The sequence below is a fragment of the Salvelinus sp. IW2-2015 genome, linkage group LG32 (assembly GCF_002910315.2).
Source record: "Salvelinus sp. IW2-2015 linkage group LG32, ASM291031v2, whole genome shotgun sequence".
Taxonomy (NCBI): Eukaryota; Metazoa; Chordata; class Actinopteri; order Salmoniformes; family Salmonidae; genus Salvelinus; species Salvelinus sp. IW2-2015.
The window spans coordinates 26,022,897-26,094,985 of record NC_036871.1 but is presented as its reverse complement, the minus strand read 5'-3'; the positions used below and the strand labels follow the sequence as shown (position 1 = coordinate 26,094,985).

Below are 72,089 nucleotides of genomic sequence, written 5' to 3'. Positions count from 1 at the left end.
TCATAGTGTGTATCTTAACACCTGCTCTCACTGCTTGTTTGTTGACAGATATTCCCAGGATTGATTCTCTCGGATATAAAACCTGCCAAAAAGATGAAGTTTAAGACGGTGTGCTACTTGCTGGTGCAGCTCATGCACTGTAGGAAGATGTTCAAGGCAGAGATACCCTTCTCAAACGCCATGAACTGTGAGGATGGTGACAAGGTAAGGGMTTTGTGTGTGTTTGGGGATGTGTGTGTTATGTAAGGGAGTGTAGAGACAGAGAAGTTGTATGTGTGTGTATATATGAAATGTGTTTTTGTGTGTGTACATGCATGTGTGTGTGTTGTGTTAGGGAATGTAGAAACAGGGAGAGGCGTTGTATGCGCACGTGTGTACGTCTGTGCACATGTGTGCGTGCGTGCGTGCAAGTGTGTGTGAGCGTGCGTGTGTTTGTGCGTGCGTGTGTTTGTGCGTGCAAGTGTGTGTGTCCTCGATGAGGAGTCCCAGCCACCGAGACTTAGTTGACCTTCATCAGCTTACTTTCAAATCCTGTGGTAATCTGGCTAAGTGTCAGTGTGTTTACTTGACCTGCTATTCTTGTGAAGAAATCCTGAGGTCTGGCTACAGTTCAACTCTGGCTCAGGGTATTTAAATGCAGATGCTCAGGGTATTTAAATGCAGATGCTCAGGGTATTGAAATGCAGATGCTCAGGGTATTTAAATGCAGATGCTCAGGTCTGTGTGGGTGTGTGTGGAAAAAGGAGGTGTAGGATAAGAACCAAATTAATATTGCACTTTCAGATAAAAGCATGAAACTTGGTACACTCACCTACCTCTATGTGGTTACACTTATGTAATATGTCATAGAGCTGTGACTATGTAAAGTTCATGCAATCATCTGTAACAGTTTGAAACTGTTTCCATTTCCTTCGTGATAACCCTGGATGAAAACATGTAGACATAGACAAGACAATACACAGGAGAGGAAAAGGACAAAGTGTAAATATACTCGACACAGAATGAAAGATTAGGATTCAGGCCACACACACACTCTCTCCAGGTTGTTGGAAATGACACAGACTCGGGGAGAGAAATAGAGAGAGAGAGATAGAGGGTGACGGGAGAGGAGGAAGGAGAGAAAGGATGAGTGAGCTCAGAGCAGGCGTGGGTGTGTGATGTGATGACTGTCCTATGCTCCCCAGACCATCTCCAAAAGATTGGGTCATATGCAGAAGTTCACATTCTGTGGGGAATATATTACAGTGGGAGATAGAGAGGAAGATAGAGAGACACATAGAGAGAGAGAGAGAGAGAGAGAGAGACAAAGCAAGAGAGAGAGTGGGAGATAGAGGGAGAAACTGAAGAGAGAGACTAGAGAGAGAGAAAGACGGTAGAGGAAAGGGGTGAGAGACAAGCTTTTAACATAGACATATACATACTCATTAGCATAATGAATGCACACACACCTCCGAAACAACCAACAAAAAGCGAGAGGTGTTAAAGGATGAAGGATGATGAGGATGAAGTCAATGGGGTGTGTGTTAACCTTCCGCAACATTCGTCATTCACTCTGTGGCCCCCCTGTCCCCATTATGAAGCCACTCTCTCCAGCCTCTCCTTGCCTACTCACTGGCTCTCACACTGTGATACTGATGTCTGTACAGCTCAATGGCTTTCTGCCTTCATCCAGGAAGACTCACTCAGGCTACGTCACAAATGGCACCCTATTCCCTATATAGTGCACTACGAAGGGAATAGGGTGCCATCTGGGATGTATCCTCCTTCTCTCTGGTGTTAAATCACTGCTTCTGCGCTGCTGCCCCACATAGCGTACTGTACAATAATGATATTTACTTCCTATGGACACTTAAGAAAAGGGTGTTTAGTTGGGTCAGAGAATTAATGTTAGCTGTAGAGGAATAATGAATGTTATAACTGTAGAGGAATATGAATGTTAACTGTGAGGGAGGTAATGAATGTTACTAGAGGGAATAATGAATGTTACTGTAGAGGAATAATGAATGTTAACTGGAAAGGGAATATGATGTTAACTATAGAAGGTAATGAATGTTAACTGTAGAGGAATGAATGAATGTTAACTGTAGGGAATATGATGTTACTGTAGAGGGAATATATGAATGTTAACTGTATAAGGAATCATGAATGTTAACTGTAGAGGGATAATGAATGTTAACTGTAGAGAGATTAATTGAATGTTAACTGTAGAGCAATAATGAATGTTAACTGTAGCAAGACATATGAATGTTCTGCTAGAAGGAATACTGGAAGTTAAGTAGAGGGAACTGAAGTCGTTAACTGTAAGGGATACGATGTTAATTAGGAATATGATGTTACTTAGAAGAATAAGAATGTTAACTGTAGAGGCAATAATGAATGTATAACTGTAGAAGGAAGAATTACTGAATGTTAACATGTAGAGGAATATGAATGTTTAACTGTAGAGGAATACTGAATTTAACTGTAGAGGGAATAATGAATGTTAACTGTAGAGGACAAGAATATGATTACTGTAAGAATATGAATGTTAACTGTAGAATGAATAATGAATGTTAATGTATAGGGAATAATGAATGTTAACTGTAGAGGGGAAAATGCGATGTCTAACTGTAGAAGGAACAATGAATGTTAACTGTTAGAGGAATAATGATGTTAACTGTAGAGGAACAATGAATGTTAACTGTAGAGGAACAATGAATGTTACTGTAGAGGCGAATAAAATGTAGCTTTTCAACGAGAGGAATACGCTGAATGTTAACTGTAGGGAATAATGCATAGTTAACTGTAGAGGGAATAATGAATGTTAACTGTAGAGGGAATAATGAATGTTAACTGTAGAGGGAACAATGAATGTTAACTGTAGAGGGAATACTGAATGTTAACTGTAAAGGGAATAATGACTGTTAACTGTAGAGGGAACAATGAATGTTAACTGAACTGGAGAGGGAACAATGAATGTTAACTGAACTGGAGAGGGAACAATGAATGTTAACTGGAAAGGGAATAATGAATGTTAACTGGAGAGGGAATAATGGATTTTTTGTTTGTTGTGTGAAGTTAAGCATTTATTAAGTTGATGTCAGTTATTGACAAATGTGAAGTCAAGTCAACCACAATGATTGATTTAGTTTCATTGCCCTTTTTGAATACAATTAGAACAAATCTCTTCTTACTCCAATGTCAATATTTCTGTTGAATGGTTTGTGATATACAGTACGTGCTAAATAGGGTTGTCACAATACCAGTATTGCGATACTCATAAGTATCGTGGCAAGGAAACAAAACATGAGATAGATTTAATTTCTTGAGTAAAAATGCCCTAATGTTTGAAACAAACATTATTATGTTGTCATCCAGAGTCTTAAAAAAAWATATATATATATAGCACAGAATATTTTACTTAAAGTAGGTTTTTAAGGTCCAAAGACTTTCTTCTGCTTTGTGTTTTCTTTTTTGGCATGGAAAATCAAATATTGCGATATTGCGATACTGGTATCGTCACAAYCCTACCTACATGCAGTTAGATTTAAACTTTCTCTACCCCGCAGTGATCCTCAACAATAGACAGTAAAAGCCCCGTAGTATTTTTCCTCCAAGCTCCATTGTTTTGAACAGCTGGTATCAAACCCTCTGAACGTAGTTAAGTCAGGACTCCGTTTCCCACAATGCTGTGCCACAGCGGAGGGCCCTGCGGACGGCTCCAGATAAACTGCGGAACCGGACTTCGGTGTCAGCTAACGTGACCCAGGCCAGCCCGGGCACGCGGGTCAACCGCTACATTGGTCGTCTGATCGAGGCGAGGCAGACAGAGTCGGACACAGCTGACCTCAACTTCCTTACACTCATGTACAAGTGCTCTGAGCGCGAGCAGAGGGTGAGTTACTGTACTGCACTTACAACATACATGTACACACACACAACTGCAAACTCTGCAACATAAGGAATAAAATTACTTTTGAATCGGACTCTTTCATAGACATTGCATCCATGTCTGCTTTATTAATTGTTTTGCATATATCTGAGACATCCCTCTCTCTGGTTTCTCTGACAGTACCACCAGCTACAGGATGAGTACTTCTCCAGCGCTGTTGTGCTCTCTCTAATCCTAGCTGCCTTGTTCGGCCTTGTCTACTTTCTCATCATCCCACAGTATGTATTAGATTATTAGAGGTGTCATCCTACCACAGTATGCATTAGATATTAAGAGGATATCATTCCTACCAAAGAATGTATTAGATTATTAACGAGGGACATCATCCTACCGACAGTATGCATTAGATTATTAGAGGATATCATTCCTACCAAAAGTGTATGTATTAGATTATTAAGGACATCATCCTACCACAGTTATGCATAATTAGTTAAGAGGATATCATCCTACCACAAGTATGTATAGGTTATTAGAGGATATTATCCTACCAACAGTATGTATTGGTTATTAGGGATATCATCCTACCACCAGTAATGTATTAGTAGTATTAGAGGATATCATCCTATGCCACAGGTATGGTTTAGTTTATTAGACGGGTGTCATCGCTACCCACAGTAGTGTATTAGGTTATTGAGGATATGCATCCTAACAAGTTTGTATTAGATTATTAGAGGATTCATCCTACCGACAGTATGTATTAGATTTTAGAGGATATTCATCCTACACAGTATTGCATTAGATTATAGAGGTTAGTCATACTACACCAGAATTAGATATATTTAGAGGTGTCATCCTACCAAGTATGTATTAGCTTATTAGAGGGATATTCATCCTACCACAGAATGAGATAGTAGAGGTTGTCACCCGCTCCTACACAGTATGTATGTAGGGTTATTAGAGGTATCATCCTACCACGTATGTATTAGGTTATTAGAAGGTGTCATCCTACCACAGTATGTAATTAAGGGGTTATTAGAGATATCATCCTAACACATTTGTATTAGATTATTAGAGGATATCATCCTACCACAGTAGTTATTAGATTATTAGAGGATATCATCCTACACAGTATGCATTAGATTATTAGAGATATCATCCTACCACAAGATTAGATATTAGAGGGTCATCCACTACAGTATGTAGATTATTGAGGATATCATCTACCAAGTATGTATTAGGTTATTAGAGGATACATCCTAACACAGTTTGTATTAGATTATTAGAGGATATCATCCTACCACAGTATGTATTTAGATTATTAGAGGTATCATCCTAAACACAGTATGTATTAAGATTATTATAGATATCATCCTCCACAGTATGTATTAGATTATTAGAGGATATATCCTAACACAGTATGCATTAGATATAGAGGATATACATCCTACCACCGTATGTATTAGGGTTTATAGAGGTGTCATCCTACCACAGTATGTATGTGTTATTAGAGGTGTCATCCTACCACAGTATGTATTAGATTTTTAGAGGTGTCATCCTACCAAGTATGCATTAGATTTATTAGAGGATATCATCCTACCACAGTATGTTTAGATTATTAGAGGATATCATCCCACACAGTATGTATTGATTATTAGGGTGGTCATCGCTACCAGTCATGTATTATATTATTAGACGGGTGTCATCCTACCACAGTATGTATTAGATTATTAGAGATATCATCACTACCACAGTATTAGATTATATTAGAGGTATCATCCTACACAGTATGTATTAGATTATTAGAGGATATCATCCTACCACAGTATGTATTAGATTATTAGAGGATATCATCCTATGCCACAGTATGGTATTAGGTTATTAGAGGTGTCTCCTATCCAAAGTATGTATTAGGTTATTGAGGTGTCATCCTACAGGCCAGTATGTATTAGGTTATTAGAGGATATCATTCCACACAGTATATATTAGGTTATTAGAGGTGTATCCTACCACAGTATGTATTGCAGTTATTAGAGGATATCATCCTACACACAGTATGTATGAGATTATTAGAGGTGTCATCCTACCACAGTATGTAGTTAGGTTATCATTCTACCACAGTATGTATTAGGTTATTAGAGGATATCATCCTACCACAGTATGTATTAGATTATAGAGGATATCATCCTACCACAGTATGCTATTAGGTTATTAGAGGATATCACTACCCACAGTATGTATTAGGTTATTAGAGGATATCTGACAGCAACTCATTCTGTAGCTCTCTCTCCTCGCCTCTCTCCGCTCGCTCTCCTCTCTCTCTCTCTCTTCTCTCTCTCTCGTCTCTCTCTCTCTCTCTCTCTTCTCTCTCTCTCGGTCTCTCTCGGTCTCTCTCGGTCCTCTCTCTCTGGTCTCTGGTTCTCTCTCTCTCTCTCTCTCCTCTCTCTCTCTCTCTCCCTTACTCTCTCTTTCACTTTCTCCCTCTATCTCTCTCTTCATTTTACTATATGATGTCTGACAGCAACACACGCTCTCTGTAGCTCTCTCTGTAGCTCTCTACAGCTCTCTCTGTATCTCTTCTGTATCTCTCAATGCAGCTCTCTTCTCTGCAGCTCCCTCTGCAGCTCTCTCTGTGTCTCTCTCTGCAGCTCTGCTGCAGCTCTCTCGTATCTCTCTCGTATCTCTCTCTGTATCTCTCTCTGTATCTCTCTGCAGCTCTCTCTGCACTCTCTCTTTTCTGCTTTCATTTTACTGTATGATTTATTTATTTTTGTGACCAAATGTTTTGTTATTTAGTCTTTTTTTATGGGCGGGTGGGGTGTGGGTATTACTGGTACAATATAGAAATTCATATATTTTATATTCAGTTCATATTCACCTGTGGGCTGCCACTCAAGAAAGAGAAACTTTTTAAAAAGGTACATAAATACAAAGTATTGATCATTATGATCATTTACAGAGTTAACTAATAATAATAATACATTTAAAGGAAAATAACAACAAAAAAGTGAGCCTCCACAACATAACCTCCCGTTCCCCAACCCACCCCTTCACACCCCTCTAACAACTAGGTTGGCTGCCATTCCCCCGCCCCCCCGCCCCCCCACGAGAACACACTATATTTTTTCTCTTTTGATCTGCTGCTTTTCAGTTGACTTCCACGGCTCTGTCCACTAACTCTCCCCTTCTTCTCCTCTCTCTCTCCCCTTCTTTCTTTCCACTCTATTCCTCTCTCTCCTGCTTCTGTCACCAGGGAACAGTGGTTCTGGTCCTACTGGTCACCTGCATCTGTTTCCTAGTAGTTTGTCATCATGTACCTGCATGTCACTAAATTACAGGTAAATGCCTGCTTGATGCCTTGGTCACCATTCTGATTTAACATGTCTTTCTTTACTTATTCAACTCACTCACTTTTTGACTGGCTCATTACCTGTAAGTAGTTTTCTTGGGTAGGTCAAGTGGCCACGAGAAACTCTTGCGCTCAAGCTATAAGTAATTTGTGATAAGTATGTGCTGGTAAATTTAATTTATCAAATATAAACAATTTCAGCTTAAATAGGCAAATATTCAATTATTTTTTCATAAGTAGTCTATAATGGAATCTGGTGTATGTAATTGATGTCAAATGGCCTTCAGAAAACTTTGCAAATCACACTCAGTTTTCCTTCAAACTCAATGCTAAGTCTATTAATTTCAGCTTTCGTTGAGGTGACAGTTTTACTTTTTCCAACTTTCCCAAACCCCTCAGCTAATATATACAAATGTATGTCTTTTCAAATTAAATTCTTACCAGTCTCCCTCCCCTTTTCCTCCTAATCTCTTTCTCTCTCTGTGTCTATCCTCTCATTCTCTCTTCTTCTCTTTCTCTCTCTCTCTCTCCTCTCTTCTCTCTCTCTCTCTCTCTCATCTCTTCTCTCCCTCTTTCTCTTCTCCTCTTGGCTCTCTCTCTCTGGTCTCTCTCTCTCTCTCTCTCTCATCTCTCTCTCTCTCTCTCTCTCTCTCTCTCTCTCTCTCTCTCTTCTCTCTTTCTATCTCTCTCTCTCTCTCTCTTCTCTTCTCTCTCTCTCTCTCCGTATTCTCTCTTCTCTCTCTCTCTCTTCATCTCTCTCTCTCTCATCTCTCTCGTCTCTCTCTCTCTCGTCTCTCTCTCTCTCTCGTCTCTCTCTCTCTCTCTCTCTCTCTCGTCTCTCTCTCTCTTCTCTCTCTCTCCTCTCTCTCTCTCCTCTCTCTCTCTCTCTCTCTCTCTCTCTCTCTCTCTTTTCTTCTCTCCTCCCCTCTTCTCTCTCTCTCTCTCTCTCTCTCTCTCCTTCTCTCTCTTCCTCTCTCTCTCTTCTCTCTCTCTTCTCTCTCTCTCAGTGTTTTTCCGAGGCTGCACTTCACCATTCCGATCCGGTACCGTTCTGTTTAGTGTAAATTCTGGGCTAAGCCGCTGTGAAGTGGACCACGCTAAAACCGCTTAGCTATTAATTCATTTCAGTAGCTTGGAACATATTGGTAACATGCAATCAATTGAAGACCCTTGAATTGTGACGGGTAAATCATGCTATTGCGCTGCTATTTATTATTTCTATTCCCTCCGCGCCTGCATCTATTAACACGGCCTAACGCCCCTCTAACTGCATATTTCCTCATCTCATCCTCGTTACATTCTCCTATGTATATTTCATCGTGCTCCTCTTCTAATCAATAGCAAAAAAACGTCGCCTCAATCCTCTCTATCTCTCCTCGCTTAAAATGCTACCTGCTCGAGAGGTACTTCTTATGCCAAGTCTCTGCTTCCTCTATCATCCTCTATCAGTTCTCTATTATCCTCCTCTTCCCTCTCTCTCTGAACTGACTCCTCTCCTCTCCTCTATACTCTTCCTCTCCTTCCCTCTACCCACTCTATTCTCTCCTCTCCTCTCTCGTACCACGCTCCTCTCCTCTATATCCCTCTTTTCCCTCCTCTATACTTCACCTCCGCGTTTCTCACTCTATACCCTACACGCTCAACAATCACACTTATACCTTCCATACCTCCCATCCTCTCCATTTACACCCTCCTCTCCTTCTATACTCCTCTCCCTATCCTCTATACTCCTCTACCGCTCTCCTCTAACACTCCTCTCGTCTCCTCCCTATCCTCTACACTCTCCTCTCCCCTCCATCTCCTCTCACACTCCTTCCTCCTTCCTCTATTACCCTCTCCTATCCTCTACACTCCTTCTCCTCTCGTATACTCCTCTTCACTTCTCTTTACACTCCTCTCTCCTCTTCTATACTCTACTCCTCTCCTCATCCTCTACACTCCTCCTCTTTTAATACTCCTCTCCTATCCTCTACACTCCTCTCCTCTATACTCCTCGCTCCCTTCCCTCACTTCCTCTCCTCTCCTCGTCCTCTTCCTCTCCTCTCCTCTCTCCTCTCTGCCTCCTCCTCCTCTCCTCTCCTCTCCTCGATCTCTCTCTACCTCTACCTCCCTCTACACTCCTCTCCTCTATGTTTTTCTCCCAGGTGGCTGCATGCCGTGGCTGTGGGGTAGTGCCCACCACTCCAACAGCTCCAGCATCGTCAAACATGGATACAGGCAGGCCCGCTACGAAGCTTCAACCGTACTTTGATGGAGCTGCCGTGCGACGGTGCCCGCTACGCGTTCTTGTCATGCGTTGTGGGCACGCTGACACTGGCGCTCTTCCTGCGCGTATCCTGGAATGCCAAAGATGGCACATGTTGCTCCTCCTGGGGGTGCTGTATGTCACTGTGCTGGAGCTCAGCGGATTTCAGACGCACCGGCGAGGTAAGAGAGAAGACAGAACATACAACATCACTTGTCGGGTGAAAGAGAGGATACACACATTTACTAGGGATGTGTATCTTTCCCTTTCAAGATGATTCGATCGGTATAGATACATGGGCTCCGATACGATACAGGAACAATGCATTTAGTTCGGTTCAAACTTGAATTCGGTGCGATTCAGTTTTGATTTTTTAATTTTACATTTTTTAAATTTCACCTTTATTTAACCAGGTAGGCTAGTTGAGAACAAGTTCTCATTTGCAACTGCGACCTGGCCAAGATAAGCTAGCAAGTTCGAAACTACAACACACAGAGTTACACATGGAATAAACAAAAAAAAAAAGAACGACAAGTCATAATACATGTAGAACAAAATAAGTTTATATAGCAGAGAGTGCATAATGAAGGTAAGATAAGGGAATTAAGGCAATAAATAGGCCATGGTGGCGCAGTAATTCAATCAGCAATTAAACACTGGAATGGTAGATGTGCAGAAGATGAATGTGCAAGTAGGGATACTGGGGTGCAAAGGAGCAAGATAAATAAATAAATACAGTATTGAGGTAGGTAGATGAGGTAGGTAGATAGATGGCTGTTTACAGATGGGCTATGTACAGGTGCAGTGATCTGTGAGCTGCTTCTGACAGCTGGTGCTTAAAGCTAGTGAGGAGATATGATCTTCCAAGCTTTCAAGAATTTTTGCAGTTCGTTCCAGTCATTGGCAGCAGAGAACTGGAAGGGGGACGCCAAAGGAGGAATTGGCTTTGGGTGGCATGTACCAAGTGAGATTATACCTGCTGGAGCGCGTGCTACGAGTGGGTGCTGCTATGGTGACCAGTGAGCTGAGATAAGGTGGGGCTTTACCTAGCAGAGACTTGTAGATGACCTGGAGCCAGTGGGTTTGGCGACAAGTATGAAGCGAGGGCCAACCAACGAGAGCGTACAGGTCGCAATGGTGGGTAGTGTTTGGGGCTTTGGTGACAAAATGGATGGCACTGTGATAGACTGCATCCAGTTTGTTGAGTAGAGTGTTAGAGGCTATTTTATAGATGACATCACCAAAGTCGAGGATCGGTAGGATGGTCAGTTTTACGAGGGTATGTTTGGCAGCATGAGTGAAGGAGGCTTTGTTGCGATATAGGAAGCCGATTCTAGATTTAATTTTGGATTGGAGATGCTTAATGTGAGTCTGGACCAGACACCTAGGTATTTGTAGTTGTCCACGTATTCTAAGTGAGAGCCGTCCAGAGTAGTGATGCTGGACGGGCGTGCAGGTGCGGGCAGTGATCGATTGAATAGCATGCATTTAGTTTTACTTGCGTTTAAGAGCAGTTGGAGGCCACGGAAGGAGAGTTGTATGGCATTGAAGCTCGTCTGGAGGTTAGTTAACACAGTGTCCAAAGATTCAAGAACGATTCGATGCAATTTGTTGTTGCATAAACACATTCATTTTCCATTCTCCATATAAAAATGATCATATAAACAGATTTTCTTTAAGCAAAACTACCAAAACGATTGCTGATGSTGAACCTGAACAATCAAAATAAAATCAATTGTAAGCCACGTTAAGCAGGTGGGATATAGCCACATGAGAGTTGGGTCTCCATTAGTCTCCAATAACCTATCAATTGACATGGGTTGTCACAACTAATAAAGCCTAATACCACACAAGCCATTTTAGCATTTGAATGCTGAAGGTGCCGTTCAGATTTGCTAAATCAGAAACAGGCCGCCTACCTCCTCGCGTTGGTCAGTGCGCGAAGCTGGCACAGTGCACAGTTTGACCAGGCTACTGATATTCCATAGGGTTGTTYTCGGCATTTAAAATGACATGTAGATCAATGACTGTCAACACAGTCAACACAACACACTGAAGAAGAGGACGCATCAGTTGGTCTATCCACATCTCCCCACTTCCCCTATTAATTTATGATGTGGTACAGTCTTACTGTGTACCTAATTATATTGCTGACTTCTCTGTTGGTTTGTCCAACAGTGATGGGGTCCATAGCGTTATTTCTCTGTGGGGGTGGAGGGGTGTCTTCCCATGTACTTAAACTCCCCTTTTAATGAATAATGTGGTCAGTCCTTTTGTATATGTTGCTGATGTCTCTATTGGTTTGTCCCACAGTGGGGGGTCTAATCTCCAGATCCGGGGCTATGAGCCCATCCTATCCCTGCTGCTGTTCACCAGTGCCCTGGCCCTCCACTCCAGACAACTGGACCTCAAACTACGACTGGACTTCCTTTGGGCCACACAGGTGTGTGTTTCTGTGTGTGTCACTGTGTGTAACAGCCAGTGCCAGGCTATTGGCTGTTAAAGCTGCGGGCAGAGTGGTGGTGTCTGATATTGGAATGTTGGTTAGGATAGGACAACGATAGGTCTCTAGTAGGGGCTGGCTTTAGGTTTGGACCATAGAGATCCTATTACATTGCTATATAATATTCTAATTCTAATTCTATGGTTTGGAACTTATAGCTATTGGTTCTACCTAGTGCTGCTTGTCCATAACGTCAGGCTAACACAGCGCCTCAGTCATGTAGTACATTTAGAGCTTTTACTGACACCTTGTGGTAAGAACTTCGAATTTCAGGCTTGAGTTGTACTKTGGGTTGAATATAATGTTCCAGTTTTATTCAAATTAGTATATGGCATTTGTTCGTGCGTGCGTGCGTGCGTGTGTGCGTTGTCAGGCAGAGGAGGAGAGGGATGGCATGGAGAAGGTCAAGCTGGACAACAGGCGGATTCTTTTCAACCTGCTTCCAGCTCACGTGGCTCAACACTTCCTCTTGTCCAACCCCAGAAACATGGTGAGTCCTATGGACGGACGGACGGACAGGCGGATAGACGGACAGACAGAGGCAGGCAGACAGACAGACAGCATTGATGTTTCATAAAGGATATAACCCCTCAAAGTCTAATAGGATTATTGATATCTTGTCATACAGTGAATTCGGAAAATATTCAGACCCCTTCCCTTCATCCACATTTTGTTACATTGCAGCCTTATTCTAAAATGCATTAAATCATTGTTTTCCTCATCAATCTACACACAACACACCAAAATGACAAAGCGAAAACAAGTTTTTAGAAATGTTTGAAAATGTATTAAAAATAAAAAACAAAAATACCTAATTTACATAAGTATTCAGACCCTTTGCTATGAGACTCGAAATTGAGTTCAGGTGCATCCTGTTTCCACTGATCATCCTTGAGATGTTTCTACAACTTGATTGGAGTCCACCTGTGGTAAATTCAATTGATTGGACATGATTTGGAAAGGCCCACAGTTGACATTGCATGTCAGTGCTAAAACTAAGCCATGAGGTTCAAGGAATTGTCCATAGAGCTCAGAGAGATAATTATGTTGACGCACAGATCTGGTGAACGGTACCCAAAAATGTCTGCAGCATTGAAGGTCCCCAAGAACACAGTGGCCTCCATCATTATTAAATGGAAAAAGTTTGGAACCACCAAGACTCTCCTAGAGCTGGCCGGCTGGCGAAACTGAACAATCGGGAGAGAAGGGCCTTAGTGAGGGAGGTTTACCAAGAACCGATGGTCACTCTGACAGAGCTCCAGAGTTCCTCTGTGGAGATGGGAGAACCTTCCAGATGGACATCCATCTCTGCAGCACTCCACAAATCAGGCCTTTATAGTAGTGGCCAGACGGCAGTCACTCCTCAGTAAAAGAMACATGACAGCCCGCTTGGAGTTTGCCAAAAGGCACCTAAAGGATTCAGACCATGGGAAACAAGATTCTCTGATCTGATGAAACCAAGATTGAACTTTTTGGYCTGAATGCCAAGCGTCACGTCTGGAGGAAACCTGGCACCATCCCTACGGTGAAGCATGTTGGTGGCAGCATCATGATGTGTGGATGTTTTTCAGCAGCAGGGATTGGGAGACTAGTCAGGCTTGAGCGAAAGATGAAAGGAGCAAAGTACAGAGAGATCTTTGATAAAACCTGCTCCAGAGAGCTCAGGAACTTAGACTGGGATGAAGGTTTACCTTCCAACAGGACATCGACCCTAAGCACACAGACAAGACAACACAAAAGTGTCTTCATGACAAGTCTCGGAATGTCTGGAATCGCTGCCAAAGGTGCTTCAACAAAGTACTGAGTAACGGGTCTGAATACATATGTAAATCTAATATTTCAGTTTTTTATTTGTAATAGATTTGCAAACATTTCTAAAAACCTGTTTTTGCTTTGTCATTATGGGGTATTTTGTGTAGATTGATGAGGAGGAAAAATTATTGAATCAATTTTATAATAAGGCTGTAAYGTAACAAAATGTTGAAAAAAGTCAAGTACAGTGCATTTGCGAATGCACTGTATGTATGGCCTAAGGGTGATTATCTGTTCTCCTATAGGATCTGTATTACCAGTCCTATGCCCAAGTCGGAGTGCTGTTTGCTTCCATCCCCAACTTCAATGAYTTCTACATTGAGCTGGATGGGAACAACATGGGAGTAGAGTGTCTGAGACTACTCAATGAAATCATCGCTGATTTTGACGAGGTGAGGCCCTTTCGGCTGCTACAGTTAACTTAACTGGGAGAATGTGTTCTATTCTTCTGTGTATGGCTGTGAATCTTGTTTATTTTTCCTCAGCTCATGGATAAAGAATGCTATAAGGACATTGAGAAGATCAAAACCATAGGCAGCACCTATATGGCAGCTGTGGGTCTAGTCCCCACCATCGGAACAAAGGTGTGTGTGTGTGTGTGTGTGTGTGTGTGTGTGTGTGTGTGTGTGTGTGTGCTTGCGCATGTTTAATAAATAAATAAAAATATGAATATAACAAGGACAATGAATGAATGTGATTATGACATACAGTATATATATTTTTACTTCCTTTCTACAGGACAAAAGATCTGTCTATGATCACCTGAGCACAGTGGCAGACTATGCTATTGAGATGTTTGATGTGCTGGATGAAATCAACTACCAGTCATACAACGACTTTGTCTTGAGAGTGGGTATCAACGTGGGTCCGGTGGTGGCGGGTGTGATCGGGGCCAGGAGGCCTCAGTATGATATCTGGGGGAACACAGTGAACGTGGCCAGTCGCATGGACAGCACCGGAGTCCCTGGCAAGATACAGGTACCGTATTAAATTAGGAGTTATGTTTGAGGCTTGAGGATTGGCCCGGAGTAGATTGGTGTTGGTGAGTAAATCTCATTGTATGACAGTGGTTTAATCTCTCTCTCCCTCTCCCTCCCTGTCTCTCTCTTTCTCTCGCGCTCCCTCCTTTCCTCCCCCAGGTAACAGAGGATGTGTACCGTATCCTGGGGGATAACTATGACCTGGTGTGCCGGGGGAAGGTCAGCGTGAAGGGTAAGGGTGAGATGCTCACCTATTTCCTGGAGGGCAAGGTCCACAGCGCGGGCTGCGCCACCACCTCCTCCGTGGTGCGCTCTGCCAGCCTGAACCGCCGCGCCCACTCCTGTGGCAAGGCCAGCGTTCCCACCAAACTGGGCAGTGTCAACTCTGTCGCCAGCTTCACAGTTCGCGCCAGCATGGTTAGCCTCGGTGGCACGGGTAACAGCAGCTCTAGYCCCAGTGTCAGTGTCAGCATCCACCCCATGCCATGCTTGCCCTCACCCTGCGTGCCCACTCTGGGAGAGGAGGATGAAGAAGAGGAGACAGATGTAGATGTGGGAGGAGTGGTGGTGGAACGGGTGAAAGAATTGGCGGTGTAGGGAGGTGGAGAGAAGAAGTGCCGCACTGTTGTAAACTTGAGTTCCAGACCTCCCCGTCCTGGGCTATCACATCCGTCAGGAGTCACTGGGGGTTCCACTAAAGACTGAACCAGGGTCTCCTGTGGGTAAATGGTACACTGGGATACTGGGACAGCCCACTGCACAATGGAGGGATGCTCCTCGAGGAGTTACCTGTCTCTGAGGATGGTCAGACTGGACAACTGGACAATCACACCTAGGATGGCCGCACGGATAAAATCATGCAGACTTGATTGAGTTTGTTGTTACATAAATAGTGACTTGCCACTGTTTGCAACCAAACACAATCAACTGAAGAATTCCGGCTTCCAGCATTGGAATATCAGGCTCCTGGTGACATGACCAGGAGTGTGAGTGAGTGTGGCAGCCAGGTGATAGTGTGTCATCCCTCTGTGTGTGAACACTCCCAACAGGGGGACATGCACAAAGCACAGCCCAGTATTATCCACATAAAAAGACGGAACTTTTTATGTCTTCTTCTCTGATTATGCCAAGGATTCATTCCATCCTTCAAGGTGTAATAGGCTATTTTTCGTGTACTGTAAATACGGTATGCATGCAAATGTGTATTCATACACAAGTATTTATATGTGTGTATGCATGTGGGTGTTCGACCTTAAATCTTAAATGAAATAGCACAAATACAATTTTTATACATTCAAAGAGTCCTCAACATCTCAAAAGGCTTTTGACACAACGTCTTTAGTAGTGCATGACCTGTTAGTGCTGGTCTGGACTGGTCTGGTTTCCTGTCGAGTGTAAACCAAAGCAATGAGCTCCTCTAACATCCTGTTGTTTATTACTTCGTCCTTCACAAAAGGAGCACTACTACCGTCTAGGTTTCTGGCTTTTTACAGCTAGTCATGGTCAGGGGGGTCAAACACTCAATAGTCAAGATATATGGTTTACTGCATATGACATATTTTAAGTCTCATGGATCCAAACAAATAATCATGGCTGTTTAGTAAGACTGTTTAGAACCAGAATGGTCTGGTTTTAGATAAGGGTAAGTCACGTAGTGTTACATTTCTAATGTAGGGAACCAGGTACAACACACACACAGTCAGACGTAGCTTTGTTTGCATCCATAAACTTGTCGAGTTGTGTATTGATCAAGGCTTGTTATTCGTCCATTGCTCTGCCCTGATAGAGATTATGTGTGGGGGTGTGTGTCCTGTGTTGGCTATACACGCAGCAGGCTGTAGCCAAGGCTTTGAAGGGACAGGGAGGTCGGTAAAATAGGCATTGGGTAAGGTGCGTTGGCTTTGACCCACAGAGCGATGCCCTCATCCTTGAGTCCCCGATGTGTGCTATAGAACTTTAGTTAATGCCAAACCTGGAACAGTCACTCTTACGCACAACCACCAACACATACGTATGTATGCTCGCACACACACCACACACACAACACACACACACACACACACACACACACACCACACACACACAACACACACACACACACAACACACCACACAACACACACAACACACACACTCACACAAACAACACACACCACACACCACACACACACACACCACTCACACTCCACACACACACAAATAAAGCAATATTCTGCAAATACGTACAGACTTAGCACCATCTGTGGCAGCTGTAGAATCACAGTGTTTCCAACTCCCATGCTGTAGACTATGACCATTAGATAGAGAGATGACGACTTTCCCTTGATCTGCAAAAATGTAAATACATCAAGTTTCAAGTATTTTGCCTTACTTCTATAAACGCTTACAGTGATTGAAAAATGCCTTTTTAGCGCATCACTTTGATACGCAGAATTTTGTAAATAAATGACTACTACAGCTGTAAACAACGTTGTATCTTGTACAGTGTAAAGTTGGGTTATCTCAGATTTTGTAATAAACACACTTTATTGATGTACAAAATACATTTACTTTGTTGATATGCGTGTGCAAGTGTGTGATGTAGGAATTAGGCCAAGATTCAGCAATTCTGCCATTCCGAGATGTCAAGTCATGTCCTTGATGAGGTTACCCCTTGATAGGCATGTTGTTTGTCCCTCAACGAAATCTTCAAATCACCTTTCAAATCAGGACCACCATGGTCCAAGTGGATGTAGTTTAYACTATATATACAAAAGTATGTGGACACCCTTTCAAATTAGTGGATTCGGCTATTTCAGCCACACCCGTTGCTGACAGGTGTATAAAATTGAGAACACATATATGCAATCTCCATAGACAAACATTGGAAGTCCTTACAGTATTCTCCCTGTACACCAAGTCAGAACCTTAGGATAAATAAAGGGGGCATATAAGCAGACCATGAAAGCTCTTACAATATTCGATGATTACGTTTCTCTAAAACAGGCTATAGGCTACATGTGCACCATCAGGTCAGAACAGTAGGCTAAGTTATGAGGGGGGAAAGGGACCAAATTATYAGGGTGAGACACATGGGCTACTAACAACTTACTACACAACATACACTTAGTATTACTTTCTTAGCTACAGTATACATATCTCCCTGGCATATTACATAATTTATGCAGCAGCATACAATACATTTTTGGACTCACCTTGAACAGGAAGGTGGTGCGGCGGTCCTTCGTGAGCAAATTTGTCATCAAACTTTGTCATCAAAGTCTGGCATTCTCTGGATTTATGGTGCTTTCAAAACAACTGGGAACTCGGAAGGTCGAATCATGATGTCCGTGATCTTTAGGTCGGAGCTCTAGAAAGAGGCCCGAGTTCCCGACTTGGAATTCCGTGTTCGATGACCGTTCAAAATGTATTTTCCCAGTCGGAGCTCGTATTTTTCAAAGTTCCCAGTTGTCTTGAACTCACTGAAGTCTGAGATTTCCCAGTTCTTAGTTTCCAGTTGTTTTGAATGGGGCAGAATTCATACTTGATTGACAGCATGGCCAATTTATTCAACTTTTTCTGTCCGATGGTGTTGAATGTTTATCCTTTTAATTAAGTTTGGAAACGAGACCCTTAAACCCAGACTTGGACTACACACCCACTCCACTGAATAGCAGGCTAGTGATTGCTTTGCAACCACTAAATCCTTCCAAACCATTCATGGTTGATTTTGAGATTTCCAACTTGTTGTAATATGTTTATGTCCAATGGCCAATGAGCACCGATACATTTTATCTATAATTTATTTTCATATGACAAGGATTGAATAGGATTTGCCAGTAGATTGTCGACTTGATTCATGACGATGACTGGTTTTCTAGCTTGCTAGCTAATATTTTGAAAGTATGATGTTGACATGATATCAGGGATCAAGGCAAGACCCAGATGCAGACTGTTGAAGTAACACTGTTTATTGTAGCAACAGGGGCAGGGAAAGACAGGTCGAGGCAGGCAGKGGTCGAAAATACAGGGTAGGGCAAAGGTACAGGACGGCAGGCTCAGGGTCAGGGACAGGCAAGGTTCAGTAATCCAGAGGTGGAGCAAAGGTACAGGACGGCAGGCAGGCAGGCTCAGGATCAGGCAGAGTGGTCAGGCGGGCGGGTACAGGGTCAGGACAGGCAATGGTCAAAACCAGAAGGACTAGTAAAGAGAGGCTGGGAAACAATAGGAGCTGACAGGAAAAACGGTGGTAAGCTTGAACGAACTGGCAAAAACAGGCAGAACACAGGTATAAATATACAGGGGATAATAGGGAAGATGGGCGACACCTGGAGGTGGGTGGAGACAAGCACAAGGACAGGTAAAACAGATCAGGGCGTGACACATGATCAGTCCAATCAAAGCTATAGTAGATATAACGTGATTTGATGTAATTTTATCTGTGGCCAATGACCTTGAGCCTTCTTGGATGGGCACTTCTAATGTAACTCTATGGCAACACTTGAATTTTGAAGCTTTTCCCTTTGATTTTGCATTGAAGTAGTGTCCCCATGAGTGAACGAACACTGAGCCAATCAAACTGCAACTAGAGAACATTACCAACCACTACGCTCTGTATATTCCACTGGCTGCCCCACCACCACAGAAAGCACTGAGCTAGGCTGAAACACTTGCATTTTGGAGTTGCCTTACTCAAGAAAGGAAAAAGAGACCATGTTAGTATGCAACTTTATTAACTCAAAGATTGTTATTATTTTACATTGTTTGCAAACTGATATGTATTAATGCCAAAATAACATGTAAAACAGGCAACAACAAAAAAATTATATATATATATACACAGTATCAGTCAAAAGTTTGGACACACCTACTCATCAAGGGGATTTCTTTATTTTTACTATTTTCTACATTGTAGAATAATAGTGAAGACATCAAAACTATGAAATAACACATATGGAATCATGTAGTAACCAAAAAAGTGTTAAACAAATAAAAAGTTTACAATTGGCTCTTTCATCCCCCTCCTCTCCCCTGTAACTATTCCCCAGGTCGTTGCTGTAAATGAGAACGTGTTCTCAGTCAACTTACCTGGTAAAATAACAGATAAATAAAAAATAAAATATATATTTTATATTTGAGATTCTTCAAAGTAGCCACCCTTTGCCTTGATGACAGCTTTGCACACTCTTGGCATTCTCTCAACCACCTTCATGAGGTAGTCACCTGGAATGCATTTCAATTAACAGGTGTGCCTTGTTAAAAGTTAATTTGTGGAATTTCTTTCCTTAATGCGTTTGAGCAATGATGGTCAGTCAATGCGGACCATTTCAAGAACTTTTAAGTTTCTTCAGGTACAGTCGCAAAAACCATTAAGCGCTATGATCTGGCAGTCCGACAGACAAATCTGAGTTTGGCAGATGCCAGGAGAATGCTCCCTGCCCAATTGCATAGTGCCTGTAAAGTTTGGTGGAGGAGGATTAATGGTCTGGAGCTGTTTTTCATGGTTTGGGCAATGCCCCTTAGTTCCAGTGAAGGGAAATCTTAACGCTAAAGCATATAGTAACGTTCTAGACTATTCTTTGCTTCCAACTTTGCGGCAACAGTTTGGGGAAGGCCCTTTCCTTTTTCAGCATGACAATGACAAAGGAAGGTCCATACAGAAACGGTTTATCGTTTATCGGTGTCAAAGAACTTGGTTGGCCTGCACAGAGCCTTGACCTCAACTCCATCGAGCCCCCTCGGGATGAATTGGAATGACAACTGCGAGCCAGGCCTAATCGCCCAACATCAGTGCCCGACCTCACTAATGTTCTTGTGGCTGAAGGAAGCTAGTCCCAGCAATGTTCCAACATCTAGTGGAAAGCCTTCCCAGAAGAGTGGAGGCTGTTATAGCAGCAAATGGGGGACCAACTCCATATTAATGCCCATGATTTTGGAATGAGATTTTTGATGAGCAGGTGTCCACATACTTTTGGTCATGTAATGTATGTTCTGTCTATGAATCAGCTACTAAAAGAAAAAAACTATCCTACAAAATTGCCCTCACAATATAACTGGTCCAAAGCACATCGCCCCACATCCTGTCAGTGTCTGTGATTGACTCAAAGCATATATGTTCAATGTGTTTTTCCAGCTCCATTCCTTAACCTTTGAATCAACACGGTTCTTACAATAACAACTTCCCTGCTATGCTTCAGCTGCCCAAAGTCACTGACAATGGCAAGTTTACTAAGTCTGTCTGTATTACTTTCCACAGATACACCTAGGAATGTCACTTTTTCCCAAATGTTGAGTGTGGGCCAATGTTTTTAAATGTTTTCCCAGTGTTGATGTGTGGTTTTTCAGGGGCTCACTCAGTGTAACAGATAAGTCAATACAGAGCTGGCCTGGCTTGCTCAACACTCCTGGTTCACCAGTCTGTTGTGGTGTTCTAGTAAGGGATCAAGGACACAGTCAACACAATTCTCTTCCTCAGCTACAAATTTAAATGCTCCTGTGGTCAGGAGCATTTCAATTGTATTGCTACTCATATCAAAACAACTAATCTACAGTAAATCATAAAAATATCGAAATGAGATGTCCTCTCCTGGTTTATTGCTCAATAGTCTGTTATATTGGAGGGTAACTAGTCCTGTAGGCTAACAGTGAAATGCTTACTTACGGGCCTTTCCCAAGAAGGCAAAAAAAAAAGAAAGCGTAGAAAAATAATAACACAAGGAATAAATACAGAATGAGTAAAGATATCTTGGCTACGTACACGAGGTACCAGTACCAAGTTGAAGTGCAGGAGTATGACGTAATTGAGGTAGGCAGACTCGATAGCCTTGGTTTCTCAAATGATTGCATCGCCTGGTTCACCAACTACTTCTCTGATAGAGTTCAGTGTGTCAAATCGGAGGGCCTGTTGTCCGGGCCTCTGGCAGTCTCTATGGGGGTGCCACAGGGTTCAATTCTTGGACCGACTCTCTTCTCTGTATACATCAATGATGTCGCTCTTGCTGCTGGTGAGTCTCTGATCCACCTCTACGCAGACGACACCATTCTGTATACTTCTGGCCCTTCTTTGGACACTGTGTTAACAACCCTCCAGACGAGCTTCAATGCAATACAACTCTCCTTCCATGGCCTCCAACTGCTCTTAAATACAAGTAAAACTAAATGCATGCTCTTCAACCGATCGCTGCCTACACCTGCCCGCCCGTCCAACATCACTATTCTGGATGGTTCTGACGTAGAGTATGTGGACAACTACAAATATCTAGAAGTCTGGTTAGACTGTAAACTCTCCTTCCAGACTCACATCAAACATCTCCAAACCAAAGTTAAATCTAGAATTRGCTTCCTATTTCGCAACAAAGCATCCTTCACTTATGCTGCCAAACATACCCTCGTAAAACTGACCATCCTACCGATCCTCGACTTCGGCGATGTCATTTACAAAATAGCCTCCAATACCCTACTCAATAAATTGGATGCAGTCTATCATAGTGCCATCCGTTTTGTCACCAAAGCCCCATTTACTACCCACCACTGCGACCTGTACGCTCTCGTTGGCTGGCCCTCGCTTCATACTCGTCGCCAAACCCACTGGCTCCAGGCCATCTACAAGATCCTGCTAGGTAAAGTCCYCCCTTATCTCAGCTCGCTGGTCACCATAGCAGCACCCACCTGTAGCATGCGCTCCAGCAGGTATATCTCTCTGGTCACTCCCAAAACCAATTCCTCCTTTGGCCGCCTCTCCTTCCAGTTCTCTGCTGCCAATGACTGGAACGAACTACAAAAATCTCTGAAACTGGAAACACTTATCTCCCTCACTAGCTTTAAGCACCAGCTGTCAGAGCAGCTCACAGATTACTGACACCTGTAAATAGCCCATCTATAATTTATCCCAAACAACTACCTCTCCCCCTACTGTATTTATTTATCTATTTTGCTCCTTTGCACCCCATTATTTCTATCTCTACTTTGCACATTCTTCCACGGCAAATCTACCATTCCAGTGTTTTACTTGCTATATTGTATTTACTTCGCCACCATGGCCTTTTTTTTGCCTTTTCCTCCCTTATCTCACCTTATTTGCTCACATTGTATATAGACCTATTTTTCTACTGTATTATTGACTGTATGTTTGTTTTACTCCATATGTAACTGTGTTGTTGTATGTGTCGAACTGCTTTGCTTTATCTTGGCCAGGTCGCAATTGTAAATGAGAACTTGTTCTCAACTTGCCTACCTGGTTAAATAAAGGTGAAATAAGAAATAAATAAATAAAAGGTATGTAGCTACATATACTGTTGGTAGGGGTAAAGTGACTAGGCAACAGGATAGATAATAAGATAATAAGCAGTATCAAATCAAATCAAACTTTATTTGTCACATGCACCGAATACAACAATTGTAGACCTTACCGTGAAATGCTTACTTACAAGCCCTTAACCAACAGTGTAGTTCAAGAAGAGTTAAGAAAATATTTACCAAATAAACTAAAGTAAAAAATAACGGTATCGAGTCAGCGTGCGGAGTTACAGGTTTGTTGAGGTAATTTGTACATGTAGGTAGGGGTGAAGTGACTATGCATAGATAATAAACAGCGAGTAGCAGCAGTGTACAAAACAAATGGAGGGGGGTCAATGTAATAGTCCGGTGGCCAACAGTGTATGTGATGAGTCAAAAGAGTGCAATAAGGGTCAATACAGATAGTGAAATATTTAACCAAATAGCTACCCAGAGCTACCCATTTAGCAATCTATTGGCTTGGGGGTAGAAGCTGTTCAAGATCCTGATTGTTCCAGAATTGGTACATCGGCACCGCTTGCCGTGCGGTAGCAGAGAGAACAGTCGATGACTTAGGTGGCTGGAGTCTTTGACAATTATTAGGGCTTTCCTCTGACACCGCCTGGTATATATGTCCTGGATGGCAGGGAGCTCAGCCCCAGTGATGTACAGGGTCCTATGCATTACCCTCTGTAGCGCCTTGTGGTCAGATGCCAAGCAGTTTCCATACCAAGCGGTGATGCAGCCAGTCAAGATGCTCTCAATGGTGCAGTTGAATAACTTTTTGAGAATCTGAGGGCCCATGCCACATCTTTTAAGCCTCCTGACAGGGAAAAGGCATTGTCGTTCCTTCCTCACGACTGTGTTGACGTGTGTGGACCATATTATTTCCTTACACACAGAGGAACTCCAAGCTCACGACCCGCTCCACTACAGTCCAGTTGATGTGGATGGGGTCATGCTCGGCCCTCCATTTCCTGTAGTTCACGATCAGCTCCTTTGTCATGTTGACGTTGAGGTAGATCTTCTTGTCATGGTACCAAACTACCAGGTCACTGACCTCCTCCCTATAGGCTGTCTCATAGTCGTTGGTGATCAGGCCTATCTACCACCGTCGTGTTGTGGCGTTGGAGTCGTGCACGGTCACACAGTAGTGAGTGAACAGGGAGTACATGAGGGGACTGAGCACGCACCCTTGAGAAGGCACCCATGTTGAGGGTGAGTGTGGTGGATGTGTTGTTGCCTACCCTCCCCACCTGGGGGCACCCCGTCAGAAGTCCAGGATCCAGTTGCAGAGGGAGGTGTTGAGTCCCAGGAACCTGAGCTTAGTGATGAGCTTGGAGGACATTATGGTGATGAACATTGAGCTGTAGTCAATGAACAGAATACTCATGTACAATGCCTTGCAAAGTATTCATCCCCCTTGGCGAAAATAAAAAAATAAGCAAACATGTTTGGTGTTCGCCAAATGGCATGTGGGAGACTCCCCAAACATATGGAAGAAGGTACTCTGGTCAGATGAGACTAAATTTGAGGTTTTTGGCCATCAAGGAAAACGCTATGGCTTGAATTAAATCATCATCATTCCTTCAGAATTGAAGGAATGATGTATGGCGCTAAATAGAGGGAAATTCTTGAGGGAAACCTGTTTCAGTCTTCCAGAGATTTGAGACTGGGACGGAGGTTCACCTTCCAGCAGGACAATGACCTTAAGCATACTGCTAAAGCAATACTCAAGTGGTTTAAGGGGAAACATTTAAATGTCTTGGAATGGTCTAGTCAAAGCCCAGACCTCAATCCAATTGAGAATCTGTGGTATGACTTAAAGATTGCTGTAGACCAGCGGAACCCATCCAACTTGAAGGAGCTAGAGGAGCAGTTTGCCTTGAAGAATGGGCAAAAATCCCAGTGGCTAGATGTGCCAAGCATATAGAGACATACCCCAAGAGACTTGCAGCTGTAATTGCTGCAAAAGGTGGCTCTACAAAGTATTGACTTTGGGGGGGTGAATGATTATGCACGCTCAAGTTTTCAGTTTTTTTGTCTTATTCCTTGTTTGTTTCACAATAAAAAATATTTTACTGGTAGGCATGTTGTGTAAATCAAATGATACAAACACCCCTAAAATCTATTTTAATTCCAGGTTGTAAGGCAACAAAGTAGGAAAAATGCCAAAGGGGGTGAATACTTTTACAAGCCACTGTTGGTGTTACTCTTGTCCAGGTGGGAGAGGGCAGTGTAGAGTGCAAAAGTATCTGGATTAGTGCCCCGCTCCTTGAAAACGACAGCTCTAGCCTTTAGCTCAGTGCGGATGTTGCCTGTAATCCATGGCTTCTGGTTGGGATATGTATATACGGTCACTTTGGGGACAACATCGTTATTAATGAAGCCTGTGACTGACTGATGTGGTAAACTCCTCAGTGTTATTGGATGAATCCCGGAACATATTCCAGTCAGTGCTAGCGAAACAGTACTGTAGTTTACCATCTGCTTCATCAGATCACTTCCGTATTGAGCACGTCACTGGAAATTCCTGTTTGAGTTTTTGCTTGTAAGCAGAAATCAGGAGGATAGAGTTATGGTCAGATTTGTCAAAGGAAAGGCGAGGGAGATAGTTGTATGCTTTTATGTGTGGAGCAAAGGTGATCTAGAGTTTTGTTGCCTCTAGTTTCACAGGTGACATGCTGGTAATTCCAGTTTCCCTGCATTAAAATCACCTGCCACGAGAAGTGCCGCCTCTGGGTGTGCATTTTCATGTTTGCTTATGGCCCTATACAGCTCGCAGACTGCAATCTTAGTGCCAGCATCAGTTTGTGTTGGTAAATAGACGGCTACGGAAATATAGATGAAAACTCTCTTGGTAAATAGTATGGTCTGCAGCTTATCATGAGGTATTCTAACTCAGGCGGGCAAAAACTCAAGACTTACTTAATAACATTAAACACTAGCTGTTAACTGAGAAACACACCCCTCCCCCCTTCGCCTTACCCAAGACTGCTGTCCGTACTAGACGATACATGGAGAAACCAGCGAGATGTATATTATCCATGTCCTTGTTCAACCACGTCTCCAAGAAACATAGAATATTACAGTTCTTCAGATCCCATTGATATGATAGTCTGGAGCAGAGCTCGTCCAGTTGGTTCTATAGTAATTTTATGTTTACCAATAGAACGGAGGGTAGAGGTGGTTTATTTTCTCGCCAACGTAGTCTCGTCAGGATGCCAGCTCGTTTGCTTCTCATGCTCCGTCGCTTCCTCTTTCGAGTCCCACGGATTAAGACCTGGTCCGGAGTAAGCGGAACATCCAGAGCTGCCATCTCGTTTAAGTAGAAATTGTCATCCAAATTGAGGTTAGTGATCGCTGTTCTGATGTCCAGAAGCTGTTTTTGGTCATGAAGGCAGAGACATTATGTACAAAAAAAGTTCAGATCAGCTTAAAAAACATAAAGTAGCAAAATTGGTCAGGAGCCCGTAAAACTGCTGCTGTCCACTGTACATAATGTCTCCACCATCATTTCTGATGACCAAAAACAGCTTCTGGACATCAGAACATTATATTGGGAGTTGATAATGCTAACGACCTCAGTAGTAAATCCAGTTGTATATCTGCTGATATTGCCCCATGCCTGTAGAAATCACAAATTAGAAACAATGACTACAGACGTAATTAGGTAGCGGGTGGCGCAGTGGTCTAGGGCACTGCATCGCTGCATCGCAGTGCTAGCTGCGCCACCAGAGTCTCTGGGTTCGCGCCCAGGCTGGGCTGGGTTCGCGCCCAGGCTCTGTCGCAGCCGGCCGCAACCGGGAGATCCGTGGGGCGACGCACAATTGGCATAGCGTCGTCCGGGTTGGGGAGGGTTTGGCCGGTAGGGAGGGTTTGGCCGGTAGGGATATCCTTGTCTCAGTATGTAAAAATGTAATAAAATGTATGCACTCTACTGTAAGTCGCTCTGGATAAGAGCGTCTGCTCTTGGCCGGTAGGGATATCCTTGTCTCAGTATGTAAAAATTGTAATAAAATGTATGCACTCTACTGTAAGTCGCTCTGGATAAGAGCGTCTGCTAAATGACTAAAATGTAAATGTAGGTAGCACGGACGGAGTGGATATTGAACATGCTAACAAAAAAGACTATCTTAGGTTCATCAAGATAATGAGATTGCAATATTTGATGGCAAAAAAAAATTCCCGTTGAGCCAATTTAGTCAAACTGAGAACATTTTGGACCGACCGGCTCAATTTGGTCTTATGTAGCAAAATTTGAAATTACGTTTTTTACACTGGATAAAAGTAGAGACTCAGAGCTAGAACATGGTATTCAAGGGCCACTTTGAGAAAATGACGCTTGAATGATTTGGTACACCTACTGGAGAGCTCTTCTTTGTTTACACCAATTCAGCATCTTTCACATCCTCTTAAGCCTCACCCATCTCTTTAAGGATTCACATGTGAGGCCATGTGCTAAACAGAGTAAGTACGTTAGTGTACTAAACAACCAAAGATTTCAAACTAAAGGCTGGTTTAAACTATGTACATCTATCGACGTCCCTGTAGACAGTTGACACAGTGACATCATGAACATTCTATTGTCGTCCGACATCAAACTTGTCGTTGTCGTTATAAAAAAGTATAAACACAAAAACAAAATGCATGACATCAACTGTATCATAAAGAAGTCCAAAATAGCATAACTGTTGCATTGTAACACCAATAAACCCATCCGTTTAAAAATGTATTTAGTGTATGTCAATCTAGCAAACCAGGCATCTAAAAGCAACTTTCGAAACAACGTTTTGGTTTGTTTCTAGCTTGTTAGCTAGTTAGCTAACATTAAGTTAGCTGGCTAGCAAGTTCAAATAATGACCATATCATAGCTGACTACGTCTTAGTAGGAAAATAAACTCACAACGAGATCATTATTTACAAGTTAATGGCAAGCTAATTACAGAAAATAACTTACGGTTGTGAGTGTGACGAAATAAAAGCAGGGCATTCTACCATAGAATTTTAAAAATTGGACATATCCTAATTTGACTTTGGTGCAGGTCAAGTTGTTCTTCACATGACTGTCTCTGGTAAACACGCACTATATAAAATAAAATGTATGTTTATTTATCACATACACAGAATACAGAAGGTGTAAACGGTACAGTGAAATGGTTACTTGCATAGTGGAGTATTTTGTTTAGACATGTCGCTAGATAGCTCTTAACAATGAACTATAATCCCATGAATCTGCAGGTAGCTAAAGATAACCAACTAGGTTCAATGTTAGCTAGCTAGCAAGTTATTGCTTTAACTTGCAATAAAAATGACTTTCTGACATAATTAGAAACGTATAATATCTGAAAATGTTGCTAGCTAGACTTTCTTTCCCGTATACATGGATGAACGCTTCTCCCTCTCTGTCACGGATGCCATGGTTGCCCTTAGTTTGAAGATGTCATCCGAAAACAAGTGTTTTATACAACAGCCTTCTGTGTGTTCTCTACTCGACTCACTCCGCATATTTGCAATCAAACATCCAAATGTTCTCCAAATTCCACTGATTTCAAATCTCGGTCAACTTCTTCCGTCACAACAACACTGTTGATCGCCGTTTCTACTACAATGTCTGGTTTAATGATAAAAAAAATTAAAAATCTTGGATTTCCTCATCGTCTGATTCATTTTCAGAGTCAGAAAGAGTCAGTATGGCACAATCATCCTCCAGAAAATGGAAAGCATTAGCAAAACGTTTGCAGTTCTTTATGATACAGTTGAAGTCGGAGGTTTACATACACTTAGGTTGGAGTCATTAAAACTCGTTTTTCAACCACTCCACAAATTTCTTGTTAATAAACTATAGTTTTGGCAAGTTGGATAGGACATCTACTTTGTGCATGGCACAAGTAATTTTTCCAACAATTGTTTACAGATAGAGTATTTCACTTACAATTCACTGTATCACAATTCCAGTGGGTCAGAAGTTTACACACACTAAGTTGACTGTGCCTTTAAACAGCTTGGAACGTTCCAGAAAATTATGTCATGGCTTTAGAAGCTTCTGAGAGGCTAATTGACATAATTTGAGTCAAATGGAGGTGTACCTGTGGATGTACATCAAGGCCTACCTTCAAACTCAGTGCCTCTTTGCTTGACATCATGGGAAAAGCAAAAGAAATCAGCCAAGACCTCAGGAAAAAGTTGCAGACCTCCACAATTCAATTCCAAGATGGCTTAGCAGTTCAGACGTCATTTCTGTTTCGTATTGTCGTGTCCTGTATATATATATATATTTACACCTTTCTTCGCATATCTTTTATATATTTTATTATCCAAGAACTCAACTACAAAAGCTTTCCTGCAAAAGCTTTCCTGCAACCCGCTTCACCAATTACAAAAAAGTATTATTTACCTCAAATCTGAAAATCCACCGTGGAAGCTAGCCAGGGGCTAATTCAGAAGCTAGCCAGAAAGCTAACCAGAAGCTATCCGATAGCTAGCCAGAAGCTAATCTGTAGCTGCCCAGAAAATTAGCCGGTCTGCTGGCTGCGTTGGTGTTTCAGCTGCCCACGTTTGTGGTCATCAGCTATTCCTTTAGCTCGATAATCTACCGGCACTTTGTTGCAACGCGACCCGGACCGGAGCATTCCGGGACTTTTTTTCTCTCAGTTTCCCCGGATTTCAGCCGCAGGCTCTGGACATTTGCAGCTAGCTAGCTGCAAACCGTGTGACTATTGGCTTACGTCGATCCCGGAGCAAACTCAAATCATTCGAGCTAGCCAGCTGAGGAGTTCCATCAGCCATTCCTGGGCTACAGTCACCTATCCGGACCAGTTTTTTTTGTTTTGTTGTTGCTGCAGATACGGAGCCCCACCGGGCCTTCACGACTGACTGCCGACGTTATCTGCCCGAGGGAGTTATCAACTGGCACCTCCGTCCCGACGTTACCTGAACGCTCATCTGGGGCCCGCTAACCGTTAGCTGTCTTATCGGCTGCTATCTGAATAAGTATATCGGACAATTATTATTATTATTATTATTTTTTTTTTTTTTTTCTTGGGTCACTATATCTATTTTGCCAATTTGGATTGATCCCCTCTACCACACGGAACCCCACTAACCTACCGACGGAAACGCACGAGGTATCTACAAATAGACTTCCATACTATGCTATCTTGCTACCGATAGCCATCTACCCGGCCAGCTGTCTGGATCGCCGTGCCCCAACCAACCTCTACTCACTGGCCCTTATTGATCACTCGATTAAGCATGCCTCTCCTTAATGTAAATATGCCTTGTCCATTGCTGTTCTGGTTAGTGTTTATTGGCTTATTTCACTGTAGAGCCTCTAGCCCTGCTCACTATACCATATCCAACCTCACAGTTCCACCACCCACATATGCGATGACATCACCTGGTTTCAATATGTTTCTAGAGACAATATCTCTCTCATCATCACTCAATACCTAGGTTTACCTCCACTGTATTCACATCCTACCATACCTTTGTCTGTACATTATTCCTTTAAGCTATTTTATCGCCCCCAGAAACTTCCTTTTACTCTCTGCTCTAGAAGTTCTAGACGACCAATTCTCATAGCTTTTAGCCGTACCCTTATCCTACTCCTCCTCTGTTCCTCTGGTGATGTAGGAGTGAATCCGAGCCCTGCAGTACCTAGCTCCACTCCTATTCCCCAGGCGCTCTCTTTTGATGACTTCTGTAACCGTAATAGCCTTGGCTTCATGCATGTTAACATATAGAAGCCTCCTCCCTAAGTTTGTTTTGTTCACTGCTTTAGCACACTCTGCCAACCCGGATGTTTTAGCCGTGTCTGAATCCTGGCTTAGAAAGACCACCAAAAATTCTGACATTTTCATCCCCAACTACAAGATTTTCAGACAAGATAGAACGCCAAAGGGGGCGGTGTTGCAATCTATTGCAAAGATTGCCTGCAGAGTTCTGTTTTACTATCCAGGTCTGTTCCCAAACAATTTGAACTTCTACTTTTAAAAATCCACCTCTCTAAAAACAAGTCTCTCACCGTTGCCGCCTGCTATAGACCACCCTCTGCCCCCAGCTGTGCTCTGGACACTATATGTGAACTGATTGCCCCCCATCTATCTTCAGAGCTCGTGCTGCTAGGCGACCTAAAATTTAACATGCTTAACACCCCAGCCACCCTACAATCTAAGCTTGATGCCCCCAATCTCACACAAATTATCAATGAACCTACCAGGTACCACCCCAATTCCGTAAACACGGGTACCCTCATAGATATCATCCTAACAAACTTGCCTCCAAATACACCTCTGCTGTTTTCAACCAAGATCTCAGCGATCACTGCCTCATTGCCTGCATCCGTAATGGGTCAGCGGTCAAACGACCTCCACTCATCACTGTCAAACGCTCCCTGAAACACTTCAGCGAGCAGGCCTTTCTAATCGACCTGGCCGAGGTATCCTGGAAGGATATTGATCTCATCCCGTCAGTAGAGGATGCCTGGACATTTTTTTTAAATGCCTTCCTCACCATCTTGAATAGACACTGCCCATTCAAGAAATTTAGAACCAGGAACAGATATAGCCCTTGGTTCTCTCCTGACCTGACTGCCCTTAACAACAGAAAAACATCCTATGGCGTTCTGCATTAGCATCGAATAGCCCCCGTGATATGCAACTTTTCAGGAAGCTAGAAACCAGTATACACAGGCAGTTAGAAAAGCCAAGGCTAGCTTTTTCAAGCAGAAATTTTGCTCCTGCAACACAAATTCAAAAAAAGTTCTGGGACACTGTAAAGTCCATGGAGAATAAGAACACCTCCTCCCAGCTTCCAACTGCTCTGAAGATAGGAAAACACCGTCACCACCGACAAATCCACTATAATTGAGAATTTCAATAAGCATTTTTCTACGGCTGGCCATGCTTTCCACCTGGCTACCCCTACCCGGACAACAGCACTGCCCTCCCCTCTGCTACTCGCCCAAGCCTTCCCCATTTCTCTTTCTCCCAAATACAGTCAGCTGATGTTCTAAAAGAGCTGCAAATCTGGACCCTTACAAATCAGCCGGGCTAGATCATCTGGACCCTTTCTTTCTAAAATTATCTGCTGAAATTGTTGCCACCCCTATTACTAGCCTTTTCAACCTCTCTTTCGTGTCGTCTGAGATTCCCAAAGATTGGAAAGCAGCTGCGGTTATCCCCCTCTTCAAAGGGGGGGACACTCTTGACCCTAACAGCTACAGACCTATATCTATCCTACCCTGCCTTTCTAAGGTCTTCGAAAGCCAAGTCAGCAAACAGATTACCGACATATTATCGAATCCCACCATACCTTCTCCGCTATGCAATCTGGTTTCAGAGCTGGTCATGGGTGCACCTCAGCCACGCTCAAGGTCATAAACGATATCTTAACCGCCATCGATAGGAAACAATACTGTGCAGCCGTATTCATTGACCTGGCCAAGGCTTTTGACTCTGTCAATCACCCACTCCTCATCGGCAGACTCGACAGCCTTGGTTTCTCTAATGATTGCCTCGCCTGGTTCACCAACTACTTCTCTGATCGAGTTCAGTGTGTCAAATCGGAGGGTCTGTTGTCCGGGCTCCTGGCAGGCTCCATGGGGGTGCCACAGGGTTCAATTCTTGGACCGACTCTCTTCTCTGTATACATCAATGATGTCGGCTCTTGCTCGGCTGGTGATTCTCTGATCCACCTCTACGCAGACGACACTATTCTTGTATACTTCTGGCCCTTCTTTTGACCACTGTGTTAACAACCCTCCAGCGAGCTTCAATGCCATACAACTCTCCTTCCGCTGGCCTCCAATTGCTTCTTAAATACAAGTAAAAACTAAATTGCATGCTCTTCAACCGATCGCTGCCTGCACCTGCCCGCCTGCCAACATCACTACTCTGGACGGCTCTGACTTAGAATATGTGGACAACTACAAATACCTAGGTTCTGGTTAGACTGTAAACTCTCCTTCCAGACTCACATCAAACATCTCCAATCCAAAGTTAAATCTAGAATGGCTTCCTATTCCGCAACAAAAGCATCCTTCACTCATGCTGGCCAAACATACCCTTGTAAAACTGACCATCCTACCAATCCTCGACTTCGGTGATGTCATTTACAAAATAGCCTCCAAAACCCTACTCAATAAATTGGATGCAGTCTATCCACAGTGCCATTCGTTTTGTCACCAAAGCCCCATATATACCCACCACTGCGACCTGTACACCTCTCGTTTGGCTGGCCCTCGCTTCATACTCGTCGCCCAAACACCACTGGTTCCAGGTCATCTACAAGACCCCGGCTAGGTAAAAGTCCCCCCTTATCTCAGCTCGCCTGGTCACCATAGCAACACCTACCTGTTAGCACGCGCTCCAGCAGGTTTATCTCTCTGTGTGGTCACCCCCAAACCAATTCTTCCTTTGGCCGCCTCTCCTTCCAGTTCTCTGCTGCCCAATGACTGGAACGAACTACAAAAATCTCTGAAACTGGAAACACTTATCTCCCTCACTAGCTTTAAGCACCTAGCTGTCAGAGCAGCTCATAGATTACTCTGCACCTGTACATAGCCCATCAATAATTTAGCCCCAAAAACAACTACCTCTTTACCTACTGTATTTATTTATTATTTTTGCTCCTTTGCACCCCATTATTCTGTCTCTACTTTGCGCTTTCTTCCACTGGCAAACCAAACCATTCCAGTGTTTTTAGTTTTTATTTACTTGCTGTGTTTGTATTTACTTCGCCACCATGGCCTTTTTATATTTTTATTTATTTATACATATATTTGTTTGCCTTCACCTCCCTATCTCACCTCACTTGCTCCACATTGTATATAGACTTATTTTTTTTTTCACTGTATCATTGACTATATGTTTGTTTACTCCATGGTGTAACTATGTGTTGTTGTATTTGTGTCGAACTGCTTTGCTTTATCTGTGGCCAGGTCGCAATTGTAAATGAGAACGTGTTCTCAATTTTGCCTACCTGGTTAAAATAAGGTTAAATAAAAAAAATAAAAAAATAAACAAGGCTTGGTTCATCCTTGGGAGCGATTTTCCAAAAGCCTGAAGGTACCACGTTCATCTGTACAAACAATAGTAAGCAAGTATAAACACCATGGGACCACACAGCCATCATACCGCTCAGGAAGGAAGACGCATCTATCTTCCTAGAGATGAATGTACTTTGGGTCGAAAAGTGCAAATCAATCCAGAACAACAGCCAAAGGACCTTGTGAAGATGCCTGAGGAAACAGGTACAAAAGTATCTATATCTACATTTAAACAAGTCCTATATCGACATAACCTGAAAGGCCACTCAGCAAGGAAGAAGCCACTGCTCCCCAAACCGCCATAGAAAAGCCAGACTACGGTTTGCAACTGCACATGGGCGACATAATTGTACTTTTTGGAGAAATGTCCCCTGGTCTGATGAAAAAAAATTAGAACTTGTGGCCATAACGACCATCGTTATGTTCGGAGGAAAAAGGCGGAGGCTTGCAAGCGAAGAACACCATCCCAACTGTGAAGCACGGGCGGGGGTGCAGCATCATGTTGTGGTGCTTCTGCTGGCAGGATGGACTGGAGCACTTCACAAAATAGATGGCATTCATGAGGAGGGAAATCTATGTGGATATATTGGAAAGCAACATCTGAAGACATCAGTTCAGGGAAGTTAAAAGCTTGGTCGTAAATGGGTCTACAAATGGACAATGACCCCAAACGTGACTTCCCCAAAGTTGTGGCAAAATGGCTTAAGGACAACAAAGTCAAGGTATTGGAGTGGCCATCACAAAGCCCTGACCTCAATCCTATAGAATATTTGTTGGCAGAACTGAAAAAGCGTGTGCGAGCAAGGAGGCCTACAAACCTGACTCAGTTATACCAGTTCAGTCAGGAGAAATGGGCCAGAATTCACCCAACTTATTGTGGGATGATTGTGGAAGACTACCCCCAAATTTCTTTGACCAAAGTTAAACAATTTAAAGGCAATGCTACCAAATACTAATTGAGTGTATGTAAACTTCCGACTTCAACTGTATCTTTAAAAAAAGCCACATTAAAAAGGATTACCTACACATACTGATCAGCTCATGTTATAGACAGAAGCATGCTAAAACATGGCAAATGAATCTGAACTGATCTCTTAGCTTTTCCAGCCCATCCATTATCTCAGCCAATCATGGCTAGCGGGAAGGTTCCTGACTTTTTCCGTGGCTCCTAATTTAAGAATTGTATTCGTATTTACAGATACCATACAAGTTTGTTGTTAAGGCACATGAAAGGTCACATATTCCTGAAGGCATTTGTGTCAAAAAACACATTTTGATAAAAAAAATGTTTACGTTCAATGCCTCTCCTGTGAAGTAGTGACGTGCGACATACGCCTGGTTTCCTGAAACAAGTCACATTTTATGACTGAGAATGTTTTTGTCATCTCATATGTCTTTGATTTGGGCAAACACTGTCTCTGCCAAATCAGGATTGGTGTCACTGTTTGTACTGCCATAACCTGTCAGGCACGGTTTTCTGTATTTTAGGCCAAGGACTTGCCTGGTAAAACTGATTGACCGCAGCCCTCTCATTATTGTTTTGCTTCACTTGCTCCCGAGTGGCGCAGCGGTCTAAGGCACTGCATCTCAGTGCTAGAGGTGTCACTACAGACCCTGGTTCGATTCCAGGCTGTATCACAACCGGCCGTGATTGGGACTCCCATAGGACGGCGCACAATTGGCCCAGCATTGTCCGGGTTAGGGTTTGGCCGGGGTTGGCCGTCATTGTAAATAAGAATTTGTTCTCAACTGACTTGCCTAGTTAAATAATGAACTTGTCACATGATACGTCACTACACTACTTAATACGTCTAGCGAAACAGAATGTGAGCTCGTGTGATCAGGATGGTGGATCAGGTCAGAGTACCACCACTGCACTCAAATGAACCCACAGTGTGACACAAAAAAAGAGCAAATCAAACTGAACAGCTGATGGTGTTATAATGGCCTTGTAGTGTGTCCCATCAATCAATCTCTAAAGTCATGATTAAGCAATAAAGGGGATGTAAGGTTAACCATGTAGAGTGTGGCACAATCAGTGGCACAAYCAGTCCTCTCTACAACATCACCAATACTACAGTTGTCAACATTGGAACAACTGTGTCTTTAATATACAGTCGTGGCCAAAAGTTTTGAGAATGACAAAAATATTAATTTCCACAAAGTTTGCTGCTTCAGTGTCTTTAGATATTTTTGTCAGATGTTACTATGGAATACTGAAGTATAATTACAAGCATTTCATAAATGTCAAAGTATTTTATTGACAATTGCAATAGAGACCCTTCTTTTTCAAGACCTCTGCAATCCGCCCTGGCATGCTATCAATTAACTTCTGGGCCACATCCTGACTGATGGCAGCCCATTCTTTCATAATCAGTGCTTGGAGTTTGTCACAATTTGTGGGTTTTTGTTTGTCCACCTGCCTCTTGAGGATTGACCACAAGTTCTCAAAGGTCTGGGGAGTTTCCTGGCCATGGACCCAAAATATTGATGTTTTGTTCCCCGAGCCACTTAGTTATCACTTTTGCCGTATGGCAAGGTGCTCCTTCATGCTGGAAAAGGCATTGTTCGTCACCAAACTGTTCCTGGATGGTTGGGAGAAGTTGTTCTCGGAGGATGTGTTGGTACCATTCTTTATTCATGGCTGTGTTCTTACGCAAAATTGTGAGTGAGCCCACTCCCTGGCTGAGAAGCAACCCCACACATGAATGGTCTCAGGATGCTTTACTGTTGGCATGACACAGGACTGATGGTAGCGCTCACCTTGTCTTCTCCGGACAAGCTTTTTTCCGGATGCCCCAAACAATCGGAAAGGGGATTCATCAGATAAAATTACTTTACCTCAGTCCTTAGCAGTCCAATATCAGTATGCAGAATATCCAGAAAATCAGTCTATCCATGATGTTTTTCCTGGAGAGAAGTGGCTTCTTTGCTGCCCTTCTTGACACCAGGCCATCCTCCAAAAGTCTCCGCATCACTGTGCGTGCAGATGCACTCACACCTGCCTGCTGCCATTCCTGAGCAAGCTCTGTACTGGTGGTGCCCCGGTCCCGCAGCTGAATCAACTTTAGGAGACGGTCCTGGCACTTGCTGGACTTTCTTGGGCGCCTTGAAGCCTTCTTCACAACAATTGAACCGCTCTCCTTTGAAGTTCTTGATGATTCCGATAAATGGTTGATTTTGGTGCAATCTTACTGGCAGCAATATCCTTGCCTGTGAAGCACTTTTTGTGCAAAGCAATGATGACGGCACGTGTTTCCTTGCAGGTAACCATGATTGACAGAGGAAGAACAATGATTCCAAGCACCACTCCTTTTGAGCTTCCAGTCTTTATTCGAACTCAATCAGCATTACAGAGTGATCTCCAGCCTTGTCCTCGTCAACACTCACACCTGTGTTAACGAGAGAATCACTGACAAGATGTCAGCTGGTCCTTTTGTGGCAGGGCTGAAATGCAGTGGAAATGTTTTTGGGGGATTAGTTCATTTGCATGGCAAAGAGGGACTTTGCAATTAATGCAATTCATCTGATCACTCTTCATAACATTCTGGAGTATATGCCATTGCCATCATACAAACTGAGGCAGCAGACCTTGTGAAAATTAATTCTCAAAACTTTTGGCCACGACTGTACAAATCAACATTTCAGATGAGATTAACTCCTGGTAGAGGTTGTCATCATTACTTGCTTTCTGATCGCAGGGCACTGGGTCAGCTAAGTCGGGTACTAGTTTTATTTCCCATGCTTGCATATTTGCAAAATGTGTCAATTGACCTCCCAGGCTTCAATTAAAGAACAATCAAGACAATTACAAACTGGTGTGTAACAGACTGCATATAAACAGTTCTTGATTTCACTTCAAATGAGAATTTAACCCTCAGGGAAAACAACAATTACTTACTCTATTCCTTAGCTAATTGATGTTATGGAGAATCAACGGCAATATGTAAGTTTAAATGTGTATATGTTTTGTCTCCAACCAAATGTCTCTGGAAAACTAGAGTTTGAATAGAAAGTATGCAAATTAAAATGGTTGGTGCTGCTGTGTGCTATTAAAATGATCTGAGATTTGTCAGAATAATAGTAGAGAGAATGATTAATTTCAGCTTTTATTCCTTTCATCACATTCCCAGTGGGCCAGAAGTTTACATACACTCAATTAGTATTTGGTAGCATTGCCTTTAAATTGTTTAACTTGGGTCAAACGATTCGGGTAGCCTTCCACAAGCTTCCCACAATATGTTGGATGAATTTTGGCCAATTCCTCCTGGACAGAGTCTAACTGACTCAGGTAGGGCATCCTTGCTCACCATGCTTTTTCAGTTGCGCAACAAATATTCTATGTGATTGGGTCAGGGCTTTTTGATGGCCACTCCAATACCTTGACTTGTTGTCCTTAAGCCATTTTGCACAACTTTGGAAGTATGCTTGGGGTCATTGTCCATTTGGAAGACCCATTTGCGACCAAGCTTTAACTTCCTGACTGATGTGTTTAGATGTTACAATATATCACACAATTTTCCTGCCTCATGAAGCCATCTATTTTGTGAAGTGCACCAGTCCCAACTGCAGCAAAGCACCCCCACAACATGATGCTGCACCATGTGCTTCACGGTTGGGATGGTGTTCTTCGGCTTGCAAGCCTGCCTTTTTTCTCGAACATAACGATGGTTATTATGGCCAAATAGTTTTATTTTTGTTTAATCAGACCAGAGGACATTTCTCCAAAAAGTATGATCTTTGTCCCCATGTGCAGTTGCAAACCGTAGTCTGGCTTTTTTATAGCGGTTTTGGAGCAGTGGCTTCTTCTTGCTGAGCGGCCTTTCAGGTAATGTCGATATAGGACTCGTTTTACCTTGGATATACAGACTTTTGTACCTGTTTCCTGCAGCATCTTCACAAGGTCCTTTGCTGTTGTTCTGGGATTGATTTGCACTTTTGACACCAAGGTACGTTCATCTTCTAGGAGACAGAACGCGTCTCCTTCCTGAGCGGTATGATGGCTGCGTGGTCCCATGGTCTTTATACTTGCGTACTATTGTTTGTACAGATGAACGTGGTACCTTCAGGCATTTGGAAATTGCTCCCAAGGATGAACCAGACTTGTGGAGTCTACAATTATTTTTCTGAGATATTGACTGATTTCTTTTGATTTTCCCATGATGTCAAGCAAAGAGGCACTGAGTTTGAAGGTTGGCCTTGAAATACATCCACAGGTACACTTCCAATTGACTCAAATTATGTAAATTAGACTCTCAGAAGCTTCTAAAGCCATGGCATCATTTTCTGGAATTTTCCAAGCTGTTTAACAGCACAGTCAACTTAGTTTATGTAAACTTCTGACCCACTGGAATTGTGATACAGTGAAATAATCTGTCTGTAAACAATAGTTGGAGAAATTACTTGTATCATGCACAAGGTAGATGTCCTATCCGACTTGCCAAACTATAGTTTGTTAACAAGACATTTGTGGAGGGGTAGAAAAAAAAGTTTAAATGACTCCAACCTAAGTGTATGTAAACTTCTGACTTCAACTGTATTCTATCTAGCCTTGTAAAGTCAATCAGATTCACATGATATACAGTGCCTTGCAAAAGTATTCATCCCCCTTGGTGTTTTTCTTATTTTGTTGCATTACAATCTGTAATTTAAATGGATTTTAATTTGGATTTCATATAATAGACATACACAAAATAGTCAAAATTAATGAAGTGAAATGAAAATAATGACTTGTTTAAAAAAATTWAATGGAAAAGTGGTGCGTGCATATGTATTCGCCCCCCTTTGCTATGAAGCCCCTAAATAAGATCTGGTGCAACCAATTACCAACAAAAGTCACATAATTAGTTAGATTGCACACAGGTGGACCCTTATGATCACTCGGCTAAGCATGCCTCTCCTTAATGTCAATATGCCTTGTCCATTGCTGTTCTGGTTAGTGTTTATTGGCTTATTTCACTGTAGAGCCTCTAGYCCTGCTCATTAWACCTTATCCAACCTTTCAGTGCCACCACCCACACATGCGATGACATCACCTGGTTTCAATGATGTTTCGAGAGACAATATCTCTCTCATCATCACTCAATGCCTAGGTTTACCTCCACTGTATTCACATCCTACCATACCTTTGTCTGTACATTATACCTTGAAGCTATTTTATCGCCCCCAGAAACCTGCTTTTACTCTCTGTTCCGGACGTCCTAGACGACCAATTCTCATAGCTTTTAGCCGTACCCTTATCCTACTCCTCCTCTGTTCCTCTGGTGATGTAGAGGTGAATCCAGGCCCTGYRGTGGCTAGCTCCACTCCTATTCCCCAGGCGCTCTCTTTTGATTGCTTCTGTAACCGTAAAAGCCTTGGTTTCATGCATGTTAACATTAGAAGCCTCCTCCCTAAGTTTGTTTTATTCACTGCTTTAGCACACTGCCAACCTGGATGTCCTAGCCGTGTCTGAATCCTGGCTTAGGAAGACCACCAAAAACTCTGAAATCTCCATCCCTAACTACAACATTTTCAGACAAGATAGAACGGCCAAAGGGGGCGGTGTTGCAATCTACTGCAGAGATAGCCTGCAGAGTTCTGTCCTACTATCCAGGTCTGTACCCAAACAATTTGAACTTCTACTTTAAAAGATCCACCTCTCTAAAAACAAGTCTCTCACCGTTGCCGCCTGCTATAGACCACCCTCTGCCCCCAGCTGTGCTCTGGACACCATCTGTGAACTGATTGCCCCCCATCTATCTTCAGAGCTCATGCTGCTAGGTGACCTAAACCGGAACATGCTTAACACCCMAGCCATCCTACAATCTGAGCTTGATGCCCTCAATCTGACACAAATGATCAATGAACCTACCAGGTACCACCCCAAAGCCATAAACACGGGCACCCTCATAGGTATCATCCTAACCAACTTGCCCTCTAAATACACCTCTGCTGTTTTCAACCAAGATTTCAGCGATCACTGCCTCATTGCCTGCATCCATAGTGGGTCAGCGGTCAAACGACCTCCACTCATCACTGTCAAACGCTCCCTGAAACACTTCAGCGAGCAGGCCTTTCTAATCAACCTGGCCCGGGTATCCTGGAAGGATATTGAACTCATCCTGTCAGTAGAGGATGCCTGGTTATTTTTTGTAAATGCCTTCCTCACCATCTTAAATAAGCATGCCCCATTCAAGAAATGTAGAACCAGGAACAGATATAGCCCTTGGTTCTCTCCAGACCTGACTGCCCTTAACCAACACAAAAACATCCTATGGCGTTCTGCATTAGCATCGAACAGCCCCCGTGATATGAAACTTTTCAGGGAAGTTAGAAGCCAATATACACAGGCAGTTAGAAAAGCCAAAGCTAGCTTTTTCAAGCAGAAATTTGCTTCCTGCAACACAAACTCAAAAATGTTCTGGTACACTGTAAAGTCCATGGAGAATAAAAGCACTTCCTCCCAGCTGCCCACTGCACTGAGGATAGGAAACTGTCATCACCGATAAATCCACTATAATTGACAATTTCAATAAGCATTTTTCTACGGCTGGCCATGCTTTCCACCTGGCTACCCTTACCCCGGTCAACAGCACTGCACCCCCCACAGTAACTCGCCCAAGCCTTCCCCCTTTCTCCTTCTCCCTCTCCCTAATCCAGTCAGCTGATGKTCTGAAAGAGCTGCAAAATCTGGACCCCTAGAATTCAGCCAGGCTAGGTAATCTCGACCCTTTCTTTCTAAAATTATCTGCCGAAATTGTTGCAATCCCTATTACTAGCCTGTTCAACCTCTCTTTCGTGTCGTCTGAGATTCCCAAAGATTGGAAAGCTGCTGCGGTCATCCCCCTCTTCAAAGGGGGGGACACTATTGACCCAAACTGCTTCAGACCTATATCTATCCTACCCTGCCTTTCTAAGGTCTTTGAAAGCCAAGTCAACAAACAGATTACCGACCATTTCGAATCCCACCCCACCTTCTCCACTATGCAATCTGGTTTCAGAGATGGTCATGGGTGCACCTCAGCCACGCTCAAGGTCCTAAATGATATCATAACCGCCATCGATAAACAATACTGTGCAGCCGTATTCATTGACCTGGCCAAGGCTTTCGACTCTGTCAATCACCACATCCTCATCGGCAGAATCAATAGCCTTGGTTTCTCAATTGATTGCCTCGCCTGGTTCACCAACTACAGTACTTCTCTGATAGAGTTCGGAGGGCATGTTGTCCGGACCTCTGGCAGTCTCTATGGGGGTACCACAGGGTTCAATTCTTGGGCCGACTACTTCTGGCCCTTCTTTGGACACTGTGTTATCAACCTTCCAGACGAGCTTCAATGCCATACAATTCTCCTTCCGTGGCCTCCAACTGCTCTTAAATACAAGTAAAACTAAATGCATGCTCTTCAACCGATCGCTGCCTGCACCTGCCCGCCCGTCCAGCATCACTACTCTGGACGGTTCTGACTTAGAATATGTGGACAACTACAAATACCTAGGTGTCTGGTTAGACTGTAAACTCTCCTTCCAGATTCACATCAAACATCTCCAATCCAAAGTTAAATCTAGAATTGGCTTCCTATTTCGCAACAAAGCCTCCTTCACTCATGCTGCCACACATACCCTCGTAAAACTGACCATCCTACCGATCCGATGTCATTTACAAAATAGCCTCCAATACCCTACTCAATCAATTGGATGCAGTCTATCACAGTGCCATCCGTTTTGTCACCAAAGCCTCATATACTACCCACCACTGCGACCTGTATGCTCTCGTTGGCTGGCCCTCGCTTCATACTCGTCGCCAAACCCACTGGCTCCAGGTCATCTACAAGACCCTGCTAGGTAAAGTCCCCCCTTATCTCAGCTCGCTGGTCACCATAGCAGCACCCACCTGTAGCATGCGCTCCAGCAGGTATATCTCTCTGGTCACCCCAAAAACCAATTCCTCCTTTGGCCGCCTCTCCTTCCAGTTCTCTGCTGCCAATGACTGGAACGAACTACAAAAATCTCTGAAACTGGAAACATCTTCCTCACTAGCTTTAAGCACCAGCTGTCAGAGCAGCTCACAGATTACTGCACCTGTACATAGCCCATCTATAATTTATCCCAAACTACTACCCCTTCCCCTACTGTATTTATTTATTTATTTATTTTGCTCCTTTGCACCCCATTATTTATATTTCTACTTTGCACATTCTTCCACTGCAAATCTACCAATCCAGTGTTTTACTTGCTATATTGTATTTACTTCGCCACCATGGCCTTTTTTTGCCTTTCCCTCCTTTATCTCATCTCATTTTCTCACATTGTATATAGACTTATTTTTCTACTGTATTATTGACTATGTTTGTTTTACCCCATGTGTAACTCTGTGTTGCTGTATGTGTCGAACTGCTTTGCTTTATCTTGGCCAGGTTGCAATTGTAAATGAGAACTTGTTCTCAACTTGCCTACCTGGTTAAATAAAGGTGAAATAAAAAAAATTWAAAAAATGTAAGTGTCAAATGATCTCAGTATATATACACCTGAAAGGCCCCAGAGTCTGCAACACCACTAAGCAAGTGGCACCATGAAGACCAAGGAGCTCTCCAAACAAGTCAGGAACACAGTTGTGGAGAAGTACAGATCAGGGTTGGGTTATTAAAAAACATATGTTAAATGGAAGAAGGTACTCTGGTCAGATGAGACTAAAATTGAGCTTTTTGGCCATCAAGGAAAACGCTATGTCTGGCGCAAACCCAACACTTCTCATCACCCTGAGAATACCATCCCCACAGTGAAGCATGGTGGTGGCAGCATCATGCTGTGTGGATGTTTTTCATTGGCAGGGACTGGAAACTGGTCAGAATTGAAGGAATGATGGATTGTGCTAAATTGAGGGAAACCTGTTTCAGTCTACCAGAGATTTGAGACTGGGATGGAGGTTCACCTACCAGCAGGACAATTACCCTAAGCATACTGCTAAAGCAACACTCGAGTGGTTTAAGGGGAAACATTTAAATGTCTTGGAATGGCCTAGTCAATGCCCAGACCTCCAACCAATTGAGAATGTGTGGTATGACTTAAAGATTGCTGTACACCAGCGGAACCCATCCAACTTGAAGGAGCTGGAGCAGTTTGCCTTGAAGAATGGGCAAAAATCCCAGTGGCTAGATGTGCCAAGCTGATAGAGACATACCCCAAGAGACTTGCAGCTGTAATTGCTGCAAAAGGTTGCTCTACAAAGTATTGACTTTGGGGGGGGGGGTGAATAGTTATGCACGCTCAAGTTTCTGTTTTATTGTCTTATTTCTTGTTTGTTTCAAAATAAAAAAATATTTTGCATCTTCAAAGTGGTAGGCATGTTGTGTAAATGAAATGATACAACCCCCCMAAAAAATCTATTTTAATTCCAGGTTGTAAGGCAACAAATAGGAGGGGGTGAATACTTTTGCAAGCCACTGTATTTACTAAAACTAACAATACAGCAGCTAGAACCTATCCAGGAAGAGGAAGAGGAGGAGAAGGATGAGGAAGAGAAAAAAGAGCAGGAGGTGGTGGATGATCAGGAGAAAGAAGAGGATGAGTCTCCACTAAAGGTGTGGAGGCCAAGCCGGCAGTCCCGTTCTCTGGACCAGAGTAGTGCTGCACAGGTGGAGATCTACAATCTCTCTGTACCATATCCAAATATCACCCAGACCACAAGTGACCTTGGGGAGGAGATTACCCCACCAAGATTCACACTCCCTAGGAAACATAGCGCAAAGGCTGATGGGGAAGAGGATGGAGTTCATCTGGAAGTAGAGGTAACCCACTTGGGCACAGACGTCAATTCAACGCCTATTCCATTTCTGCTCAACGTAATTACATTGAAAGGATGTGGAAACAACGTTGATTTAACCAGTATGTGCCCAGTGGGAAGTAGCCTGTTCTCCCAACTCATCTTCTAACTTTATATTTTTGTTGATGTTTAATGCAAGGATTTACATTTCAGCCACAGCTAACCATCAACAGAAGAGTGAAACAAACATCTCGTACAAGGAGGAGACTCTCCTGGTCATCGTCAGATGAAGAGCTACCAACACCACAACGACCACGGAAGAGGAGATCGGAGGACGAGCTACCACCACCACAGAAGAAAAGAGGGGCTAGGGGACGGAGAAAGGTGCCAACTGCAGTGAGTATCAATAATAAGCCTGTAGTCATGATGGTCTGGACAAACAAAATACATGTACATCACCAGCCAAAAGTTTGGACACACCTACTCATTCAAGAGTTTTCCTTTATTTTATTTTAAAAAAACTATTTTCTACATTGTAGAATAATAGTAAAGACATCAAAACTATGTAATAACACATATGGAGTCATATAGTAACCAAAAAAAATGTTTAAAAAATAAAGATATTTTAGATTCTTCAAAGTAGCCACCCTTTTCCTTGATGACAGCTTTGGACACACCTAGTCATTCAAGGGTGTTTCTTTATCTTTACTATTTTCTATATTGTAGAATAACACATATGGAATCATGTTTTAACAAAATAAGTATATATACTTTAGATTTTAGATTCTTCAAAGTAGCCACCCTTTGCCTTGATAACAGCTTTGCACACTATTGGCATTCTCTCAACCAGCTTCATGAGGTAGTCACCTGGAATGCATTTCAATTAACAGGTGTGCCTTGTTAAAAGTTAATTTGTGGAATTTCTTTCCTCCTTAACTTCTCTAGGATATGTGGGACGCTACCGTCCCACTTGGCCAATAGCCAGGGAAAATGTAGAGCGCCAAATTATTATTTTTTAATATAAAATCAAACTTTCATTAAATCACACATGTATGATACCAAATTAAAGCTACACTCGTTGTGAATCCAGCCTCCATGTCAGATTTCAAAAAGGCTTTTCGGCGAAAGCATAAGATGCTATTATCTGATGATAGCACAACAGTAAACAAAGAGAGTGTAGCATATTTCAACACTGCAGGCACGACACAAAACGCAGAAATAAAATATAAATCATGCCTTACCTTTGACGAGATTCTTTTGTTGGCACTCCAATATGTCCCATAAACATCACAAATGGATCTTTTGTTCGATTAATTCCGTCCATATATATCCAAATTGTCCATTTATTTGGCGTGGTTGATCCAGAAAAAAACTGCTTCCAATTTGCGCAAAGTCACTACAAAATATCTCAAAAATTACCTCTAAACTTTGCCAAAACATTTCAAACTACTTTTGTAATACAACTTAAGGTATTTGTAAACGTTAATAATCGATCAAATTGAAGACGGGTCTATCTGTTTTCAATACAGGAGATCAACAAACTAACGCTACTTTTCTAGTCTTGCGCAACTCTCAAACAGTACACATGACGTTACACTGTTTCCAGGTGGCCTCACTTCTTCATTGCACAAAGGAATAACCTCAACCTATTTCCAAAGAGTGGTGACATCCAGTGGAAGCRGTAGGAACTGAAAACAGGGTGATTAGAATTCCAGTATTCCAATGAAAACTCATTGAACAGACAGTGACTTAAAAAGAAAAAAAAATGGTTAGTCCTCGGGGTTTTGCCTGCTACATATGTTCTGTTATACTTACAGACATGATTCAAACAGTTTTAGAAACTTCAGAGTGTTTTCCATACAAATCTACTAATAATATGCATATCTTATATTCTGTGGATGAGTAGAAGGAAGTTGAAATTGGGCACGCTATTTATCGAATAGTGAATTTGCTGCCCCCTATCCTAGAGAAGTTAATGCGTTTGAGTCAATCAGTTGTGTTGTGACAAGGTAGGGGTGGTATACAGAAGATAGCCCTATTTGGTAAAATACCATATTATGGCAAGAACAGATCAAATAAGCAAAGAGAAACGACAGTCCATCATTACTTTAAGACAAGAAGGTCAGTCAATCCGGAATAGTWMAAGAACATTGAAAGTTTCTTCAAGTGCAGTCACAAAAACCATCAAGCGCTATGATGAAACTGGCTCTCTATAGGACAGCCACAGGAAAGGAAGACCCAGAGTTACCTCTGCTGCAGAGGATACGTTCATTAGTTACCAGCCTCAGAAATTGCAGCCCAAATAAATGCTAAACAGAGTTCAAGTAACAGACACATCTCAACATGAACTGTTCAGAGGGGACTGTGTGAATCAGGCCTTCATGGTTGAATTTCTGCAAAGAAACCACTACTAAAGGACACCAATAATAAGAAGAGACATGCTTGGGCCAAGAAACACGAGGAATGGACATTAGACCAGTGGAAATCTGTCCTTTGGTCTGATGATTCCAAATTTTAGGTTTTTGGTTCCAACCGCCGTGTCTTTGTGAGACGCAGAGTAGGTGAACGGATGCTCTCCGTATATGTGTGGTTCCCACCGTGAAGCATGGAGGAGGAGGTGTGATGGTGTGGGGGTGATTTATTTAGAATTCAAGGCCCACTTAACCAGCATGGCTACCACAGCATTCTGCAGCGATACGCCATCCCATCTGGTTTGCGCTTAGCAATCCTTATGAAGCTGGTTGAGAGAATGCCAAGAGTGTGCAATGCTGTCATCAAGGCAAAGGGTTTGCTATTTTGATTTGTTTAACACTTTTTTTGGTTACTATATGATTCCATATGTGTTATTTTGCAGTGTTGATGTCTTCACTATTATTCTACAATGTAGAAAATAGTACAAATAAAGAACAAAGGTTGAATGAGTCGGTGCTTCCAAACTTTTGACTGGTACTGTACATCAAAAGTACATTTAATTATAGTGATCAAACACACATTTTGATCATTTTGTCCATGATACTCTCTTCACTATATCCCTGTAGGAGGATTTTTTCCCACAATGGCTGGTGAATTTGATGCACAACATTGAGGAGGCTACAACACATGAGCTGGTTGTTGAGTAGGCTTGCAACATGACTAAAGGGCATCCAATAAATCATTGCAAGATGATACATACTGTGTGTCACTAAAGCATACAATGCAAGAGAAATACATGTGTCTGATTCATGAACACGAATAAAGGTTATCTGGACGTTATCCAGGGTACACCTCCAGTGTACCAATTGTGTTTACCAAGGCCAGCATTTCATCAGACTGGGAAAATAACAGGGTCGTTCCATAAAATGAGTCCCTTTTGGGTAGTGTAACTCTGTAAAAATATTCCGATAGCCAATTAAGTGCAAAATAAAGTAACAGGGTTGATGATTTCATCTTAAATCAGCCATACATTCCCTTATGAATGGAAGCTTTTGTGAGCAGCAATTGAATGCAAGCTTCAGAATTTTTTTTATTGTTAAAATAATTCTAGCCTGTCTATCTATGGGTAGACTTAGCGGAGTTGCCAAAAACCGGATGCATACATTTTTTCAGGGATACAGCTAATTCCACCCAGCTTMATTTTCCCCTGAAAACAATGTAGGAACTCCGCTCAGGCATTTTCTTTTACGTCTGATACTTTAGGTTAATCTATGGGTAACAGGGTGTACATGTTAGAAGTTACAGAGGGACATGCCAAAATACAGAATTTTGGCACTTTAGCAAGTCTGATTTATTGAATTTTACATGTGGTCTATACTAAAGGGCACTTAATTTAATATAACATGCTTTTTAAATGCAATATTGGTGCACAGTTTCTTCTTAAAACATCAAAGGGATGTAAAAGGAACTCATTTCGTGGAATGACCCAACAACCTTTCACTATCCACATATGACAAGGTAGTTTCAGTTGGTGTAACAAGACACTGACAAATAGTCCAGTCATTGCACAAAGTCACCATGCGATGAAAAACACAAGGTATCATAGAGGCACAGAGAGACAGTGTGTGTCAAGGTATGGGGGAGGGGTGTAGAGGTGTTCAGTGTTAACCGTAGATAAAGTGTGATTAACTAATACTACACCAGGAAGTGACCAATTAAAAAAGACATTCTCCAGACAAACATGTTATGGTTGCATGGTTATGTAACTGATGGGATGATCATGTTTATGTACCCTGCAGATGACCCTTAGTCCACCACATGGGCTGGTTTTTGAAAGTAGAGTTGAATCAAGTCATATCCAGTTCATGACTGACCTATAACTTCTGACCCTTAAGTAAGTCATGTACCAAAGGATGAATCTCAATGCACAACTTAACATCAATCCATTGTTAGTTTGTCCCCCACATCATACAGTATGTACAGTATGAACGATCGAGGGGTCAAAACCAAAAAAACAACTCATTGATTTTGCAATGTTTTCCAACATCACCTTGTACAATCACTCCTCGTCCCAGAGTAAATATTGACGACAGGGCAGGCTTGCAGCTTCAGTGAACCCCAGTTCAGATCTACACACTCTACCAGAGGTCAACCCACCCAATACAGCTAATGCTGCTCCTGCGCTGTCTAGCCAAAATGTTTAATATCTGGAGTCACTGGTTCAAACATTAACCTCCCTGAGGGTCAGAGCTCTGTATAAATACTGCAACTCCTTTGTTCTGAGAATTCATTTCAGAAAGAAAGAAGGAAACCTATAGATGCCTATCTACAGTATATTGTGCTTGTCATAAGTACTTGAGGACTAAGCAAAAACTACACTTGAAGATTAAAGACTGCACTTGAAGAAAATTCATATCTACACCTGACTGTAGATTTTAGTTTCTTTCTACACCTGAAGATTTGAGATGCTCGGATTATATGAGAAGTTGACCCTGCTGGCAGCGATGTCATTGTCCCTCCTGACCTCTCTGGCCCAGTCTTCCCCTGTGGTGGGCCCGGAGCCTATTCGCTGTGCCCCCTGTACCCAGGAGAAGCTGGATGAATGCCCGGCCATCTCCCCAGACTGTAAGCAGGTTCTAAGGGAGCCGGGCTGTGGCTGCTGCTTGGCATGTGCCCTGGAGAAGGGGGCCTCCTGTGGGGTATACACGGCACACTGTGCTCAGGGGTTAAAATGCAGCCCAAGAGCTGGGGATCCCAGACCCCTCCACTCCCTCACCAGAGGACAGGCCATCTGCACTGAGGACCAGGGACAAGGTAGACTCAGCTTTGATTCCTTCCTTCAGCTATTACTTACTTATAAAGATGTTGGACAATCTACAAATTAAACCTTTTTTGACAACATAATCAAAAAGATAGAATCTAAACTTATGTAAAACATGGTATACTTACCCACTAATTTCTCTCTCTAATCCACAGAGGAAGTAGAAGGGGTGCCAGACCACAGCTCCCTAACCTACTTCCTGGGACTCAACACCCCCTTTGACACCAAAAATGAGGGGGCTCAGGAGAGCATCAAGGCCAAGGTCAACACCATCCGCAAGAAACTGGTGGAACAGGTATGCACAGTATTCAATCTGAAGCAGGGCCGCCACTTTGGTTTTAGAAGTGGGGGGTACATAACCTGGTGGGGAGTCAGGGGGTCCTCCCCCAGATTTTGGGGGCTATCTAAAGCTAATTTCCTGCAATTTTACACAATCCAATCTATAACAAAAAGTATGCAAACATGCCCACAGTCATCAAGCTAGGTAAGAGATCCTTATTAAATATGTTTGTGGTTAATAAGACAGAACTTGATCAAAGGTAATTCAATAATAAATATTGTGTTGCACCTTTAACCAATAGCCTAACAAATGAACGACTCTTGAAAAAAAGACGTTGATTCTCTTTATTAAAACATCCTCTATATCAAATTTCACCTAGACCAACAAGCCAGCCCGAGCTGCCACCCCGACCAATCTAGTCAATAACTCAACTCTTTTCCCAACACAATTTCCTTCTCAGGTCACACCTTTAATTTTGTTTAATTCCCAAAGGGAAAGGTTTGGAAACAAAATCTAAGCAAAAAAGAAAAACGACATACACCTCAAATATACATGAACACAGAAACAGCAAATTCTCCATATAATTAATCTCATAGGACTAATAGTACTGTAGAGCTCTTTTTATTTGCACACAGTATAGCTGGGTTGCCCTGTCCTGTCCCTAGGGGTCCACCACCCTGCATTGCCCCAACCCATCACACCCCATTCAGCTTTAGGATCTTAGTGAAACATTCCTAATTGGTTTTGGTAGTAGTAGGAGTGACAAAGTGACAACCCACAGGACGGCAGACGCCAGGGTTAGGACTGAGCAGCCCAGCAGCTAGGGATTGCCTAAATAGGTATCTCCCCTGAAGTGGGTATCTTTTCAATACAGACTCCTTTAGTCGTACTGTATTCCATATAAGGCATCCAGTCCTTATGAAAGGTGCCCATTATGCCCTTAATCTTGTAATAAATAAAATCTAGTGATACATAACTTGACATTGTGGGAGGATAACCAACCTTCCTATTAATGTAAATGAATTTCTTAGCCAGTATAAATACTTGAATACACAGTTTTTCAGATAAGTCTCCGGTATCAACAGTGAGAAGGGAGAATCTGTAGCCATGCTGAGACAAAAGAACATACTCTTTTACCAGAATTCAGCCATGCAGCCTTCACAAGCCCATAAAATATGCAAACATGTCCCCTTGTGTGTTTTAAACCTCCAGGAGAGGAATGACATTTCTGAGTGCATCTAACTCAGTTTCACTGGCATATAGTACGTTCTATGGATGGTCTTAAACTGCAGTCATTTATGTCTGAGATGATATGAACATGACTGGGCATTCTAACACATCTGTATCCATTCATCATCATCAATAGCGTCTCCCAGGTCTTCCTCACATTTTAGTTTTACATGTTTTGTGTCATCAGGAAAAGCCTCTATCAACCCTTGAAACAGTTTGGAAATCGACTTTGGAGGTTTGTCAGACTGCCTTAAAATAGCATCTGGCTTGTCCAGTGTTTGCTACACAGAGAGAATGAATTGTTGTATGTGCAAAAATTCACCTCACCTCTGTCACAGACTGGTCTTCCCTGGCTGCCTGACCCTGCTGAGACCCTTGTCACCATCTGATCCTCCTAAAATGAGGCATGACAAATAATTACCTTAGTGTACATTATATTATCCAAGAATAGAATCAATGGTTCAATCATTGAAATGACCATTATTCCCAGATCCCAGATCCCAGACTGTAGCTTTAATCTTCAGCTGCTGTCCTGTAGATACTGTAGGTCGACCCATCAATTCAAGATGGAACATTGTATCATTCACTGATATTGTTAATATACTGCAAAATTCACCTGAGCTCCGTAGACTGGTTTTCCCTGGCTGTCTGACCCTGCTCGGACCCATGTCACCATCTGATCCTGCTAAGACATGATGAGCATAGTGTTGTGTACTGACTGCACTAGCGGGCTGCATTCCCGTGGGATTCCTGCGAGACCTGCAGTTCCTGACTGAGATCATTGCAGTGCTGTCAGCATTTCTCATACTGTGGGCGGGAGCGGGGGTCAGAATTTTTTGTTGTCTCTCAGATTATTTGGAAACGGTCCTCTTTCTGCTTTGCATGTGTTAGCCTACCTATTGTATTAAAAGCACATATTTTTCGCATTATTCACACAGAATTTTCTGCTTCAACTTCAGTAGTCTACCCCTCCTAGTTGGGCGTGAGAGTTCAAGTGCACCTAGTATGTGTGGTCTCATTGAAATAGAGTAGGCTGCCTACATGGGCAGAGAATCCCATGGCAGTGAATATGAAATTTACTTAAATATAATTAGACTGTAGTTTACTACAGTGTCTGTAAATATATATGATAATGGAAAGAAGTGGAGGGCGTTCAACCAACGTGTGTCGAAAGGACAATCAAAAAATGTAATCATTATTGAAAAGGAAAAGGCATAACGCGCACGTAGGCTAAGTCGTGAGCTAGCGTTGAACCTTTTCATTTTCAATAAGTATTGATTACCCATTTATTTGTCTCTGCCTGCAAATGGTCCCCTAAAGGGTAGGCTGTGTCCTATAGGCCTATACAAAATGTAGCAAGTGCCACTCATTCTTGCTGCTTCCAGTTCAGTAGCCACACCTGTGAGATCAGGTGCACGTGTAGTCTCAATTAAATAGAGTAGGCTGTAGCCTATGCATGGGCACGGAGGCAGTTAAATTTACTTCCTAAATAGACCTATGATTAGGTTATAGTTTACTACATTGCCTAAATATTGATCACCCAACTCTGCTCTCTTCAAACTACATTTAGCAAATTGGCTGACATAGCCTAGTAATACAATATAAGGGCCATGTGAGAATCTCTGGTAATTTAACCTATTTCTTAAGTTATTTTTGTGCATTTGATATTGAAAGCAAGAAAGCAAGCAGGTGCGGAAGTGGGATGAAGAAATCATTCCTGCGCAGACCTCTACTGTGCACCATGACAGTGAAGCATGTAACGTTAGAGCCATTTATTACTATGCCAGTGTGAAAAGTAAGGAATTAGCTAGGGAAACTAACATTACATTGCCATACTGACTAATAAAAGTCACATTGCACTGAAAAAAACGTCAGAAAATCAATATTCAATCATTTGGCCGATGGTTTGATTGAGGCAAAAAGAATAGCTAACGTTCGACAACCTTTGGACAGCTCTCTCTAACGGTACATCAACTGGCGATAGCTAGCCAAGTTAAATTACTTCTGAAACGGGACAAAACAAAGGCTACAAAACATTTCCATACAAACAACAGCTGTTATATAATAATAATAGCCACCTCATATCGCTGTCTGACAGAACTGGAGGCTAGAGCTGACCTGGCTGTGGTAGCTAGCATAGCTTATTCATTCACCTCAGTCGAGAGGGGATAAACCATTAGCTATTGTTACATGTCAGTTACAATACTAGCTCAGCACTGCAAATTAACACTAGTAAAAAAAAATCTGTTAAGTTAAACAGCAGTTACCTTAACTAAATAGTAGCCAGTTTCTGCTCTGCTTGCTTTTACAACTCGGTGAAAGAGCGCAACACATACACACTGAACTATACTCAACTCTCTCAAGCTGGTCCAGCCAGCCTTCCAGCAGCTTTGCCTTCACACAGCCTGTCAGCCCGCTCTGTGGTGTTCACGAGGTCCTAAATCCAGCAGGCTGAACACTCCAAACAGCCTACCCGACTGCTCGGAGGCGTCCGCATGGTCCTAAAGCACACTGTTGCCGCTTTTTGTATCACATTGCAATGATAAAACTGGGGGTGACAAAAATGCAATTTCAAAATGTGTGGGAGGGAGTGGGCATAACCCGCCCAGTGAAAGTCGCGCCCCTGACCTGACGTACTGTCAAGGTTCGGTAGGTCTTCAGACTGTAATGGTGGAACAGGTGGGCACAACTTACATATGTATCAAGCTTCTGATCAGTACTCCCCCTCTGCATGTAATCTTATTCATTGTGATCTAAAAGGCTAAACTCCCTTACAAAAAAGATTGGAGTATTGAAACAACAGTAAAAGTGCAGCAACTGCAGTCGACAGTGGTATTTTGGACGCAGTAATTGCAGAATAACTGCAGTGTACTGCAATTGAAMTGCAGTTAGACTGCACTGTTACTGTAGTAAAAAAAACACTGGTATATTGAACACAGTATTTGCAGCATACAGCAGTTATACTGCACTCTGATTGCAATCTTWTTTTCGTAAGGGCTGATCCTAAATCAGGTGCTTTATACGGCCCCGGACTTACTTTCTTCTTCTTCAGCTGTAGCTTAGTGGAGAGAACCTAATTTAGAGTTCAAGACAATTTAGCTCTTAGCCACCAGGGGAAGCTGTTGCCATTTTAACAAAAACCACCCAGACTCAGTGAGAAAATGTTATTCCCTTGAGATGATATTTGCTTTGCATTTTACCACATGACAATTTAATGTTCTTAGTCAGATATAACAACTTAGTATAGGACCAAAAGGCTCCTTAACAGCTTCTACCCCCAAGCCATAAGACTGAACAATTAATCAAATAGCTACCTGGACTATTTTCATTGACCCCCCCATTTGTTTTTACAGTGCTGCAACTCCGTTTATTATCTATGCATAGTCACTTTACCCCTACCTACATGTACAAATTACCTCGAGTAACCTGTACCCCCGCACATTGACTCGGTACAGGTATCCCCTGTATATAGCCTTGTTATTGTTACCATATTGTGTTACTTTTTATTATTTTTTACTTTAGTTTATTTGTTAAATATTTTCTTAACTCTTTCTTGAACTGCATTGTTGGTTAAGGGCTTGTAAGTAAACATTTCACGGTAAGGTTGTATTCGGTGCATGTGACAAATAAAGTTTGAATTGATTTCATAATGTATTCTATGTCCATCTTGCTGTGTTTATTATACAGTATGTTTTGTATCAGATGTTGACTGTTCTCTTTGTCTTATCCCCAGGGTCCCTGCCACATTGAGCTGCATGCAGCTCTGGACAAGATAACCAGCTCTCAGCAGGAACTAGGAGAGAAGTTCACCAATTTCTACCTACCCAACTGTGACAAACATGGCTTCTACAAGGCCAAGCAGGTAAGGCATATCACCAGAGCTGTAGGTTTGTTTAGCAATAGCATTAGCTCATTAGTGGTTGATAGTAGGACCAGGGAGTTTTCTTGTGATCTGACCAGGAAAACATTTATCAATGCAGTGAAGTTGATCCATGTAATTTAATATATTGCCCCCTCTTCTGTTGTGTTCTAGTGTGAGTCGTCTCTGGTGGGACCCCCTGCCAGGTGTTGGTGTGTGTTCTCCTGGAATGGGAAGAAGATTCTGGGGTCCAATTATCTACTAGGAGGCTTAGAGTGCCAGCTGGAGCTCACTCACTAAATCATGGACACTCTGACCCACATTCACAGGCACATGCATGCACACATATTGACACATATACAGAGTATTTTTTACTCCGCTTAAACCCACATATAGGTGCCCTCAAACCTACACACATCCGCATCATATATACTGACGCTCTTTTACAAACACATACAAATACACACTCATTCAAATAAGCACACATTTTCATTTAAAAAAAATATGTAATTACTCTTAATTTATTTACGTGACGTATCACACCTTATTTATTCAAAACGTGTATGTGCTTACTAGTATGAACCATTTGTCATTTTTAGATTATTTATGTTTCCTATTTTCTGATTGTAAATAGGGCAACAGTGTATGCATTTGTCTTTCTGACTAAATAACTCCATCTCTGAAGACCACAGGTCTCCAGCTCTGCCAAACCCAGTTCAGGGTCTTCAGAATCTGTTTTTGATTCATTCAACCAGGTGGACCCGTGCACAGTAAATGAAACAACACAGCCATTCATTCATTCAACATGTTGACAGTTTTGGAAGGTATTCTCATTGACATTTCCTCAATGGGTATCGGGGAAATACTTAAAGTTCCACAAGTATGCATCTGGTGGCCAGGCACAAACATATCACTGCTCATCCAAGCCCCTGTTTGGTTTTGGGGGAGTTTTTCTGTCTTCATCTACCTCTACTGGTCTGTGCAGGTCTTCTGGTTTAGCAGATGTTTTTTGGGACAGTTCTTTCTCCCAACTCTCTGCACGTACACCACCCTCCTCATGTGAGGTCATTGTTTTATTTGTCTGAAAGGAAGTTCTCTTTTGTTTGATGAAATGTCTGTATTTATTATGTCAAACTATTCCTGACAGCAAGTCAGAAATATGTTATGAGAGATGCTGCTATTACTTTTTGTTTGGTTTGTTACAAATCATGTATAGCCTATGTTAGTTACTCTGTTGTAATTTTGTGCTTTCAATAAACACGTTAACCTCAATCTTTGTGTTTAGAGCATGTTTCTGTAGCATAGGGCATATTAGGACGCGGCAAGTTTGGAGAGTTGAATGAAGACACCAGTAACTTCATTAAATGAAGTATTTATCTGTGAGGAAACGTTTAACAGAGGTTCTTGTATATCCCCTGGTTTTAACCCAGAGGTTGTGGGAACACTTGGTTCTCAACAAATTATGAGAAAAGACTCCTGGGTAAAGTCTAGAATGGTACCCTATTCCCTGTAGTGCGCTACTATAGACCTGGTCAAAAGTAGTGCACTACATAGGGAACAGGGTACCATTTTGGACACAACCCTGGTGGGAATTTAAAACATTTCCAGAGCTAGCAACATGCAGGGTTACTTCTGCAGCAAGCCTCAACAAAACCTCTAGTGGCAATAGTTATGAGGGATATCAAGTTATAATTGTGAACAAAAAGTATTCAGAATCTCAGCATCATCAATAAGGATCATGGACATTTAGAAATCTTAAGCATATTCAGACAACACACTTACAAAAGTAAATCACATAGCAATGGAAGCTGGTGTCAACTTTACTGCATTTATTTGTTAAAAATACACTTTTTTTGATACAAGCATACAGAATATTGACCTTTAACCAAGGCACAACTAAATGGTGAAAAGGAATCTCTGAAAACAGAAAAACGTGCCAAGTGTCACGTCTGGAGGAAAACTGGCACCATCTCTACGGTGAAGAATGGTGGTGGCAGCATCATGTTGTGGGGATGTTTTTCAGCGTCAGGGACTGGGAGAGACTAGTCAGGATTGAGGGAAAGATAAACGGAGCAAAGTACAGAGCGGTCCTTGATGAGAACCTGCTCCAGAGTGTTCAGGACCTCAGACTGGGGCGAAGGTTCACCTTCCAACAGGACAATGACCCTAAGAACAGCCAAGACAATGCAGGAGTGGCTTCGGGATAAGTCACTGAATGTCCTTGAGTGGCCCACCCAGAGCCCGGACTTGAACCCGATTGAACATCTCTGGAGAGACCTGAAAATTGCTGTGCAGCGACACTCCCCATCCAACCTGACAGAGCTCGAGAGGATCTGGAAAGAAGAATGGGAGAAACTCTCCAAATACAGGTGTGCCAAGCTTGTAGCGTCATACCCAAGAAGACTCGAGGCTGTAATCGCTGCCAAAGGTGCTTCAACAAAGTACTGATTGAAGGGTCTGAATACTTACGTAAGTGTCATATTTCAGTTTTTTACTTTTAATAAATTAGCAAAAATGTCCAAAAAMCTGTTTTTGCTTTATCATTATGGGGTATTGTGTGTAGATTGATGACGGGAAAAAAACGATTTAATCAATTTTAGAATTAGACTGTAACGTAACAAAATGTGGAAAAAGTCAAGTGGTCTGAACATTTTTCCGAATGCACTGTATGTTCCACTGGTGGAAGTATAGGGAATGTACTTACATGAAGATGTATATAAGTTTCATARGGAAGATGAGAACAATATCCAGCTTTATAGTCAACTCCCTTAAAGGGTCCTGAGAAAAGGGCAGTGATGCTGCAGTGAGATACAGGTTGGACTAAAAGCTGATGTATGTATCCTCTGGCACAAAGTGGGAAGGCGTTTTATGACATTGTACTGTACTGTGCCACAGGGTGGTCACACACCAGCGGTTACACAGATAGACACACTTGTATTTTACACACACACACACACACGCACACGCACACACACACACACAGTAACATATCAAACATACAGAATTACTGTATATGAGTCTCTGTCATCAAGTCTGTAATCATCAAGGCTAGCCCTCTGCAATGGAATTAATTATCTAATTTGTCCTTCTTAGAAGTACTGGCCTCTGTCTATGGAGAATCCATCCACACACTGCTTACAGTGCATAGGAGCAACACATAGCATTGGAGGGTGTGTGTTGGACACAAGGAGYGTGATTGGATGAGTCCTCTTCTCAAGCCACTCCTCCTGCCCTGCCTTCCACACGGTCCTGTTAGCGAAGTATCATCAATGCCAGCCAACACGTCCAGGCCCAGCCATTTTGGACCCTTTTGGATCCCGATATCCTCATAGTTTTTCTGTGTGTTCATGGCTCCCTTTTCTTTCTCTCCACCTCTCTCTCTCTCTCTCTCTGGTTCCTTCTTGCTGCTCAGGTCTTATTGGCTCTCAGAGTTGTAGCACTGGGTGTCTCCTCTCTCCTTCCCGTTGAAACTTGGCAATGGCTGCCCATACTTGTCGACACACCAGCAAAACCCTCGCTTTCTGCCCTTGGATGGACGGCACTGTGTGTGTGAGGGAGAGAGAGAAAGGGAGAGAGAGAAACAGAGAGAGTTACAGAGAGCGAGGGAGAGAGCAAGAAAGAGTTACAGAGAGAGGGGGAGAGAGTTACAGAGAGAGAATTACAGAGAGAGAGAGTTACAGAGAGAGAGAGAGTTACAGCAAGATAGTTATAGAGAGAGGGTGAGAGCGAGAAATAGTTACAGAGAGAGGGAGAGAGTTACAGTGAAGAGTTAGAGAGAGAGTTACAGAGAGAGAGAGAGAGAGATGAGAGAGAGAGATTACAGAGAGAGAGAGTAAGAGGTAGAGAGAGTTACAGAGAGAGAGAGAAGAAGCGAGAGAAGAGAGAGAGAGAGTTGAGGTACAGTGAGAGAGTTAGAGAGAGAGAGCTACACAGAGAGGGAGAGAGTTACAGCAAGATAGTTACAGAGAGATAGTTACAAAGAGAGGGAGAGAGTTACAGAGAGAGGGAGAAGAGTTACAGAGAGAGAGGGAGAGAGTTAAGAGAGAGTGTTAAGAGAGAGAGTGTACAGAGAGAGAGAGTTACAGAGAGAGAGAGAGAGTTACAGAGAGAAAGTACAGGAGAGAGTTACAGAGAGAGAGAGAGTTAGAGAGAGAGTAACAAAGGGAGAGAGTTACAGAGAGAGAGAGGGTTACAGAGAAGAGTAACAAAGGGAGAGAGTTACAGAGAGAGAGAGAGTAACAGAGAGAGAGAGTAACAGCAACAGAGTTACAGAGAGAGGGAGAGAGTTACAGAGAGAGAGAGAGAGTTACAGCAAGATGAGTATACAGAGAGGTTACAGAGAGAGGAGAGAGTTAAAGAGAGAGAGGAGTTACAGCAATAGTTACAGAGGGAGAGAGAGTTAAGAGAGAGAGTTACAGAGAGAGAGGGAGATAGTTACAGCGAGAGTTAGCAGGAGAGAGAGAAACGTTACAGAGAGAAGTTACAGAGAGAGAGGGAGAGAGTTACAGAGAGAGAGAGAGAGAGAGTTACAGAGAGAGTTTTACAGAGAGAAAGTTACAGAGAGTAAGGGAGAGTGACACAGAGAGAGAGTTACAGAGAGCGAGGGGGAGAGAGAGAGTTACAGCGAGAGAGGGTTACAGAGAGAGAGGAGAGGTTCAGAGAGTGCTGGTTTACAAGAGAGAGAAGATTAACAGTGAACAGTTCAGAGAGAGAGGGAGAGTCATGAGAGAGGAGAGTTACAGAAGAGGGGTTATATGAGAGAGGGAGAGAGAGAGAATGTTACAGAGGAGGAAAGAGAGAGATACTACATGGAAGGAAAGCAATAGAGAAAAAGATTTAGGCTTTGACTGTACATAATACCAATAGTCAGCTAGCACAATGGACTAAAATGACTTGAGGAATTGGATGAAATGGTTAAGGAATTAACGTCCATTTTGTGCTGAGGACCTGTAGGAGACTTGGCCATGGGAAACATGCTGTGGTATTCATTCAGCTGCTTTTCGTCTACTCCGTTTCCACACACATTATAGAGAGCTTTAAGTAAAAAAAAACTGGTCAAATATTTTGCTTAGGCCGTTTGTGAACAACTGAGACCAATATCTATTTTCAGTGAGCCGGTGGCCAGTACAAATCATCTGTTGCTGATTATACCCCAAAGCTCCAAATTATGGGTACTACAAATGACTTACATAGTCTCCGGAGCAACCCAAGGGCTGTTATTTTACTGCCAATTTGACTAAAGGTCAGAGTCCTCTCCAGTAAAACATGCAGGCATTAATTTGAAGGGCAAAGGAAGGCTAACAAATGGCGTCGCTCTCTAAAAGAGTTCATCAGAATGGAAGTCAGTCCTTTCTCTGCTTGATATTACATGTATCTAGGTATCTGACCCCAGAGACCATAGGATAGGCTCAACCCTGTAAGAGCGATGTGGTACAGTAGAGTTTATGTATTGGACTGTCCAGTCAAAATATGACTATCGTGTCTACTGTATCTTAACTCTCTAATATTGGCACCCATTAGCATGTTATTTCCCTTCTACGAACAAATTATGTTTTATTATCATTTCATCTATATGACCAATCAAGTAGTATAATTTTATTAAAGTACACATGCTGAGAGGTTAGGTCACATTTTCAGGAAATAGTAATTAAAAAGTTGGAACGTTGGAGTCAAAGAATGACTCCACTAAATGGTAGCTTGGGAATCTAATAAAAGTAATAAAAAGAAGACAAAACCTAGAAAAATGCATTTAAAGGTTGCATTAAAAGCTCTTTTAAATGCACCTCTCATGCATAATCGCTTTACCATTTCCACCATCTAACTCCAAATGCTTTACTTCATCCTCCAAACTATGTATAAATGTATAGTTAATAAGACATGTTGGGTCTGAGACTCATGGGAACCGCTGAAGTAAACTCCCAGACATTAATGTGTGCCGTTCCCTCCCTGCCTGCCATCCCGGAGGAGAGACAAACGTACATTTTATATAAACAAAGACAATGAGCCTGGCGTTTTGGTATAGCTGGTTATGAGATGATTGCAGGTCAAACAGAGGCACGGCCATTAGGCAGGAGACTCAGTGCTGTGGCATGTAATAGAAATGTTGCTTTGTTTTTGGTGGGTGCCGTGATGGCGCTGGTGGACTAAGTGCCTCCATATGAACACGTCAGGGACACTCATCTATTATAAACCTATTGTGGGCGGACCAGGACCACGCAAATGTTTGAAATGGCTGAAGATTCTATTTTCGGCACTGCTTTTTCAAAAGTCTGGCAATTATGGGGAGCGAGCAGCGGGTGCCGGCGGCCACCTTGACGTCTGTCTCCCTGGGAGGGTTCACGTTAAATGGCCGCCGTTTGAGCCTCGCTGGGTGCTTGCTGGGGTCTGTGGTTCCATGTCTACAGAGCCAACCCCAAATGGTGTGGCTGAGAAGTGATGAGGCTCTAATAACTAGTGAAGCAGATCTGGAGGAATGGATCTGCTCCAGATATGAATCTAGTATGCATGATGAGCCACTGACATTACAATCTTCATTGATGAAGAAAGGGTAAGTGGGAAGATGATGGTAGTTACAATGTTCAAATGGGGGTGACTTTCCTGGCCTCTATAACACTGTTCAAATAGGTGGGTCTGGTATCTGGGCTTGTATTCCTTGGTGGAAGCATGGCTTTGACACATTCGGGTAATGCCAAGGAGCGTGGGGGACTGACTCATAAAATGACATCTTTATCCCTACGGTGTGTTTGTAGGATTTCCTTACCTGTTTTTTTTTGTAGAAGCCCTTATTGTCACAGTTTGGGATGTGGAAGCCTCTGGGGTTGAGGATGTCTGTGATCTTCAGTCCTTTGAGGACACTCTCCATCTCTCTAAGACAGGGACCCTAAACACACACAGACTATAATGACCCATATTACTTCTTCCAATCCAAAGCACTCTGTCTATTACCTACAGCTCAAATAATGTATTTATCCTATTCGAACAGTGAAACTAACAGAAGCCACAAAAGTGTGCTTACTTGGTACAGTGTAATTCAATCTCTAGGAACAATGGCGCCGGAGAAGAAGGCTGACGTTTTACGTGTCCCCAACTGATTGTGTTATTTTGTTAGTTTATTTGCATTGTTTGTAACTTATTTTTGAACTTACTTTGTACATAATGTTGCCGCTACCGTCTCTTATGACCGAAAATAACTTCTGGACATCAGGACTGAGATYACTCACCACGGACTGGCAGAATCCTTTTTTCCTTTAACGAGTCTGACGAGCCGAACGCGAACGATATACTGCTTTCTCAGAACAGGCCCAGATCCCCGTGATTTGCGTGAAGAAAAAGGGGCCAGAGGGAGATTTCGTAGGCGATCGAATAAACCCCCACTTCCTTCCATTCTGCTATCAAACGTGCAATCTTTGGAGAATAAAATCGATGACCTACGCGGAAGATTAAACTACCAACGAGACATTCAAAACTGTAATATCTTATGCTTCACAGAGTCGTGGCTGAACGACGACACTATCAGCATACAGCCTGCTGGTTATACGCTATACCGGCAGGATAGAACAGCAGCGTCTGGTAAGAAAAGGGGCGGCAGATTGTATTTTTGTAAATAACAGCTGATGCACAATATCTAAGTCTCGAGCTATTGCTCGCCTGAGGTAGAGTATTTCATGATAAGCTGTAGACCACACTATCTACCTAGACAGTTTTTATCTGTATTTTTCGTAGCTGTTTACATACCACCACAGATTGAGGCTGGCACTAAGACAGCATTGAATGAGCTGTTTTCCGCCATAAGCAAACAAGAAAACGCTCACCCAGAGGCGGTGCTCCTAGTAGCCAGGGACTTTAATGCAGGGAAACTTAATTCAAATTTCTATCAGCATGTTAAACGTGCAACCAAAGAGAAAGAACACTCTTGACCCCCTTTACTCCACACACAGAGAAGCATACAAAGCTCTCCCTCGCCCTCCATTTGGCAAATCTGACCATAATTCTATCCTCCTGATTCCTGCTTACAAGTACAAATTAAAGCAGGAAGCACCAGTGACTAGATCAATAAAAAAGTGGTCAGATGAAGCAGATGCTAAGCTACAGGACTGTTTTGCTAGCACAGACTGGAATATGTTCCGGGATTCCTCCGATGGCATTGAGGAGTACACCACATTAGTCATTGGCTTCTTCAATAAGTGCATCAATGACGACGTCCCCACAGTGACCGTATGTACATACCCCAACCAGAAGCCATGGATTACAGGCAACATCCGCACTGACCTAAAGGCAAGAGCTGCCGCTTTCAAAGAGCGGGACTCTAACCCGGAAGCTTATAAGAAATCCCGCTATGCCCTCCGACGAACCATTAAACAGGCAAAGCGTCAATACAGGACTAAGAACAAATCGTACTACACCGGCTCTGACGCTCGTCGGATGTGGCAGGGCTTGCAAACCATTACAGACTACAAAGGGAAGCATAGCCGAGAGCTGCCCAGTGACACAAGCCTACCAGACGAGCTAAACTACTTCTATGCTGGTGCTCTCATGCACTGAAACATGCATGAGAGCACTAGCTATTTGGAAGACTGTGTGATCCCGTTCTCCGCAGCCGATGTGAGTAAGACCTTTAATTATTAAACAGTTTAACATTCACAAGGCCGCAGGACCAGACGGATTACCAGGACGTGTTTTCAACCTTTCCCTGTCCGAGTCTGTGCCCAAGAACACTAAGGTAACCTGCCTAAATGACTACCGACCTGTAACACTCTCGTCTGTAGCCATGAAGTGCTTTGAAAGGCAGGTCATGGCTCACATCAACACCATTATCCCAGAAACCCTAGACCCACTCCAATTTGCATACCGCCACAACAGATGATGCAAGGAACATCTATGTGAGAATGCTATTCATTGACTACAGCTCAGCGTTCAACACCATAGTGTCCTCAAAGCTCATCAATAAGCTAAGGACCCTGGGATTAAACACCTCCCTCTGCAACTGAATCCTGGACTTCCAGACGGGCCGCCCCCAGGTGGTAAGGGTAGGTACAGTAACAACACATCCGCCATGCTGATCCTCAACACAGGGGCCCCTCAGGGGTGCATGCTCAGTCCCCTCCTGTACACCCTGTTCACTTATGACTGCACGGCCAGGCAAGACTCCAACACCATCCTTAAGTTTGCCGATGACTTAACAGTGGTAGGCCTGATCACCGACAACGACGAGACAGCCTATAGGGAGGATGTCAGAGACCTGGCCATGTGGTGCCAGGACAACCTCTCCCTCAACGTGATTAAGACAAAGGAGATGATTGTGGACTACAGGAAAAAGAGGGCCGAGCATGCCCCCATTCTCGTCGACGGGGCTGCAGTGGAGCAGGTTGAGAGCTTCAAGTTCCTTGGTGTCCACATCACCAACAAACTAACATGGTCCAAGCACACCAAGACAGTCGTGAAGAGGGCACGACAAAACCTATTCCCCCTCAGGAGACTGAAAAGATTTGGCATGGTTCCTCAGATCCTCAAAAGGTTCTACAGCTGCACCATCGAGAGCATCCTGACTGGTTGCATCACTGCCTGGTATGGCAACTGCTCAGCCTCCGACCGCAAGGCACTACAGAGGATAGTGCGAACGGCCCAGTGTATCACTGGGCCAAGCTTCCTGCCATCCATGACCTCTATACCAGGCGGTATCAGAGGAAGGCCCTAAAAATTGTCAAAGACTCCAGCCACCCTAGTCATAGACTGTTCTCTCTGCTACCACACAGCAAGCGGTACAGGAGCGCCAAGTCTAGGTCCAAGAGGCTTCTAAACAGCTTCTACCCCCAAGCCATAAGACTCCTGAACATCTAATCAAATGGCTACCTAGACTATCTGCATTGCCACCCCCTGTTGTTATCATCTATGCATCGTCACTTTAATAACTCTACCTACATGTACATATTACCTCAACTAACCGGTGCCCCCAGATATTGACTCTGTACCGGTACCCCCCTGTATATAGTCTCGCTATTGTTTTTTTACTGCTGCTCTTTAATTTAACTTTAATAAGTTACTTTTATTTCTTATTCTTGTCCGTATTTTTTTAAACTGCATTGTTAGTTAGGGGCTCGTAAATAAGCATTTCACTGTAAGGTCTACACCTGTTGTATGTGACTAATACAATTTGATTTGATTTGACTTAGACAGGGATGCTGTCATTAGCATTAGGCTACACCAAGCTCCATCTGGAGCCTAACGCACTATGCACTACCCTTCAGTAGTACCCAAACAATGTTGGTACTAGGGATAAGAAGAAAGGCAACTAATAGGAAATTAATTCACCTTGTGAGGCCTTACACTTTGCTGAAAGCTGCTTAGAAACTAGCTAACACTTTACACAAAGGGATAGGCCAGGGGATAAGGTCCATTCAAAGAGGTCTTAGAAAGGAGCCGACAGGCCTTATCCTCAAGTCCAGCTCCAGTCTCTGATCAAAGCAAATCAAGGCAGAATTAATTCCTTGTGCTGCACTCGTTTCTCTGCCACCGGGCCAAAGACAGGATAAAAAATTGAAAGAGGAGGGAGGAGGGCGAGTCCAAACAGGCACACGCAAAGGGCCAATCCATCATCAACTTGCTCTGAGACTCCCTTCCCTCCAGACCGCCACCGCTCCCCTCCGTTCCCCCAGGAGGCATGCGGACGCCTTTCTGCGAAACAACAGTTTACACACAGAGGCAGAGCTACTGTACCCAATCACCGCCATGCCAATCTCCCGCCGCCACGCCACCGCCAGCCGTCAGTACCCATACCCAGAACATTTCATCACCCGCAGACGGAYGGAGAAAAACACCAAAACACAGAGAAAAAGGGGAGGAAAGAGGGAGAGAGGAGGAGAAGGGAGGAGAAAAACACCAAAACACAGAGCGAAGAAGGAGGAAGAGGAGAACATTTTCTGAAAGACTGTTCCTAGAGAAAGGAAAACAGTGGACCTGGTACTCACATACTCTGGCTCCTGCTTGGATTCCAGGGAGAAGTTCTGTTGGTCTGTGCTGTGAGCTCCAGGGAGTTCCTCCATTTTGTAGCTCCGGGCCCTCTTCAGCTGCTCCCTGTGGATGACCACTGCCTTGACAGGGTGGAGGAGAGAGGGGTGGTGGGGGAGTCTGGGGGGGCCTACAGGAGGTCTGTTGGTGCTGAAAAGGGCTTGGGGGGCTTGGATCACTGGGGCGGTGGTGTTTTGCTCCTCCTCCTGAGTACCACCCACATTCTCTGCCAAAAATTATTTTGGGGGAATTATTTTCATTCCCAAAATTACATAATTATTTTAAGTATTATACAATATAAGTATAATATTTAGTATAATAATACTAATGGGTGTATGTTTGGATCACGTGAATCATGTGAATGGTCTATATGTGCTGGTTCAGGTGTTTTTTTGTCATTCCCTTGAAGTTCATCCAAGCTAATAATAGTTTCACATTAATTACTGATGAAGAGAGGCGGGTAGAGAGATCAGATGACATTTAACATTACAAAATTACAAAATGTAAATTGGTTTTGATTTACAATTGTAAACCACAGTATAGTTTGAAATAAATATTGACATCTGTCAAATAATTCCAGACTCATTCCATCAATAATCTTCATGAAACCCTTGTATCACACAGTCCTAGTTGTATCACACAGTCCCAGTTGTATCACACAGTCCCAGTTGTATCACACAGTCCCAGTTGTATCACACAGTCCCCAGTTGTATCCACACAGTCCTAGTTGTATCACACAGTCCCAGTTGTATCAACACAGTCCCAGTTGTATCACACAGTCCCAGTTGTATCACACAGTCCCAGTTGTTATCCACACAGTCCCAGTTGTATCACACCATCCCCAGTTGTATCACACAGTCCCAGTTGTATCACACAGTCCCAGTTGTATCACACAAGTCCTCAGTTGTATCACACAGTCCCAGTTGTATCACACATGTTCCCCAGTTGTATCAACACAGTCCTAGTTGTATCACAAGGTCCCAGTTGTATCACACAGTCCCAGTTGTATCACACAGTCCCAGTTGTATCACACAGTCCCAGTTGTATCACACAGTCCCAGTTGTATCACATAGTCCCAGTTGTATCACACAGTCCTAGTTGTATCACATAGTCCCAGTTGTATCACACAGTCCTAGTTGTATCACACAGTCCCAGTTGTATCACATAGTCCCAGTTAGAAAATTGATGAAAGAATCATAGAGAGGAATACAGCAAAATTACAAGGTCAAACACCGATATCAACCAGATCATGAGTTAAAACCATTCTATCAATAATTAAATTCGCAAAAGACACCATTCTTGCTGTGGAATTCACCATAATAAAAACAGACAGTATAATTGTGTCCATCCAATTGTGTCAATATTGGATATATTACGCACAGGCTGGCTTCATCTAACCGGATAACTCAAGGTGATAAATTATACTTTAGGCTACCTTGCATCCAGATGTTTGATGACAAGCAAAGTTATATGTATTTTTACAGGCGACATTATTATAACAATATAATAATTATAACAATATAATAATCAGTTGGTAAACCATGCGTAAAAACCTTTCCAAACTGCGTCATCATCTTGGCATTTACCTTGTATCTCATTGACGGCTGGTAAAGCGGCGGTGGATCTTTTAATGGTCGCAATCGCACACTGTCCTCGTCCCTCCAGCAGAGCTTGGAGAGGTTTCGTCTCTCCGGGCTGCTGCTGGCATGTCATCCCGGAGCCACATCTCCCCGTGTACACCCCGCACGGCTGTCCAAATGCCAGCGCGCAAGTCATGCAGCACCCGCAGCCAGTTTCGCGAACTCTCTCGGTGCAGTCCTTGGGCAACGGCTTGCAGAGGAGCCGGGCTCCAGCATCACAAGGTTCACACCGGATAACCGGCCCTACCGCGGCTGATCTCCGCGTAATCAATGCCAGAACAACTGTCATCCAAAGTGTGCTATAACAGGTCTCCATTGTAATGATTTCGGGTAGGTCGTGGTGCGTATTGTCCTAAATTTAACTCTGCAGTTGATGCGTACCTAATTCACATGAAGCCACTTTAGACAAAACGTCTCAATATATAGAGCCATCCACTGCAATGTCACACCCCCTCAAATGAGTTGCCTGTGTGTGGGATTGCTTTAAAGGGGGAATCAGCAGATGCTACATACATGTTTGTACATACATTAATATGTACCCAATACTATAACTTTTAAATGCCTCATGAGCTTAGTTCAACCCCATCAGTATGTACGCTTTTTTATTCCAATGTTTGTAAACAAAGTAAATGTTAACAAGCACTATATAGACTCAAATCATGGTTAAAACTATAATGTTGATATCATTAATGGTCAGTCCTTGGATCCATAGATCTGTCTATGAATTTGAGAGTGGTTATATTTCTCCAACCCTATCTCCGTCCGCTGTTTGGCGAAACAGGGGCTTTGTTATTGTTTGTACTGCTAATTGCCTGCCGCTTAACTTCCTCGCTGATATTTTCTGAGAAAGCTTGCTTAGAAGTTTCAATGAAAAAAGTAGATTATTAATAAATAAAACATATGTTTTGGTGTGCAAATAAGTAATCAAATAAACTATCCAAATAAGCAACAATCCATCGGATCGAACTTTATTTATTTCAAAATCATTGTAAGGCTAATTCTGAAACCGAGTGTTGTGGATTTTCTCTTTGGGTATGCCAGCACAATAACTAACTTCATTTTAGTTGTATGACTTCTCTACAGACTTATATTGGATGAGCATTAAAAAAAAGAAAGAAGACCTTTGACGTTATTCTGATGGCTCTTGATTTTAGTCAGGGTATTTTCTGTGAACTTGACAGAGTACCAGTTTTAACAGGAATAGAAAACCTTATGTCCATGAAATTGACGGAACACGTGCCTGAAAGAGAAATAAAAAGTGGCCAAATCAACATCAGTGTAAGAGGCTTAGGGGAAAGGGAAAGGTAGGACACTTTACACAGAAATGTGTGTGTGCGCACATGCAGGTGCATGTACAGTATGTGTGTGTGCGCGTGCGCATTTGCACTGGTTTTCACAGCACTAGGTTCCATCAATCAATGTGGAGAAAGATCCCTTCACAAAACCCCCTTACAATCTCCTTACTCCTGATTGAGTGCTTAGGCCAAACCAGGCCAATAGATGGCAAATTCCATTGTTTGCTACAGGATTACTTGACTTGATAATGAGTCAGCTTTCTTTGGTTGACTTTTTTCAAGGAAAAATGACTTTGTGTGTGTATGTGTGTTTGTGTAAGTGTGTCTGTGTGTGTGTGTGGGCGTGCATGCATGCAGGTGTGAGTCTGTGTGTGTCTGTTGTGGCCCCATTCCATATCAAAATCGCAAGCATTCAAATAGGTGTCAGGTCAAGGAACTGAATTTCACCTGACATTACTCCAAGCATTATTGAGAAGATTAGGTCAGAAATACATAGATTATTTGTGAATACTTGTAGTGAGGTGTGTACTGGCGGCAGAGAAGTCAGGCGCAGGAGAGCAAAAACTGATTTACAACGGTGTCATTTAATATCCATAAACCACCGTCAACAGAACAATACAAACAAATGGGTCAAACAAAACCCGGTAATACCAGCATACCGTGCACAAGCACTACAAGAAACAATTACGGACAAGGACATGGGGGGAGAACAGACGGTGAAATACACAACATGTAATTGATGGAATTGTAACCAGGTGTGATGGAAGACCAGACAAAACCAATGGAAAATGAAAAGTGGATCAGCGATGGCTAGAAGGTCGGTGACCTCGACCGCCGAACGTCGCCCGAACAAGGAGAGGGACCAACTTCGGCAGAAGTCATGACTTCGCGCTCCTACAGCGCGTCAACACCGGCCTCAGGGACGACCGGGAGAGCGAGGCGCAGGGTGATCCGGACGAAGACGGTGGAACTCCTGCAGCATTGAAGGGTCCAACACGTCCTTGACCGGAACCCAGCACCTCTCCTCCGGACCGTATCCCTACCACTCCACGAGATACTGAAGGCCCCTCGCCCGACGCCTCGAATCCAGTATGGAGCGAACAGAGTACGCCGGGGCCCCCCGATGTCCAGAGGGGGCGGAGGAACCTCCCGCACCTCAGACTCCTGGAACGGGCCAGCCACCACCGGCCTGAGGAGAGACACATGGAACGAGGGATTAATACGGTAATCAGGTGGAAGCTGTAACCTATAACAAACCTTGTTCAATCTCCTCAGGACTTTAAATGGCCCACAAACCGCGGACCCAGCTTCCGGCAGGGCAGGCGGAGGGGTAGGTTTTGGGTCGAGAGCCAGACCCGGTCCCCCTGTGCGAACACCGGGTCCTCACTGCGATGGCGATCTGTGTTCTCCTTTTGGCATCTCACGGCCTGCTGAAGGTGAACACGGACAGCTTCCCATGTATCCTCCTCGCGCCTGAACCAGTCGTCCACCGCAGGAACCTCGGTCTGACTCTGATGCCAAGGCGCCAGAACCGGCTGGTACCCCATTACGCACTGGAAGGGAGAGAGGTTAGTGGAGGAGTGGCGAAGTGAGTTCTGTGTCATCTCGGCCCAGGGCACGAACTCCGCCGGTCGGTCCTGGCAATAGGACTGCAGAAACCAGACTCCATACTGGTTCACTCTCTCCACCTGCCCATTACTCTCGGGGTGAAACCCTGAAGTAAGGCTGACCGAGACCCCCAGACGTTCCATGAACGCCTTCCAGACCCTAGACGTGAACTGGGGACCCCGATCAGACACTATATCCTCAGGCACACAATAGTGCCGGAAGACGTGTGTAAACAAAGCCTCCGCAGTCTGTAAGGCCATAGGGAGACCGGGCAGAGGGAGTTGATGACAGGACTTAGAGAAACGATCCACAACGACCAGGATCACGGTGTTACCCTGTGAGAGTGGAAGATCAGTCAGAAAATGCACCGACAGGTGCGACCAAGGCCGCTGTGGAACGGGTAAGGGGTGTAGCTTACCTCTGGGCAGGTGCCTAGGAGCCTTACACTGGGCGCACACGAGCAGGAGGAAACATAAACCCTCACGTCCTTAGCCAAGGTAGGCCACCAGTACCTCCCGCTCAAACAGTGCACTGTCCGACCGATCCCAGGATGACCAGAGGAGGGTGACGTGTGGGCCCAATAGATCAACCGGTCACGAACAGTAGATGGGACATACAGACGCCCATCGGGACACTGGATGGGAGCTGGCTCTGCACGTAACGCCTGCTTAATGTCCGTGTCCAGCTCCCACACTACCGGTGCCAACAGGCAGGAGTGGGTGAGTATGGGAGTGGGATCCATAGGCCGCTCCTCTGTGTCATACAGCCGGGACAATGCGTCTGCCTTAACGTTCTGGGAGCCTGGGCTGTAGGATACGGTAAACACAAAACGGGTGAAAAACATGGCCCACCTTTCGGATACATATGAAAAACATGGCCCACCTTACCTGGTGAGGGTTCAGTCTCCTCGCTGCCCGGATGTACTCCAGATTGCGGTGTTCAGTCCAGATGAGAACAGGGTGTCTAGCCCCCTCAAGCTAATGTCTCCACGCTTCAAGGCCTTGACGACAGCCAACAACTCCCGGTCCCCCACGTCATAGTTTCGCTTTGGTGGCGTACCCAAGCGCTGAGAGAGCACAGCTCCTATCCCAGCATCGGACGTGTCCACCTCCACTATGAACGCCAAAGAGGGATCTG

General features: G+C 43.2%; 3 protein-coding genes and 1 pseudogene across 4 annotated transcripts; 3 read left to right on the top strand and 1 right to left on the bottom strand.

Moving 5' to 3' along the window:
• The window catches only part of LOC111957023 (adenylate cyclase type 1-like), a 52,796-nt pseudogene extending 35,974 nt beyond the window's left edge, over positions 1 to 16,822 (top strand).
• A 21,112-nt stretch (positions 16,823 to 37,934) lies between these two features.
• On the top strand, positions 37,935 to 47,976 carry LOC111956339 (structural maintenance of chromosomes protein 4-like). 2 transcript variants are annotated; one of them, XM_023976797.2, is made up of 4 exons: positions 37,935 to 38,005; positions 44,439 to 44,828; positions 45,017 to 45,199; positions 47,842 to 47,976. In XM_023976797.2, the coding sequence occupies exons 1-4, from the start codon at positions 37,985 to 37,987 to the stop codon at positions 47,920 to 47,922; spliced, it is 675 nt and encodes a 224-aa protein (XP_023832565.1). In that variant the 5' UTR covers positions 37,935 to 37,984; the 3' UTR covers positions 47,923 to 47,976. The 2 variants fall into 2 exon arrangements, with proteins under 2 accessions (XP_023832565.1, XP_070292872.1); XM_070436771.1 differs by having other exon boundaries at positions 37,936 to 38,005; positions 44,511 to 44,828.
• Positions 47,977 to 49,505: 1,529 nt separating this feature from the next.
• LOC111957040 (insulin-like growth factor-binding protein 1) lies at positions 49,506 to 56,299 on the top strand. The gene is made up of 4 exons (XM_023977754.3): positions 49,506 to 50,029; positions 50,192 to 50,331; positions 55,280 to 55,408; positions 55,580 to 56,299. Exons 1-4 carry the CDS (start codon positions 49,681 to 49,683, stop codon positions 55,703 to 55,705), a joined length of 744 nt encoding a protein of 247 aa, XP_023833522.1. The 5' UTR covers positions 49,506 to 49,680; the 3' UTR covers positions 55,706 to 56,299.
• A 915-nt stretch (positions 56,300 to 57,214) lies between these two features.
• LOC111956369 (insulin-like growth factor-binding protein 3) lies at positions 57,215 to 68,441 on the bottom strand. The gene is made up of 4 exons (XM_023976826.2): positions 67,996 to 68,441; positions 66,370 to 66,635; positions 62,166 to 62,285; positions 57,215 to 58,946 (listed from the first exon to the last, which is right to left on the bottom strand). The coding sequence occupies exons 1-4, from the start codon at positions 68,363 to 68,365 to the stop codon at positions 58,821 to 58,823; spliced, it is 882 nt and encodes a 293-aa protein (XP_023832594.1). The 5' UTR covers positions 68,366 to 68,441; the 3' UTR covers positions 57,215 to 58,820.
• Between the last annotated feature and the right edge of the window lie 3,648 nt (positions 68,442 to 72,089).

Bases quoted from the DNA above. Each gene is read 5' to 3' on its own strand.
- LOC111956339 (XM_023976797.2), top strand. From the start codon at position 37,985: ATGGAGAATCAACGGCAATAT. The intron at 44,829-45,016 runs GTAACCCACTTG...TTTACATTTCAG, and splicing joins GAGTTCATCTGGAAGTAGAG to CCACAGCTAACCATCAACAG. The intron at 45,200-47,841 runs GTGAGTATCAAT...ATATCCCTGTAG, and splicing joins GGAGAAAGGTGCCAACTGCA to GAGGATTTTTTCCCACAATG.
- LOC111956369 (XM_023976826.2), bottom strand. From the start codon at position 68,365: ATGGAGACCTGTTATAGCACACTTTGGATGACAGTTGTTCTGGCATTG. The intron at 66,636-67,995 runs GTAAATGCCAAG...AATTTTTGGCAG, and splicing joins AGCCGTCAATGAGATACAAG to AGAATGTGGGTGGTACTCAG. The intron at 58,947-62,165 runs GTAAGGAAATCC...TCACACACACAG, and splicing joins GCTTCTACAAAAAAAAACAG to TGCCGTCCATCCAAGGGCAG.
- LOC111957040 (XM_023977754.3), top strand. From the start codon at position 49,681: ATGCTCGGATTATATGAGAAGTTGACCCTGCTGGCAGCGATGTCATTG. The intron at 50,332-55,279 runs GTATGCACAGTA...TCTTATCCCCAG, and splicing joins GCAAGAAACTGGTGGAACAG to GGTCCCTGCCACATTGAGCT. The intron at 55,409-55,579 runs GTAAGGCATATC...GTTGTGTTCTAG, and splicing joins GCTTCTACAAGGCCAAGCAG to TGTGAGTCGTCTCTGGTGGG.